This window comes from Nicotiana sylvestris, chromosome 11 (genome assembly GCF_000393655.2).
Source record: "Nicotiana sylvestris chromosome 11, ASM39365v2, whole genome shotgun sequence".
In the NCBI taxonomy this organism is placed as follows: domain Eukaryota; kingdom Viridiplantae; phylum Streptophyta; class Magnoliopsida; order Solanales; family Solanaceae; genus Nicotiana; species Nicotiana sylvestris.
This window is the reverse complement of record NC_091067.1, coordinates 33288366-33350065: the sequence shown is the minus strand read 5'-3', so window position 1 is coordinate 33350065 and position 61700 is coordinate 33288366. Positions and strand designations below refer to the sequence as shown.

Here is a 61700-nt window from a genome sequence, read left to right as displayed (position 1 = left end):
GTACTGGATTTTCTGTTGTCAATGTCACCTGCCATATCAGCATCTGTATAGCCCTTCAAGATTGGATCAGATCCTCCAAAGCACAAACAATCTCCCGTGGTACCTCTCAGGTACCTGAGTATCCACTTGACTGCTTCCCAATGTTCCTTTCCAGGATTTTCAAGAAACCTGCTGACAACACCAACTGCGTGAGCAATATCAGGTCTAGTACATACCATTGCATACATCAAGCTTCCGACTGCTGAAGAATAAGGAACTTTAGCCATGTTCCCTTTCTCTTCCACTGTTGTAGGACACATCTTTTTACTCAACTTTAGATGACCAGCAAGAGGTGTGCTGACTGGCTTAGCATTCTTCATGTTGAAGCGTTCTAGTACACGTTCAATGTACTTCTCCTGAGATAGCCACAACTTTCTACTTGTTCTCTCTCGAACTATCTTCATCCCTAGAATTTGTTGTGCTGGGCCCAAGTCCTTCATATCAAATGACTTGGACAGATCTCCTTTCAACTTTGCTATCAACCCCTTGTCTTTTCCTACAATTAGCATGTCATCCACATACAACAACAATATAATAAAGTTATTCTCAGAAAATCTTTTGAAGTATACACATGGATCAGAATAGGTCTTTAGGTATGTTTGACTTTTCATGAATGAATCAAACTTCATGTACCACTGCCTTGGTGCCTGCTTCAATCCATAAAGACTCTTATTCAATTTGCACACCATGTGTTTCTTTCCAGCTACTTCAAATCCTTCTGGTTGCTCCATATAAATCTCCTCTTCCAAATCTCCATGAAGAAATGCAGTTTTCACATCCAACTGCTCCACTTCAAGATCTAGGCTAGCTGCTAAGCTCAAAATTGTTCGAATAGAAGTCATTTTAACAACGGGGGAGAAAATTTCGTCAAAATCAATACCTTTCTTCTGTTCGAAGCCTTTAACCACCAATCGAGCTTTGTATCTGACCAGCTTGCCATCTCCATCTTTCTTGAGTTTAAAGACCCATTTGCATTTGAGTGGTCTTTTACCCTTTGGAAGTTCAACCAGCTTGTATGTGCCATTTTTCTGGAGAGATTCCATCTCTTCTTGCATAGCTTTCATCCACTGGTTCTTTTCTGGATGGGACAACACCTCCTTAAGACTTTCTGGCTCCCCCTCATCACTGATGAGGACATACTCTGTGGAAGGGTACCTGCGTGACTCTACCCTTGGCCTCTCTGATCTCCTCAGAGGTTGAGGTTGTTCTTCTCCCTGAGTGGGGTGCTCCACTTCCTCGACACCTTCATCAAGTTGCTCCCCCTGCTCAATAACCTCACCAGGTTGCTCCACCTGCTTGGCAACCTCGTCGGTTGTACTTTCTGCACTTGTGGGATTGTTAGAAGTAGAAGGAATAGTAACAAAGTTAGGAATTATACCATTTTTCGCCTTTTCTAACATATCAGCAGCAGTTCCAACTTCACTTTCTCGGAAGACTACATCTCTGCTTCTGATGACCTTCTTCTTTACAGGATCCCACAGTCTGTACCCGAACTCTTCATCTCCATATCCGATAAATATGCAGGGAACAGATTTATCATCCAGCTTTGTTCTCTGCTCTTTTGGTACATGTGCAAAAGCTCTGCAACCGAACACCTTCAGATGCGAGTAGGACACCTCCTTGTTGGTCCAAACTCTCTCTGGGATTTCAAACGCCAACGGAACTGATGGACTCCTATTGATCAGGTAACAGGCTGTCTGAACTGCTTCACCCCAGAATGACTTAGGCAGTTTAGCCATTCTGAGCATGCTTCTCACCTTCTCCACAATGGTGCGGTTCATCCTCTCGGCTACGCCATTGTGCTGTGGGGTTCCAGGAACTGTCTTTTCATGTCTGATCCCATGACTTGAACAATACTCTTCAAATTCCCTTGAAGTGTACTCACCTCCATTGTCACTTCGGAGGCGCTTTAGCTTTCGACCCGTCTCCCTTTCTACTAGAGCATGAAATTTCTGGAAAACTTGAAACACCTGATCTTTGGTTTTCAAAATATAAACCCATTCTCGCTCATATGACCCATTCTTTTGTGCCATAAATCTACAGAAATCTCATCTTGTGCCGCGTTCAATTCACCTTGGCATATTTCTGCATTTGTCCTGTACAACGTGCCACGAGCAACTCCCTTTGCAATCACCAATGATCCCTTAGTGAGTCTCCACTTTTGATTTGCAAAATAACTCTCGTATCCATCTCGGTCTAAAGCAATTCCCGAGATCAAGTTCATCCGCAAATCAGGTACATGCCGCACATCCTTTAGAACCAATGTGCATCCGACATTTGTCTTGATACAAATGTCACCAATCCCCGCAATCTTTGAGTAACTTGTGTTACCCATTTTCACTGTGCCGAAATCACCTGCTACATATCTGCAAAAAAGATCTCTTACCGGTGTGGCATGGTGAGATGCCGCTGTGTCAACCACCCATTCCGACTCTGGACCTGACAGGTGCATGCATTCCTCTTCCTCATTTATAAAGAGGACAACATTATCATTATTTTGCACCATGGCGGCTGTGTTGTCGTCATTCTTCTGGCCACTGGTTTCACCTTTGCCCTTCCTTGGATTTGGGCAATCTCTTTTGAAGTGACCTGGTTGATTACAGTTGTAGCAATTTCTGGCTCTTGATTTGGATCGGTTCTTTGACTTCCCACGAGCTCCGGATCTACCATAGTTGTTCGAACTCCTTTGATAACTCCTGCCTCTACCTTGTGTGATGAGAGCATGTCCTTGATTTTCAGGCTTCTTTCTCATCTTCTCATTGAGTAGAAGAGCCGATGTGACATCTTTCAACTCAATAGTAGTCTTACCGTGCAGGATGGTTGTTGCCAAGTTATCGTACGAAGATGGCAACGAGTTCAATAGCAAGATGGCTTTATCTTCTTCCTCGATTTTCACTCCGAGGTTGGCAAGCTGTGTGATTAGTCCGTTAAACACATTTAAATGTGACAAAAAATTCGTACCTTCACTCATGTGTAGGGCGTATAACTGCTTCTTCAGGTACAATTTATTTGTCAGCGTTTTGGACATGTATAGGCTTTCCAACCTTGTCCAAATTCCACGTGCAGTGTCTTCATCAATGATGTTATTTACCACATCATCTGATAAGTGCAACCTGATTGCACTAGCAGCTCTTTCATCCAAGTCAGCCCAATCCTCAGCTTTCATGGTATCAGGCTTTTTGGAATCAACATCTAGAACCTTGTGTAATCCTTGTTGGATGAGCAGATCTCTCATCCTTCTTTGCCATGTTGAGAAACCGTTATCTCCGTTGAATTTTGCTACCTCGTACTTTACTCCGGACATTTTTATTTTTCACCAAGTATAGTACTACCGACAGTGAATAGTATTTCAGTGAACGAGCAGAACCTGTGCTCTGATACCAGTTGTTGGGAATAAACCCCTTACCAAAATAATATTCACGGTAATAAAGCGGAATAATAATGTAGCACCGAGATACGGTAATTAACAAGAATAAAAGAGTAACAATGACACCAAGATTTTTACGTGGAAAACCCTTCTGAATAAGGGAAAAAAACCACGACCCCGAGAGGAGCAACTGATATCACTATAGTAAGGAATTTTACACTTTGTAGGTCGGAGGTAAATACTCCAAAGACCACTACAACACTCAAAAGAAATAACCCTCTTTTGATATTCCCACCTCACTACAATATCGCTCACTCTCTATTTTCCTCACAGACTATTTTCTTATACCTTGTCTGTGAAACCTCACTCTTTCTTTCTCTCTTTGTTGGTGTGAAGAAATGAGAGTTGAAGCTCTCCTTTTATAGCCAAAGCTTCACCCTCTAAAGCCTACAATATTTGACAATTTACACACATTTTTCACAATTCAACAAAGTTGGCTACCAAACCAAAGAAATTCAACAAGGTTGGCTACCAACCAAACCAAGTCAACAAGGTTGGCTACCAAACCAAAGAAAACTCTTATTAGGCACATGCCTAATACTTCTTCAATGAGATGGACATCATCAATTAATAAAAGGAGAATTTGAGAAATCATAAGACCAGATCTCACGAACAAAATGGAACTGGAAGGTGAACTGTGACCATTTTTGAAACTTGAAAAGATACCTAGTGACCATTCGAACGTGTTCTCTCTCTTTTTTTTAATCCGCTTTGACTTTGTTCTCTTTTCCTATTAAAGAAGTTTAAATGGTGGTTATCGGATACTCCTATTAGGTCTTGAATAGTCATGAGAAATGTCCAAAGGCTAAGCCTTTTTCTATTCTTCACGTGTTTGTAAGAATGAATTTAGTGGTGTTTGGGTCCTACATATTATGCCCATATGGGTATAGGTCAATTATTGCATCCTCACACTTTAGTAGGGCCCTTTCATGTCGCCTTCTTTTACTAGTTTTGACACTCCATGATTTCTAGTATCACATTTTCTTCATTGACTGCATTTCTAATCTCTCTCTTCAACTCTTCAACCATTAAAGGAGAGAGATCACCAAACTGAAGATAATCTCCACTACATTGGATAATCTCTCAGCTTCAAACTATACACTTCAGCAGCCATAAAAAAAAGGGTCCGCAACGATCAAAACTATGTCTTTAGTTGCAACACATCAGCTCAAGGACTCCACACTTTCAGCAGAAATACAACCTCAAACCAAAAACTGCACGACACTGGCAAACCTGATTAAGAACAGTAGCAAAAGCCATAAATACCAGCAGAACTTCTTTCTAAGAAGTGCCAAAATATATAGGCAAATGCACCAGTAAACCGATCTTGCAAATTAAGATGTGTAAAAGGATGACCACAAAGAATAAGTGTGTGAAAGGGAATTTCTGTACAAGTTGGAGGAGTAAAGTATGTACTAAGCCTTAAGAGAAATGAAATGAATACAAGGGGTATCGACTATCGTCCAGTAGTACTGAGTGTCACATTCCTGAAATACTTTTACATAATTAATCAACTTTAGTGCTCATCAGCAGCAATATTAGAGTGCATTAACAGTTATCATTCTGCAGAGCTTATTACAAAATACTGGATCTGAAACGGATGAGACATGTACTGCATGTCTTTATTCCAAACGCACAACGAATACAAGGAATGATTACAACACAAAAAGAACAACTTTAATTTTCAGACAAGAACAGATTTTGCATTTTGAAGATATCATCCCATTGCTCTTCAAAATAAGCTTCAGCTCCCTGCAGGATGAAAGATTATTCTTCAAGGATGTAAAAATCTAACAAAGAATACATGTAAAGATCGATGAATTTTACAGATTGGTCAAAACACTTACTGCGAGTTTTATTGACGTGGACCTTGAGGCTATCATTTCCTTCCATTTCTTGTTTCTCTTGTGCAATGCTTCTTGCAGAATCAGCAGCAGAAGTGCTGCAATCATATAACTCAATTGACTCCAACAAACAACTATTTACAAAATCCTCTGGAATGTTTTCCAGTTCAGTGCAATCCTTGAGGACTAGGCTTTGTAGCATAGGGAAGCAATCACTGCAAGCCTCCCAACGTTTTAATTTTGTATTACCAATTAGCAACAACTTTATCCTAGCAAACTCCTCATCATCTTTTAAACTCCATACCTGATCATCGCGTTTACAATTTTTAAGCTTGAGCACTTCAAGATTTGGCAATACGACAAGACTTGACAATTCTTCCCAAGGCAAATAACTCCCTTTCAAAGTCAACCTCTTAAGGCATGTTGGAAAAATGTACCTCCTAAGGGAACATCGATAGTGTACATAGAAGAAACATTTTGATGCTTGAAGTTTCCTTAAGATGGACATATCAAGAAAGTGGTCGGTGTTCCTGAGAGCACATTTTAGACTTTCTGAATAAGTTTGACGAATACTCAATCTCTTTAAATTGGGAATGGCAGAGAAGATTTCATTTGTACAGCTGGAGAAACATAGAGTAGAAAATTCCTCAAGATTTGACATCTTTGTTTTATGAAGTCCTGCGGTACTTGGACTACACAAGTAACTGCATCTGTTCACACGGATATGCCTCAAATCCGTTAGCTTCCATATCTTCACGGGTAAGTTTGCAAATCCCACTAAGTTGGTAAATATTAAAGTTTGCAACTTTCGCAGCTTTGAGATTGATTCTGGAGGATCACCGTGGGAGGCAACTGCAAGATATCTCAGATTAACCAAATTTGTTATCTCAATTGGGAATGAAGAGAACATATCATGACGGAAGATGGCTAGTACCTTGAGAAGTTTGAAATGTATGCTAGATTTTGGAGAAGGTGATGGAGAAGTTATAAATTCACCAAAAAAGTATAAAGATCTGGTCGCATTGTGGCACATATTTAGATGAGCTTTAGTACGAAAACTGAAGCTTTGAACACTAGAATCACTAGTTTCATAAGCAGTGCTGCTGCTATAGAAACCACGTCTCACAACATGCATGAAATTTGTCTTTTTAGCTTCAATCAAACAGAATTCATGCAGACGATCATGAACTCCGCATGTTTTTGTCTCACCAGTCAATCTCCTCTTATTAACCATTATCAAGTTTCTGCTGATAAGATCGTCCAGATAATCTTTTGCCACTTCCTCCAACCTCTTAGGTTTTTCAGGCTTTATAAAATCCTCAGCTATCCATAACTGAATCAATCTCCAAGCCTCAACCTCAAAATCCTCCGGAAAAGCAGTACCCATAGAGAGAAAACAACATTTGAGGGGCTCGGGCAAGTAATGGTAACTCAAGCCCAACACTCCTAAGCAGTTATCTGGATTACGAGCAATGATTGCACTCATAGTTTTGGCAACAGCCTTCCAACTTTCTACTGTCTTGGGAATTTTAGAGAGGTGTCCTGCAATCACTGAAATTGTTAAGGGTAGTCCTTGACACTTCTCTGCTATTCGGTCTCCAATTTTTTCCAACTCAGGATCAAGGTGGTCAACTTTTGATCCAAACACCTTATTACGAAGTAACTTCCAACTGCTATCCGAAGACAAGAGGTTCATCTGATGAGGTGTAGAAGGATTTGCATATGTAGCCACCTCTCTCTCCCTAGTTGTCAATAAGACACGATTCCCATAATTTCCATTAGGAAATACCCCTTGTATGCAATCCCAAGCATCCGTACTCCAAATATCATCAATAACAACAAGGTACCGTCGACCCTTTAAGTTTTTTTGCACCAGGTCAGCTAATTGACTATCGTCATAATCCTTTAACTTTTTCTGCAGCATGTTGACTAAGTCACTGTCACTTCCTTCATTGATGTTATCTAACAACTCATCATCACCCTTTTTATTGTGACCTTTTCCATAGACAATATTTGTTTGCTTCGATATACAATGTAAAGCAGCCAACAACACATCTCTTCTTCGAAAATCTTGAGATATTGTAACCCAAGCACGAATATCAAAGTGTTGCTTGATTTCAAGACAATCATAAGCTTGTTTGGCGAGTGTACTTTTGCCAATACCACCCGCACCAGTTATCGTGACAATTTCAAGAGCCTTTTCCTGTCCAGTCAGTCTTCGCTTGATTATGGCCAAGTCATCATCGAGGCCCAAGATGAGATCTTCTAGATTTTTATTGGCACTATTTCCCGATAAAGGATTAACCAAAGAATCCCTAGTTTGGATTTGATTATCAGCATCACTTGTGTTAGAGTCAGAAACAATCTCCATCACTTCTGTCTTTCTTCTACCAATCTATTTTACATGCAGCATCTGTAGACTAATGTAAAAAGAAGCAAATTAAAAAGGGCAACAAAATATAAGTAGTAAAGAGGAGTCGTTGCAAAACAGAGAAGAAGAAACAAGGGAACAGTTAAGGAAGACTACAATGCACCTAAAGAAGAGTCATAATACAATATATCTACCCTATTTTTTCTCTTTTAAAGTTGGATTCAATGCAGTGACTGCTCTAGCTTGAATCGTCATCTTACTGTTTGAGAGTGCATGTTTCTTTAAATTGCATTGCTTCTATAAGAGATGGTCCTTCTCTTTGCATCATTTGTTGCTTTAAAGGAGCGAAACTATTTCTTTATAATAGTACTACCCACCATGAGCCTTTGTTTTCACAGATCTTTAATTCAACCACATCTTTCTGCTACATTAATATCAACATTCAACTCATATCATCCCCTCCAAAGATTTGTACTCTAAGGTTCAATTCTGCCCCAGCTAACTTGTTCAGGAATCTCTATTTGTCAACTAAATAAGCCATCAACTTTAGGATTGGTAAACCATGAAGCTAGCAGATGCATGTTCTACTGCAGCTGACATGACAAGTAGCCAACAATTCACAAATCTTCAATATTTTCTTTAAAATAATAATTATTAAAGTATATTAGTTTCAGTACTAAAATATCATATAAAATGGGGAAAGTTGCAACTTCTTTTTTTGTCTTTACATTGACATATTAAAGATTTGTTTGCTCCTGCCTTGTTAAAGGCATCTTTTAAGTGTTCTCGTATCTTTCTACAAAAATAAAAAATCCTATGAAATTCCACAAGTGGGATCTGGGGAGGGTACTATACACGCAGACCTTACTCCTATCTTGTGAAGGTAGTAGATCTCATATCTTTCTATTTTGAAAATTTTGTATCATTTCTGCCCCCACCATAGCACCTTCCTCCTATGTTCTTGAATTCCAGTTTCTCTAATTTTAGCATCATCCACAATTTCTTCATATGAAAGTGTATCAGATACCTAAATGGCCCAATCTTACCACCTTCCCCCTCATACTCTTCATCCTCCACCGCTTTTGCATTCACAAATTTCATTTTCATATTCCCGTGGTGTCCATTCCCATAATGAAAAGGAAAAAAAAAAGAAAAAAAAAAGGAATTTGCAAGATGCCAAATTGGATTTGGCAAATGGTGGGAGTCAAAATGACAATTCGCAATGCAAATTGAAACCAACCCTTCATTCTGATTGGTCTAAGGGGTGGTGCTCTCACCTGTATAAAGAGAGCTTCGGCTCTCATTTTGAACACACAGAAGCAACGAAGCTTCAAGCATTTCAAAGATAGAAAAATATAAGGAAAAATAGAGAGTGGGCAATATTGTAGTGGGGTGGGAATCTCAATATAGGGTTATTTCTTTTGAGTGTGTAGTGGTTCCCGGAGTATTTACTTGGGACTACGGAGTGTAAAATTCCTCATATAGTGGATTACTTTGCTCCTCTCGAGCTCGTGATTTTTTCCCTTATTCAGAATGGTTTTCCACGTTAAAATCTTTGTGTCCTTGTTGTTCTCCTTATTCTTGTTAATTACCGTATTTCGGTACTACGTTATTGTTCTGCTGCTATTACCGTGAATATTATTTCTATGGGAGGTTTATTCCCAACAACTAGTATCAATTGATGGGGGTCCAGCCCCAAAAATAAAAGAAATAGAAAAAGAAAAGAAAAAAGAGAAATCAGACACCAAATCTTGTTTTGGGCGGTGACAACTTGCCTTTGAAGAGCAAGTTGGCAGATGCAATTTGCAATTGCAAATTATAGGTAAACCAATTCTGATTGGTTGAAGTTCGTATTAGACACTCCTATAAATAGGAGCCTTTGGGTTCTCATTCCAAGACAAAGAAGAAGAAATCTCATAAACAATGTGAGATAGGAAATAGTATGTAGGGAAAAAATAAAGTGTGAGCAGTATTGTAGTGATGTAGGAATCATATTAAAGGGTTATATTTTTTGAGTGTGTAGTGGTTCTTGGAGTATTTACTCGGGACTACGGAGTGTAAAATTCCGCATTATAGTGGATTACTTTGCTCCTCTCGGGCCCGTGGGTTTTTTCCTTATTCAGAAGGGCTTTTCACGTTAAAATCTTTGTGTCCTTGTTCTTTTATTCTTGTTGATTACCGTATCTCGGTACTACAATATTGTTTTGTTGTTATTACCGTAAATATTATTTTCTGTGGGGGTTTATTCCCAATAATTGGTATTAGAGCACAGGTTCTGCTCGTTCACAGAAATATTGTTCACGGTCTGTAGTACTATACTCGGTGAAAAAATAAAATATTCGGAGTAAAGTACGAGGTAGTAAAATTCAACGGAGATAGCGGTTTCTCAACATGGCAAGGAAGGATGAGGGTTCTGCTCATCCAACAAGGATTACACAAGGTATTAGACAGTGATGTCAAGAACCTGATACCATGAAAGCTGAGGATTGGGCTGACTTGGATGAAAAGGTTGCTAGTGCAATCAGGTTGCACTTATCAGATGATGTAGTAAATAACATCATTGATGAAGATACTGCATGTATCATTTGGACAAGGTTGGAAAGCCTATACATGTCCAAAACACTAACAAATAATTGTACCTGAAGAATCAATTATACGACCTACATATGGGTGAAGGCACAAATTTTTTGTCATATTCAAAAAAGTTTAATGGACTAATCAGGCAGTTTGCCAACCTCGAAGTAAAGATCGAGGAAGAGGATAAAACCATCTTGCTTTTGAACTCATTGCCATCTTCGTACAATAATTTGGCAACAGCCATCCTGCACAGTAAAACCACTATTGAGTTGAAGGACGTCACATTGGCTCTTCTACTCAATGAGAAGATGAGAAAGAAGTCTGAAAATCAAGGACAGACTGTCATCACAAAAGGTAGAGGCAGGAGTTACCAAAAGGGCTCGAGCAACTATGGTAGATCCGTAGGTCGTGGGAAGTCCAAGAACCGATCCAAATCAAAAGTCAGAAATTGCTACAATTGCGATCAACCGGGTCACTCCAAAAGAAATTGCCCAAATCTAAGGAAGGGCAAAGGTGAAAGCAGTAGCCGGAAGAATGACGACAACATAACTGTCATGGTGCAAACTAATGATAATGTTATTCTCTTTATAAATGAGGAAGAGGAATGCATGCACTTGGCAGGTTCAGAGTCGGAATGGGTGGTTGACACAACGGCATCTTACCACGCCACATGGGTAAGAGAAATTTTTTGCAGATATGTAGCAGGTGATTTCGGCAGTGTGAGAATGAGTAACACGAGTTACTCAAAGATTAGGAGTATCGGTGACATTTGTATCAAGACAAATGTCGGATGCACATTGGTTCTAAAGGACGTGCGACATGTACTTGATTTGAGGATGAACTTAATCTCGAGAATAGCTTTGGACCGAGATGAATACGAGAACTATTTTGCAAATAAAAAATGGAGACTCACCAACGGATCATTGGTGATTGTAAATGGAATTGCTCGTGGCACGTTGTACAAGACAAATGCAAAAATATACCGAGGTGAATTGAAAGCCGTACAAGATGAGATTTCTGCAGATTTGTGGCACCAAAAAAAATGAGTCATATGAACGAGAAGGGATTGTAGATTTTTGTCAGGAAATCACTCATCTTTTTTGCCAAAGGTACAACGGTAAAACCTTGTGACTACTGTTTATTTGGTAAGCATTATAGAGTCTCATTTTAGACATTGTTTGAAAGAAAATTGAATATACTTGATTTGGTGTATTCTGATGTTTGTGGTCCAATGAAAATTGAATCGATGGGCGATAACAAATATTTTGTTACTTTTATTGATGATGTTTCACGAAAATTATGGGTTTATATCTTGAAAATCAAAGTTCAAGTGTTTCAAGTTTTCCAAAAGTTTCATGCTATGGTAGAAAAGGAGAGACAGGTTGAAAGCTAAAGCGTTTCCGAAGTGACAATGGAGATGAGTACAGTTCAAGGGAATTTGAAGAGTAGTCGAGTCATGGGATCAGACATGAAAATACAGTTCCTGGAACCCACAACACAATAGTGTAGTTGAGAAAATGAACCGCACCATTGTTGAGAAGGTGAGAAGCATGCTCAGAATGGCTAAACTGCCTAAGCATTCTAGGGTGAATGAGTTCAAACAGCCTGTTACCTGATCAATAGGAGTTCATCAGTTCCATTAAAGTTTGACATCCTAGAGAGAGTTTGGACTAATAAGGAGGTGCCCTACTCACATCTGAAGGTGTTTGATTGTAGAGCTTTTGCACATGTACCAAAGGAGCAGAGAACAAAGCAGGATGATAAATTTGTTCCTTGCATATTCATCGGATATGGAGATGAAGAGTTCGGATGGAGATTGTGGGATCTTGTATATAAGAAGGTCATTAGAAGCAGAGATATAGTCTTCCGAGAAAGTGAAGTTGGAACTAAAGATGACCAGTCCAAAAAGGCCAAGAATGGTATAATCCCTAATCTTGTTACCATTCCTTCTACTTCTAATTATCTCACAAGTACAGAAAGTATGACTGGCGAGGTTGTCGAGCAGGGGGCAACCTGATGAGGTTATTGAGCAGGGGGAGTAACTTGATGATGATGTCGAGCAAGTGGAGCACTCTACTCAAGGAGAACAACAACCTCAACATCTAAGGAGATCAGAAAGGCCAAGGGTAGAATCATGCAATACCCTTCCACAGAGTATGTCCTCATCAGTGATGAGAGGGAGCCAGAAAGTCTTAAGGAGGTGCTGTCTCATTCAGAAAAGAACCAACAGATGAAAGCCATGCAAGAAGAGATGGAATCTCTACAGAAAAATGGCACATACATGCTGGTTGAATTTCCAAAGGGTAAAAGACCACTTAAATGGAAATGGGTCTTTAAACTCAAGAAAGATGGAAATGGCGAGGTGGTTAGATACAAAGCTCGATTGGTTGTAAAAACCTTTGAACACAAAGATTTTGAAGAAATTTTTTCACCTATTGTCAAATGACTTTTATTCAAATAATTTTGAGCTTAGCAGCTAGCCTAGATCTTGAAGTGGAGCAGTTGGACGTCAAAACTATATTTCTTCGTGGAGATTTGGAAGAGGGGATTTATATAGAGCAGCCAGAAGGATTTGAAGTAGCTGGAAAGAAACACATGGTGTGCAAATTGAATAAGAGTCTTTATGGGTTGAAGCAGATACCAAGGCAGTAAACAAGAAGTTTGACTCATTCATGAAAAGTCAAACTTACATAAAGACATATTCTGATCCATGTGTATACACATAAAGACATAAAGACATATTGTCTACCTTGCAATCAACTCTCGCCAAATTAACTCTTTGTTGTTGTATGTGGATGACATGTTAATGTAGGACAAAACAAAGAGTTGATTGCAAAGTTGAAGGGAGACTTGTCCAAGTCATTTGATATGAAGGACTTGGGCCCAGCACAATAAATTCTGGGGATGAAGATAATTTGAGACCGAACAAGCAGAAAGTTATGGCTGTATCAGGAGAAGTACGTTGAATGTGTACTGGAATGCTTCAACATGAAAAGTGTTAAGCCAGTCAGCACACCTTTTGCTAGGCATCTGAAGTTGATCAAGAAGATGTGTCATACAACAAATGAGGAAAAAGAGAATATGGCGAGAGTTTCGTATTCTTCAGCAGTCGGAAGCCCGATATATGCAATGGTATGCATCAGACCTGATATTGCTCATGCAGCTGATGTTGTTAGCAGGTTTCTTGAAAATCCTGGAAAAGAACACTGGGAAGCAGTCAAGTGGATACACAAGTACCTGAGATGGGGGCTATATTATGGCAATCAAGGTTGCAGAAGTGCATGGAACTCTCTACAACTGAAACAGAGTAAATTGCCGCTATTGAAGCTGGCAAGGAGATGATATGGTTGAAATGATTCCTTCAAGAGTTTGACTTGCATCAGAAGGAGTATGTTGTCTACTATGGCAGTCAAAGTGCAATAGACTTGAGCAAGAACTCCATGTACCATGCAAGGACCAAACACAACGATGTGAGATATCACTGGGTCCAAGAAAAGGATAGAAAGTGAATCTGCAAGTCCTGAAGAGTGAGGATCCTGTAGATATGCTGACCAAGGTAGTACCAAGAGACAAGTTCGAATTATGCAAAGAACTTATCGGCATGTACTCAAGCTAGAAGTCCGGTGTAACCTCCTTCAGGTTAATGGGTCTTGAGGGGGAGATTGATGGGGGTCCGCCCCAAAAAATAAAAGAAATAGAAAAAGAAAATAAAAAAGAGAAATCAGACACCAAAACTTGTTCTGGCCAAATCTTGTTTTGGGCGGTGACAACTTGCTTTTGAAGAGCAAGTTGGCAAATGCAATTTGCAATTGCAAATGGTAGGTAAACCAATTCTGATTGGTTTAAGTTCGTAGCAGACACTCCTATAAATAGGAGCCTTTGGTTTATCATTCGAACACACAGAAAAAGAAATCTCATAGACAAAGTGAGATAGGAAATAGTCTGTGGGAAAAAAATAGAGAGTGAACGGTAGTAAGGTGGGAATCTCAATAAAGGATTTTTTCTTTTGAGTGTGTAGTGGTTCCTGGAGTATTTACTCGAGACTACAGAATGTAAAATTTCTCATTATAGTGGATTATTTTGCTCCTCTCGGAACGTGGTTTTCTTCCTTATTTAGAAGGGTTTTCCACGTTAAAATATTTGTGTCCTTGTTGTTCTTTATTCTTGTTGATTACCGTATCTAGATACTACAATATTGTTCTGTTGTTATTACCATAAATATTATTTTCTGTGGGGGGTTGATTCCCAATAATTCCATCTTCTTAGGCCAATGTTTATCCACGTGTTTTGTATTATCTAGGTGCATTTTTTTTGCAAGATGACCAAGTTCAAAGTGTGTGAGAGAGTATATTCAGAAGGAGTAAATCTAGAATTCTCTATCACTACCCATAATGATCACTTTGTGATGTTATGTATGATAGGAGTCTCTCGTAATATAATGTGCTTAATACTTATCTCCGTCTTCCATACTCTTTATGTCTTATAACATTTTATCTAGGGCGGCCCAATGAATTAAGAACATAAACAATTCTTGACTTAGATCTGTACTTCTTGGCTCTACACCAAGTGAATTTGACACCGCAGAAGAAAGGTCAGCCAATTTTTTAGGATAGATAAAAATATCAGAATTCACCATGCTATTGAAGAGACAATTAAGTAAATAAATGTGCTCTCACACAACTTGAACTTTTAGATAAGATAGTCACACTTCGATATAGTATTAAAGTAGGTAGAGGTCCTATGTTCAAATCTCACCGCCACCTAAAAGCAAAAACTATTTTCACATGTTTGACCTATAATAAAAGAATCAGGCTCACACATAAGGGAGCGTTACATAAAGTAAATGTGCCTCTAGAACATGCATGTCTTAAAATCTGGTCATTACTCTAAGAACCTATCAACTATTCTTAGTAGTTAAGTTGCTCTAATATCGGTGCGAGTGTCCGACACGGGTGTGGATCTAGATGTCGGATCCTTCGAAATATAAATTCCAAGATTCGGGATATGGATCCTAGTACAGATACGGGTGCGGGGATCAGGTTAAAAATAATTTTTAAAAATAAAAATATCTATAAATTATGAGAAATTTTGTGGAATACTTACGTATAGATTGTAAAGTGTGGATTTCTTTTTTATTCTCAAGTTGTAGATAAGTATTAATCTCCTAGATAAGGTATGTTATTTTTTTCAAATTTACCCCTAATTTTGGTTCTGATTTCGAGAACCAAATTGCATCTTGCCTCGAATTTTTCCTTCCGTCGAGGTCAAAATAGCCAAAATTATTTGACCAGATGTGGTACGGATCTCATACCTACACTCATACTAGTATCGTGTCGATACGGGTGCACCCGCACCTAAACTGCCGTGTCAAAGCAGGTTAGCTTAGCTTAGCAGTTGCTCTCTCAACCGAAAACTATAATCTACCAGACAAAGGGAAAGTTAGAGATTAAATTTACCAATTTAAGTGAATACAATAAAATTTAACAATACAGGTCCATTCAATCTAATGTCAACGAAAATTGTCTGAAACTGATTAATTTTTTAAGATACAAAGGGAAACTTACTTACTTCAAGCGATCACAAATTGTAGATCCACTGCCTTTTACTTAATTCAAGCGATCACAAATTGTAGATCCACTGCCTCACGAACCGATGGTTTTCAACAACACTGCATATTGTTAATAACTTTTAATGAGGAATTCCAAGTAACAGAATAAAACTTTAAAAATAAAAAATGCTAATAATTCATAATTTCAGTTATCCAAACTCAAAATTCCATCTCAAATATCCGAAAGTACAAGAGGCAAGGGGGAGAAGATTGCGAAAATAGTAAATGCGTGTAATGTTAGAACAAAATTTATTTAATATAATAGTCCCTCTGTCTTAATTAGAGTGAAATCAATAACACAAGAAATTAAGAATAAAGAATAATTACCAGAGGCAAAACAGCACAAATTATACATAGCGAAGATACGGAAGATGCAGAAACGAACTACAACGAACTGAAACAAACGGAAACTTATATAAGTGATGTATGCCATTTGGAATCAGCTGGAAATTTAGCGACGGTTTAGTCGTCTTTTTCTATTTTGTCAACGCTCTTGGTCGTGTTTTTTAATTCAGCCCTCTTAGTTGTCTTTGTCTAATTTTCTCAACGCTCTCATTAGTCGTCTAATTCTCCATTTTTTAAACCTTTTTCTGTTTAAGATGTTTTCATTTTTTAAGGCATTGTGAAATGCCTATGTTGGGCTCTATCAGGTAAAATTGATAGCCCGAACTGAAAAATGTAATTGGGTTATCAGTATTGGATTATTTGGGGCTAACTAGTTTTCGGACTGGTCATTTATAAATAGTCAGTATTTGTAAAGTCATTGAAAAATAGCCACTAGTTTGCTGTAATAGGGACCGATCCAGCATAATATACTGAAGATCGGTGCACCTGTATATGAACTTCCAGCATATTATGCTGGAACTCCAACACGCGGAAAGTTCCAGCATAATATACTAGAGATTTGAGCACCTGTATATGAATTTCCAGCATATTATACTGGATCGGTATATTATACTGGAACTTCAGTATATTATGCTGGAGTTCCAATATACTTATGTTGGAACTCCATTATAATATGATGGAGTTCCAGTATACTTATGCTGGAACTCCAATATATTATGCTGGAGTATTTTTCGGATTTTGAACAGTGTTTTTGTTCAAATTTATCTTTATATGAAAAGTGGCTAAATTTTGATTACTTTTGAAATGTGGCTATTTTTGAATGACCACTTGTAAATCTGGCTATTTTTTAATTTCTCCCATTTCGGTAACAATTTAATGTTATTTGATTATTAGGTTTTGGTTTGTGTCTCGATTTATCTAATTTTATTAATGGTTTAACCGATAACCCAATAAGATTTATTAAAAGGGACTTTTTCCTATATACGAAATTTCAAACTTATTTACCTTTTTAATCTATATTTTACTATTTACGGAAAGTAACTAAAAAAATTTCACAAAATATATACAAATTCGCTTAAAATCTACCATTTATATGTAATTTATCTATAACTTGAATACAAATTTTTCCTACAAAGTCTAGTAAAAACTACAATTCACATACAATTTATATACAACTTGTATACATTTGTGTTTATTGTATATTTTATATGTTGTTTCTACCCCGACATACAAAATATATACAATATGTTTATATATTTTTCTTCGATTTTCAATCTGAAATTTTAACCAAGATCACTTCGAATCTTCACCAATTCTCTCAATATTGAGATATAAACTCCAGAGGATATTCCCAATGATTTGCAATATTACCCAATTCACAAAATTCAATTTTCGAATTCAAAGTTTCAAAACTTTTTAATTGCGGTCAATGGTTATTCATTAAAGAGAATGAAGAAAACATAACTAAAAACTTATAATGTTATAGTCATGACCCAAAATCCCAACCAATTGGGGTCGTAATGGCACCTAATACCACTTGCTAGGCACCCAACACACAACAGAAAATAGAAAAGAACTACAATTAACGACTAATAGCAAGATAATAACATGGTGTAAAAGCAACTCAGAAGTATAAATGATAAGTCTAAGATCAACACTAACATTCAACCATCCCAAGATGTGGGGTCACAAGTACATGAGCTTCTAGAGTTTGCTAAATACATAGCCTTGAAAAAAATACAATACTGTTTGAAAAGTAGAATAGTAAAAAAGAAATGGAAGATGAATCTAAGGCAATCGAATGGAATGCAACTCTACCTCGACTTGTCTATGTGGCATCCCCTAAGAACCTCCAGGGACTATGTTGGTACCAATGTCTGAGTCTGCACAAGAATTGCACAAGTGTAGTATGAGTGCAACTGACCCAATAACTCTGTAAGTATCGAGCTTAACCCCGACGAGGTAGTGACGAGGCTTAGACAAGACACCTACAAAAATACATGTACAGTTATATATCTAGTAATACGAGATGATAAGTAAAGTACCAAGTGTAAAGCAGGATAATAAAATGTGAGGAAGACCACAATTACATAAGTAAAGGAAAAAAAAGGAAAGTAAATGAAGGTATTACTGAGTAAGCCACAACCCATGCCTTTACAGTAACTCTGAACAACTTTTCAAAAGTAAATTATGAAACCACAAAACCAAGTTCTCAATCTGAAAAATAAAGTAAGGATCAATGAAACCAACAAATGGTACGGTATTACCCTTCGTGCTTTTACTTTTATCCTCACATCATAATATGATAGCAAGTGCGAAAATACCCTTTCGTGCATATCCCCACTTTCTCTCAAGCACGAAAATACCATTCATGCGATGATATTGATGTATGAATAAGGCAGAGAAATACCCTTTGTGCACAATCACTATACCTCAAGCACGGTAACAACCTTCATGCATTTGGCTCTTCCTAATCAAACATCACATATAATACAATACCAAGCAAGGTGGGAAGCACAATCAACATCAATAGTAGTATTTGAACATAATTCGTCATATGAGAATTTACCAACAATCTTGCACCAACAACCAAATCAACAATTCAATGATCTCACCGTGCATTATCCTAATAAGCTCAACATATGAATTAACATAAATACGAGAAATTAAAGAATTATAGAGTCTATCTAAACCATGGAAGATATAATGCACAAAGTAACATGGCACAAATAAAGCCAATTCTACCAGCATGCATATACACTCGTCACCTTATATATACGATGCCCCCAACACATAGATCACGTATAAACTCAATTACACCCTAATTCCCTCAATCAAGATTAACCAAGACACCTCTTTTCGAAACAAGATCATTAATCCAACACGCCTTTCTCTTTGGAACAAGCATCCAAATCACTCGAATCTAGTCAAATATTGTTCAAACAAGTCAAAATAAGCTTTAGAAACTACCCTCGTACAAAAGGTTCGATCTCTAACATGATTGAAAAAGTCAACAAAAAGTCAACATGGGCCCGAGTGGTCAAAATCTAAAATTAAGACCAAATCCCACTTACCCTTTTATCTCCTTGTCCTAATATGTGATTTGTTTCAAAATCCGACCTCAATTTGAGGTCTAAATCTCAATTTTATAAAATTTCTAATTTCTACCCAAAACTCCCAATTTTTACTCTATGAATCTTTGATTTGATAGTGGAAATTCATGAAAATTGAATGAAAACAAGTTAAAGTTACTAACCTATGAAGTTGAGAAGAAATTGATCTCCAAAAATCGCCTCTATGGAGTGTACGTATCAAAAATGGTATAAAATAAGCTTAGTCCGAAATTTCAACCTTTTACCCTGCCACGTATCGCAATAGCGAACTCTTGTTCGCAATTACAATGTTCCCACATGCGAACCACTGATCTCTTTAGGGAAGTTGCTTTTCTAAAATCTTATGCCTTCAATGATGACAAAGCAAGCATTATTATATTGTGACACTAGTATACATGCCCGCGCTTCGCGCGGTCCTATAATCCTATGATAGAAAACGTATGCTATGAGAAATATTTCTGGTTAATATGAAAACAACTGAATATTTATGAATATAAAGAAAAAATAACAGAAAAATGAACAAATATTAATTTAGAAATCTTAAAGATGCAATTATGAAATGTTATTCGCCTTCTCTTCTTACTCCATGATATCCTTATTATATTGTTATTTAGTATGAATTATTATTACTTATGTTTCATGAGGCTGATATTACTGAGGGGGGTGGGGTGGGGGGGGGATAAGAAATAAAAAAATGAATATAATTCAGTTGAAGTTGAATGTATCTCGTCTCAAATTTCCTAATTTCTAACACTTAGCCCTTTTCTTTTTCGTTTTTTCTTTTCTTTATTTCTTTTTTCTTTCTATTGTATCTCTATCCCTTTTTTTCCCTCCTGTTCTAATCGTAACATGTAGCAATAAAAAACTTCTAATTATCTGAGAGGAAAAACAAATGGTAGGCATATTCAATTTTACTTATTTTCTCCTCTTTTTTCCTTTCCTTTCTCATTCTTTCAGTAAATTGTTGCTCTTCTCCCTCTTTCAAGTTTCAGGGTACAATTTCTTTCTACTATTTCTGTTTTTTATCTCTTTTTTTCCTTCCATTATTTTTCACTTTAAACCTGACAAATAAACCCTTTTTTCTCCTCCTTATATTACGTAGATTTCCAAAAATCTTCTCTCTTGTTAGTTACTTTCTTGCCACCCTTTATATGTATTATTCTTTTTTTTTCTTTCGGTGGCTCTCTCTCTCTTTATATTCTTTATATATATATATAGTGTGTGTGTGTGTAAGAGAGAGAGTTCTCTATGTATATTTATACAATCTTCGTCTCAAGAGAAGTGACGCGGCATTGAAGTCTCCTCTTTATGATATAGCTAATTAGTGTCATATTTCAACAAAGAAAAAATACTAATCAAACATCATTCATGATTCTATCATCTTTTTATGATACTTTTAATAGCTTTTTGACTGAAAATTTACGAAAAAATATTTCAGTTTAAATATTTAACAACCCATATAAATTAGCATGTTTAAACTAAAAACAAAAGATAAAAACTGATAAAAAATAATGATGTAAAATTATTGCTTGTGACTAATATTTATTCTTAAATATAAATGAATGACGTTAATCCCTTAGCTTAATAAAGGAATCAATTTTCAGTCATTGCAATTTCAACTTGATCACCTTCTTGCATTTTAAATTTTGGTAACTTAATTGGAAAGTAATCAAAAGAAAGAGATTAAAAAAATAAGAAACTGAATATAACATTTGAGTTCATAGAAAAGAACGTTACCTTAAATTTGCTAAGTGGCACGATTGTCGTTGATTCATTCAAGATTGTCAATCATGGAGAACAATTACATAGATAATAATCCATGAAAAAAGGGATAATTCTTAGTTTGACTCATAATTCAAAACTTAGATGGAATAGAAATATAAATGAAATAAAAAAGAAAAATAAAGAATACATATCCAACAACGAAAAGAAACATCCCAACTCTTTTCCTAACTTACTTTTCTTTTTTAATGTGCAAATTCATCATCTCTTTCACTCTCTCCTCTCCTCTCCTCTCAAATTTAACCAACCCTAGATTCCAAGATTTTTTCTTTATGGTCACAATAATCACATCTATTGTGCCCTGTGGCACGAACGACTCTTCTTGAGTTTTTTCTTTCTCTTCCACTTTCTTTTCTTCTTCAGCCACACATAACACTAATATCTGGGACACCATTACCAATAGGAGCATCAACAACCAAAATAATTACTGTCTTCAAAAGACACTGAATCAACCTTATTTGCCATTATTGATCTTTAATAGTCTCGACTTTTTGACACACCCTAAAATTATTGTCAAAGATGTAAAACCTTCTGGTAAACCAAAGTAGATTTTTCTAATTTTGGAGTAAGCAAAACTATACCCAAGATTTGAATCTTGTAATTTGTGTGTTGCAATATGCGCTTATATAAGTCCAGAAAAATTTCTTGACATTTATGTAGGTAATTACAATAGAAAACCAAAACGTAAAATAAAGAGAGGTTAGATGGGAAGTTACATAGAAGAACAAAAGGCACATTAATAAGCAAAGAAATAATAAGATGGCAATAATGAGATATAAATGACCTGGAAAGTAACAAAGAAGAACAAAAAATCACATTAATAGACAAAGAAATAATAAGATAACAATAATGAGATATAAATGACCTATAGAAATGGGCTAATCCGTTCAGATCAAAAGGAGGAAAAAAAAGCCAAAAAATGATAATGAAGATAAATAGTAAAGCTGGACAAAGAGATATGCCAACTCACTCTTTTTTTTTTCCCAACTTTATATAGATATATAGATTGGTGTACAATCACCTTGGACCGTGACTCCATAGATGAGGATTAATTGATTAAAGGATATGAAGGGTCAAAAATACTAACAAGACTATAGGAAAAGGAACCGGCAATTTCTTGGACGACTAAATTCTAAAACCCACTTAGCTCCAAGTCTCCAAGTTCAAGAATCCCACATAGCTGATGGTTAAAATTGTTCCTTGTTCCATAACTTTACACGTTTGCAACAGTTGTAAGGTTGTCATATGATGTGCTAAATATAATTGTTCCATTATTGCTGGAAGAACATCTCTATCATCCAACGTCTTCTGCTATTATATTCTTTATAAAGACTAGATTCACCTGGAATTTAACTATATATTGAAATGTTGGAAGGAAAGTAGTAGAGTGGAGATAGTTTACATTTCTCACAAGAATAACACTCTATCCAACTTAGAGAACTTTCAGTATCCATAGCTAACGTTTGTAGCACTAGGAGATCCCAAATGGGTACATTTCTTGTGGAGAAATGAGACGTTGAATAACATCATCACTGTTGCTAAAGTTTGAATGAACTTCCAAATTGTGAGGAGTTACTTTGGCTTTGATGGTTTTAGAAGAAAAAAAGGATAATATCACGATCCAAAATTCCATCAAGTCGTGATTACTCCTAATTTAAATTCTCTAGGTAAACCCACTAACATAAAATATTATCCAACCCGAAGATCATCAATAAATACAGAAAAAAGAATATAAATTTTGGTATAAGTGCCCCAAGATATGAAAGTACAAGTCATGAGCAACTAAGATTTGAATACAATATTGGTAAAAGAAATACATCATCTGTTTGAAAGTTACATAAATAGAAATACAAGTCCCATACTACCATGAACAAGATGATAGTAGATGGCTAGAACATAGTAGTTTTTAATGCTCGAACACTACAGTTGTTTAGGTCCTAATATTTGCATGCAAGGTGCAAAAGTATAGCATGAGTATAACCAACCACATATACTCAGTAAGCATCTTGACTAATTTCGGTAAAGTAGTTGCGAGGTTTTAAGTCAAAAGATACTCAATAAAATCTGTACAATTTATAAGCATAAAAATAATAGGACAACATTAACCAGAAACAAGTCATGAAACAACAAATTTCGACGATATAATACACTATAAGAGGAAGAAGAAGAAGAAGGAGGAGAAGAAGGAAGAGGAGAAGAAGAAGGAGAAGGAGAAGAGGAAAACAATGTGCTTTTTGACCTACCGAATCGAAGATACATACCAAATACATTAAATCCATATACAGAAGAAAATATACATCCACTAACACTAACTCAATACTTCTACACAAATGTGAAGAGCCTTCACATGAATAAATTCAAGTTCCATCAATTATCGATTACCATTATACGAATGCTCAAGTACCATGCATAGGCAAGATAACATTTGGAAAGCATATGAAGAAATGTGTATGTAAATTGTATAAATAAATCCTGAACAGACCTTTTATTTGGTAGGTAATAACTATATGTAGCACATGTCAACAACTCAATTATACAAATCATAACACTCAACAAATCACAATACTGTTACGGCGGCAACTCGATCATGTTATAATATTGTTGCAAACGTGTAACCCGATCCTATGGCCATACTGTGTGTCGTGCGCCCGGTCCCATATAATATTGTATGGCATGCACGTGACATATAATATTGTGCGGCGTGCACTCATTCCCATATAATACTATGCGGCATGCATCCGATCCTATATACCAATCACCACAAAAACAACAACCCAACCAGGTAACTATAATAAACACGGAGGAAGGCATATAAATAACAACAACAAACAAGATAGAGGCGTTTATATGATAATAACAAATCAAGTAGAAAATATAGATGTAACGATAACGACCAAATAAGAAACAAAGATGTGGTAATAACAAACAAGATACGAAACATAGATGTGATATTACAAACAATATAAGAAGCATAAAAGTGATAATAACAAACAAGATAGTAACAAACAAGATACGAAACATAGATGTGATATTACAAACAATATAAGAAGCATAAAAGTGATAATAACAAACAAGATAGGAAACATAGATGTGATAATAAAAAAATAAGTGATATTACAAACAATATAAGAAGCATAAAAGTGATAATAACAAACAAGATAGTAACAAACAAGATACGAAACATAGATGTGATATTACAAACTATATAAGAAGCATAAAAGTGATAATAACAAACAAGATAGGAAACATAGATGTGATAATAAAAAAATAAGATAGAAACGTAGATGTGATAATAACATACAATATAGGAAACATAGATATTACCAAACAAGATAGGCAATATAGAAGTGATATTTCACGATTCAAAATCTAACTAGTCGTGATGAGACCTAACCCAACCTCGTAGTAAGCCAAATAATAATCAACATAACTCAAATGAGAATAATAAGAGCCAATAAGTAAAATAACTTAACTTCTATACAATATCCCGAGTATTGGTAGTACAAGTCATGTGCCACTAAGATTTTGAGTTACAAAACTGATATGGATTAAACACAACATTTATTTGAAATGTACATAAACAGATTACAGATCTAAAGCCACCAAGGACAAGTGACAGTTATATCCAGAAAGCAAATATATTTTTAATGTCAGCTCCCGCCATACACAACGACATCGACTCCAAGATTTGCATGCAAGGTGCAGAAGTGTAGTATGAGTACAACCGATCCCATGTACTCAATAAGTATCATAACTAACCTCGGCGAGGTAATAGAAGAAAGAATTATAAATTATACTCGCTATCCCCTGTACAGTTCATAAATTCAATAAGTATAGAACATATATATGATCAAATCGGGAAATCATAGGTAAAACCAACTTGGTACTCACAATCTTTGTTTTAAAATGTTTTGCACATTCAACAATCCAGTATATAAGGAAGATATGCAAGTAAATCAGGTAAAAAGTCAAGAAAATTGCAAGTAAAGATGAAATGCAATAACCAAATATTAGTTCGTTGTAGCGCGTAACCCGGTCCATATAACAATAAGCCAATAAGGTCTGTTACGATGTGTAACCCGATCTAAATAACAATAACTAGCCTCCCAGAGGTCACATCAACCAGAAACCCGTCGGTTTCTCACAATCCGCGTGTACACCATCAATAGAGAAATATGCGAGGGTGACTCTAGGGTATGGATCCATATCCATACGCAAGCACGACCAATTCAACGTGCTACCAGCCTGGCGTGATCACAGACTCAATATCATAATCCGTCCGATATGGTCACGTGCTCAATATAATAGATCCGCCAGTGTGGTTACATGCTATATCACAATTTGCCTAGCATGGTCACATGCATAACAATACAATTCGCCTAGCGTGGTCACATGCTGTAATAACCAGATAGGTCATTTTGAGTTTTAGCCTTTATTATCATGTTTCGAGACCTCAATTAGCTCCGTTTACGTTCCTCACTTTGTGTGCACAATCTGTGTCTTATTCTAGAAAAATTTTAAGTGAAAAACTGAAGGAAATATGAACTTTAGCCTTAAAAATAATTTGAGTTAACTACGTCAATATTTTGTGTAAAAGGACCCAGATGAATAATTTGACGATCCCAGTGGGTCCGTATTGTGATTTTGGACTTGGTTTTATGCCTGAAATTGAATTCAGAAGTTCCTAACTTGTCTTGATGAGATTTGTTGAAAACTAGTAATTTGAAGGTTTAAGAAATTTCGAAGATTGACCATAGGTTGACTTTATAGCTACAGGATTTGAATTTTGGTTTCGGAACTTGGTATAGGTTCTTTTTACTATTTAACACTTGTCTACAAAGTTTGGTGCAAAACAGAGTTGATTTGATGTGATTCGGACATTCAGATGTGAATTTGAAAGTTCTTAAGTGTCTTCGAAAATTTCATGCATTTTGACATCGGATTCGTAGTTCTAGGTGTTATTTTGGAGTTTTGATTGTGCAAGAGAGTTCGTATGATGTTATTACACCTCTGTGTATATTTGGTTTGGAGCTCGAGGGGCTCGGGTGAGTTTCGAATAGGCTACGAATCGATGGACTTAAGAAATCTGCTGATTTTGCCCTTCGCGAACGCGACCAGCCTCTCACGAATGCATATGGTTATGGGGCCTAGGAAGGGATCTTGGCTGCCGCATCATTTGGACCGCGAATGCAAAGGCAGGTGGGAGTAAGCCTTCGTGAACGCGAAGAGTGGCTTGCGAACGCGAAGGCCTTTGGCTGATGCTGCTTCGCGATCGCGTCAGGATCTTCGCGAACGCGAAGAAGGCCTGACGCCTAGTGATTTAAATATACCATAGTCGGGATGCAACCTATTTTTCACCATTTTCAAGTTTGAGCTCGGTCTAGAGTCGATTTTGAAGAGATTTTTTATTCCAACTTTATAGGTTAGTAGATTTTAACTTATTTCCTTCCATTTCTATAAACACCCATTGATTTTTACTTTTAATTTATGTTTTTTCATGGTAGAAATTAGGTATTTAGGTATAAATTGAGAATTTTGAGAAATTGAGATTTAGATCCCAAATTGAGGTCAGATTTCGAAACTGATCACATAATCAGGCTCGGGGTGAATAGGTAATCGGGTTTTGGTCCAACTCTCGGATTTTTACCAAGCGAGCCCGGGGTTGACTTTTGTTGACATTTTTTGAATATTAAAGATTGAATCTATTTTACTCGTGGGTAGTTCTAAAGCTTATTTTGAATTATTTGAACTATATTTGGTTAGATTTGATTGGTTTGGAGGCTAATTCTAGAGGAAAAGCTGCAGTTGAGCCTTCATTTGGTTGCAGAGTGAGGTAAGTGTCGTGGTTAACCTTGACTTGAGGGATTAAGACTTGTTAGTCTATTTGCTACATGTTTTATGTGCGAGAATAACGTATATGTGAGGTTACGAGTACTTGTATGTTGTTATTCGATTAAAGCATGCGGGTGGAACTTGATTCTTTGTATGTTATTGCTTTGTTAATTATGATATCCATGCTTATGTTAGATCATTACTTTTTCAATTATTTGTTTCGTAATTATTGCTTATTTAAAAGTTGTTGAATATTTTTTAAAGTTGATGTTTTGTATCATGGCACCATAGTTGGAGTTAAATTTATTCTCTGCATTATTTATTACTCAAATTAATATTATCATTATGATATGGTGAGGAAGAGAGTAAAAGCACGAAGGGTGATGTCGTGCCATTTCATTTACATTATCATTATTACAGGGCTCGGAAGAGAGTAAAAGCACAAAGGGTGATGTCGTGCCATGTCATTCATATTATTATCACATAGTGAAGACGAGAGTAAAAGCACGAAGGGTAATGTCATGCCGTTTCATTCATATTATCATTGCATGGTAAGGACGAGAGTAAAAGCACGAAGAGTGATGCCGTACCATTTTCATATCACTGGGTTGACTGATTATTTCCCGATTTTGGTGAATCACTTGGTTATTTCATGATTTCATACATGTCGTAGTTGTTATATATTCCCCATTTTGCATGTCCCCTCCCAATTTATATGTTATTATTCTCTGTTATTGTTGCTGCTTTATATACACTTGTACAAGTTTATTTACGTAGGTGTCTTGTCATAGCCTCATAACTACCTCGTCGAGGTTAGGCTAGATATTTACGGAGTACATTTGGTCGGTTGTACTCATACTATACTTCTGCATTTTGTGTAGATACTAGTATTGGTCCTAGCGGCGGTCAGTAGCTTTTGCTCGGATTCAGTCGTTATCGGAGACTTGAGGTATAGTTGCATCGTATATGCAGCCCCAAAGTTGCATTTCCTTCTATCTTTACTATTTTATTGAGTTTTAAAACAGTTGTATTTCGTCAGACCTTGTTTGTAGCACTCAAGATGTTCTTGTACTTGTGACTCTAGGTTCCGGGATATGTTTAGGCTTTGTTGTTCGGTATTATTTTACTCTACTTCAGACTTATATCGTTATCATTGTTAATATTTTGCTTTTAAATTGTTAAAATCAATTAATTATCTGTATCACGTCGTCTTGCCTAGAAAGTGGATGTTAGGTGCCATCATGACCCCGAGGTTGGGATTTCAGGTTGTGACAAGTTGGTATCAATACTAGGTTGCTTAGGTCTCACGAGTCATGAGCAAGCTTAGTAGATTCTGGAGGATCGGTACGGAGACGTTTGTACTTATCTTTTAGAGACTATGGAGTTTTAGGAAAAAATTAACTTTTTTCCCTGTCATGCGATTTTGTTCTATCATTGATGTTTGAATCATTCCATTCTTGCTCTTTCGCAGATGGTGCAAACGGTATCTATAGTCGAATAGGAGCCGCATTCCCTTGTTGCAACTACTACCAAGGGAGAGGTCGAGACAGAGGTCGAGCTAGAGGTCGAGGAAGAGGCATGGCTCATACTAGAGCTCGAGTAGCAACACCCACAGTGGAGCCTTAGATTGATCATGAGGAAGAGATCCCAGCTTAGATCGTACCAGTTGAACCAGCTCAGGTCCCGGAGGGATTCATAGCTACTCTAGTGCTTAAGGACTCTCTAGTACGCTTGGTGGACCTTATGGAGAGTGTGGCCGAGAGCGGTGCATTTCTGGTGGCACCAGCCATCTCTCAGGCTGGGGGAGGGCATAGACTCCCACTACTCAACTTCGGAGCAGATGGCTCCCCTATATCAGACTCCAACAGCCCAGCCAGTTGTAGTCGGTTGTTGCTGCACAGATCGGGTAGAGGCCCGTGATGTCTACTGAGGGATTAATGAGATTGGACAAGTTCACAAAGCTTTTCCCAATTCACTTTAGTGTTTCACCCTCTAAGGACCCACATGATTACTTGTAATATTGCCACGAGGTGTTGTGTAACATCGCTATTATTGAGATCAGTAGGGTCGACTTTGCAGTATTCCAAATAACCAGTTACACAAAGAGATGGTGGAGAGTATATGTGTTAACAAGACCGACTGGTTTGCCTTCACTTACTTAGATCAGTTTTCACAGTTATTTCTAGAGAAGTTCATTCCTTTTACTCTGAGAGAGGAGTATCACAAGCAGTTTGTGGACCTAGCTCACCGTGTAGTTGTTTTACTCCCTCCTAAGAGGGAGAGAGTGAGGAAATTCATTGATGGACTCACTTTTAGTATCAGATTACAGATGGCCAAAGAGACTAGAGCTGATATTTCTTTCGAAAGGGCCGTAGAGATTGCTAGACGGATCAAGATGGTTTGTGGTCAGGAAAGGGGGCCGGTGTCTGATAATAGGACTCATCATTTTGGTGGTTTCAGTGGTGCCTTATCGGGATACATTGGTACTTTTGGTAAAGGTCATCCTCCTAGGTCATTTCAGTCAATGCTTCAGGCATCCCACGGTGCTTCGGGTAGTCGTGGTCCTCATGTATCTCATCCTAAGCCGCTAGCCTGCAGTGCACCATCAACTCCTATTAGTACACCTCCGATCCAGAGTTATTAGAGTGGTTATCCAGGTCGACAAGGCCAGTTCCAGGGTTAATAGTCACAACGGCAAAGTGCGTGTTATACTTGTAGAGATCCGAGCCACCTCTCTAGATTTTGCCCTAGGTCACAGGGCGACATGCCATAATAGGGTTCTCGTGGTTCTGGCACCGGTTTTTTCAGAGTCCGAAACTTAATGGCAACTTTTTGGATTCAAAACACGTTTTTACAGTTTGAAAAAGTTACTTTTCTACCTAAAACGCGGTATTATACTGTGTTTTACTTTAACGAAATTTAAGCCGTTAAAATAAAACACAATATAATACTATATTTTACATATAACGCAATATAATAATGCATTTTTCCAATGGGACCTACGTGAATTTCCCAGCTTTTTGAAATGGCAATTTCCTAACCATGTGGGTCCCTAAACAGTACATAGCAGCTTTTTATGATCTCTTTTTGCAGCCACTTTTGAAATGGCAATTTCCACTTTTACTGTCTATTGAACCTCAATAGTAAGAGTGTGCCAGAAATATAATTAAGAGATGGATTTGGGATTAAATTCTTAAGTATTTTTTTTCTATCAAGACTTCTAGTGGTATGATGATGGTCTTTTATACAATAATCATCTTTCGTTTTCATCGAACTGATAATATAGCGATATTTCGTACAAAATCTTTATATAATAACGCCCCATAAACTTTTATAAAATGAGTCAGAGATTTTAGAAATGTTCAAATGATCACAATGGTAATAAATTTTTTTTGATGTTACATCAATTTAACTAAGTAAAATCTTTTAAGAATTTGACGAACAAAAGTGCTTTTTCTTAAAGTAATTATTTTAGAGTTGACGTGTTTGGCCAAATTTTAAAGAAAAAAAAGTACTTTTAAATAATAACATAAGCTTAAAAATATAGCTTTTTTTCTTAAGGACTTTTAGAACCTAACCGACAAATGATGGATCCACATGGAGAGTTACTTATGGGTGCTCAAACACCCATTGTCTTTACCTGGATTTAATATATTTATATAGTCAATTAGTAAAAAATGTAGATAAGTAGTGCAAGAGCACCCATAGCTAAATCTTTTATCTTTCGGAACTCTTTCTGACAAGAAATCATGACTATAAAATCTTGGATCCGTCATTATAAATGACTAAGCATAAATTGCTAGTTTAATATTAGCAAAAATATTTTTTAAATTGATTAGCCAAACATAATCTGCTACTACTTTTTAAAGTACTTTTTCGAAAAGTACTCCTAATAAAAAGCATTTTTCAAATAATATGATTTTGAAAATATGGTTAAACAGTCTAGAAAATTTTCCCACTTTTGATTTAGCACATTTTTTTATAACGGGCAGTTAAAACTAAACATTTGTATCCCTAGAATGCAAAATTATTTTGTTTTAGAAAGAAAATTTTGAACCCTACTTCATCCGTATCAAACATTAGTCGTTTCAGTAAATTAAATTTGTATTAAAATATTTGACGTATTTAACAAATCAAATGTTACTTATTCATTACTTTTTCAAATATATCCTTACTATTTAAATTAATTAGTGATTATTAATTAAATAATATCTAAGAGAGATAAAAGTTATTTTGACACACAGCCTTATGACTAAAGGTATGAATATCTATGTTAAGGGTTCGTGCAAGAACTTTAACAAAATATATAGACAATATTGATCGAATGTATTCCTTCCGGTCCATTATAAGTGTTTTTTTTATGGTTCATCGTATTAGATTTTTTCAAATATTAAAAAGGAATTAATTTCTTCTTTCCAAAGTCGCTCTTGGAGTAAAGAGTCTAAAAATTAAAGTAGATCAGGTAATAAATTAAATCTTCTAAATTACAAGACTTTAATATCCCTTAAATGTCTATGATAAAGAGAGTACAACAAATAACACGTTGCACGATATCCATTTACCGACCGTCGTTATCAGTGTCAGTGTCTGCTACTAGTTCCTACAATCTTCTGAGGCCCATATTCTTCGAACAATTTTTGACAGATCTTATGTGGGAAAAACGCATTATTAGACTGCGTTATATGTAAAATGTGGTATTATACCGTGTTTTACTTTAACGGCTTCCGCAGTATAATACCGCGTTTTAGGTGGAAAAATAACTTTTTTTAAACCGTAAAAACGTATTTTGAGTCCAAAAAGTTGCCATTTAAGTTTCGGACTCGTTTCTTCACCGCCCGCTCAGACAGCTAAAGGTGGGGGTCAAGATGCTAAAGGTGGAGGTCAGGTTATTAGAGGCGGAGGTCTGGCCGTTATAGGCGGAGGTCTGGCCGAGAGGCGGAGGTCATAGTAGTGGGACCCAACCCCGTTTTTATGCATCCTCGGCTAGACCTGAGGCCGAGTCATGTGACGCCATTATCACATATATTGTTCTAGTTTGCTATAGAGATGCTTTAGTTCTATTTGATCCAGGCTCTACTTATTCCTACGTGTCATCCTATTTTTCTTCATATCTGGTTGTGCCTCGTGATTCTTTAAATGCTCTTGTGTGTGCGTCCACACCTGTGGGAGATTCTATTATTGTTGATTGTGTTTATTACTCGTGTGTGATTACTATTGGGAGTCTTGAGACTAGTATAGATCTCATACTTCTTGATATGATAGACTTTGATGTTTTTTGGGCATGGATTGGCTGTCATTGTATCGTGCTATATTGGACTGTCATTTCAAGACAGTGACCTTAGCCATGCCGGGGTTGCCTCGATTAGACTGGAGAGGGACTCTTAGCTATTCTACCAGTAGTATTATTTATTATGTGAAGGCTCGGTGTATGGTCGAGAAAGGGTGTCTAGCTTATTTGGCTTATATTCGCGATTGTAGTGTGGAGGTTCCTTCCATGGATTCGGTACCAGTTGTGCGTGAGTTTCTAGAGGTGTTTCATGTAGATCTTTAGGGGATGCCACCCAACAGAGATATTAATTTCTGTATTGACTTGGCTCCGGGCACTCAACCCATTTCTTTTCCACCATATTCTATGGCCCTGCCTGAGTTGAAGGAACTGAAGGAGCAGTTGCAGGATTTGCTTGATAAGGAATTCAGTGTCTCACCTTGGGGTGCGCCCATGTTGTTCGTGAAAAAGAAGGATGGTTCGTTGAGGATGTATATAGACTATCGACAGTTGAACAAAGTCAATATCAAGAACAAGTATACGTTGCCAAGGATTGATGATTTATCATCGGATGTCCCTAAGACAGTTTTTTGAACTCATTATGGGCATTATGAGTTTCTAGTGATGTCATTTGGGTTGACAAATGCCCTAACAACATTTATGGATTTGATGAACCGGATATTTTAGACCTAAGGATCCTTTTATGATCGTATTCATCGATGATATGTTGATCTACTCCCGTAGTTGAGAGGAGCATGAGTAGCATCCTCAAGTTGTACTTCAGATTCTGAGAGATAGTCGATTATATGCTAAGTTTTCACATAATGAGTTTTGGGTAGACTCAGCTGCTTTTTTGGGTCATATTGTATCAGCCGAGGGAATTAAAGTGGATCCTAAGAAGATTGAGGTAGTTCAGAACTGGCTTAGACCTACTTTAGCTACAGAGATATGGAGTTTTCTGGGTTTGGCGGGTTATTATCACCGGTTCATGGAGGGGTTTTCATCCATAGCAGCCCCATTGACTAGATTGACCTAGAAGGGTGCCCCATTTAGGTGGTCCGATGAGTGTGAGTTGAGATTTCAAAAGCTCAAGATTGTTATGACTATATCCCAATGTTGGTGTTGCCCACAGGTTCATGATCCTACATAATTATGATGTATTTCGTATTGGTCTCGGTGCAGTATTAATGCAGGATGGCATGGTGATTGCATATACATCGCGATAGTGAAAGGTTTATGAGAAGAATTACCATGTTCATGACTTAGAGTTGGCTACCATTGTACATGCATTGAAGATTTGGAGGCACTACCTCTACAGTATGTCGTGTGAGGTATTCCCAATGGCCATTAGTGACTTTCATTTCCTGTTTATTTAGTGTCGATTTGGGATTCGTCTTATTTTTATCAATAAAATGAGGCATTTAGCATTCTAAGTTCTTCAAATCAACTTGTCGCTAGGCCTACCTCGGGCACAAAGGGGTCCCCAAATTAGGACATGATTTACATTCCCGCACTATGTGTTTAAATATTGCAATGCTTTTTATGATCCTCACTAACTTGGTTACCTTTTTGTTTTTACTTTTTGTTTTATTATTCCCCTCCCCAAAGGTTAGTTCGTACACTCTGGCATCATCATCTTATTCCACGAGATCCAGGGGCCCTCCACCCACTTCTCCTCTTAGTCATGTCAAAAACAAGAACAAAAGCAAGATGGAAGATTTGAACAATGTCAGGAAGGAGAATCCAACTGAATGGGTAGAGGCCACTAATGGCCATGGTACTCAGGTTCCTAAGGAGAATGTGTTACAACTGGAAAAGAAGTTGCTAAAATTCCAAGAAGAGCTCGATCAGGTTCGGAATCTGGCAAGCCTGTCATTTTTCCTCAGCACCCCAGATATCAACTTTCCCAACACTCAAAACCCTACACCTCCTCAAACCATCCCAAAGCAACATATTGTTCTACCAAATACCCAATGCAACACCTGCCATATCCCAAACAACACTCCACTACTCATCCCAGAACCTCAAAACTCCACAAATGACCATTTTCACACCCACACACCAGGCCACCATAACACCCTTATCTACGTGGAGACCATGCCACACTCCACCCAACTTATCTCAAGCACACCTGAGTCTGATGAAAATGATCTACTTATCAGGAATCTGGCTGAGGAACTTAAGAAATTGACTAGCCGGATTCAGGGCATTGAGGGAAGTAAAGGAATCGAGGGGCTATACTATGAGGATCTTTACATACAGCCCGATGTCGAACTGCTCGAGGGGTACAAACCTCCTAAGTTCGAAATGTTTGATGGTACAAGTGATCCAAGGGTCCATCTGAGGACATACTGCGACAAGCTGGTTGAAGTAGGGAAAGAAGAGAGAATCCGCATGAAGCTGTTCATGAGGAGTTTGAAAAGAGATGCGTTGTCTTGGTACATCAGCAAAGATCCCAAGAAGTGGTCAAGCTGGGTAGGCATAACATCTGATTTTATAGATAGATTCAGGTTTAATACAGAGAATGCACTAGACATGTTCTATATTCAAAATCTAAAGAAGAAGCCCACAGAGACGTATCGCGAGTATGCTATTCGCTGGAGGTCCGAAGCTGCTAAGGTCAGACCTGCCTTAGAGGAGGAACATATGAACAAGTTCTTTGTTTGGGCTCAGGACCCGTAGTATTATGAACGACTGATAATGATTGAGAACCACAAATTCTCTGACATTATCAAACCGGGTGAGAGAATTGAAGAAGGTATCAAAATCAGTATGGTTACAAACTTTGAGGCCTTGCAAGCTACAAATAAGGCCTTACAGTCTGATGGTGTGTCCAAGAAGAGGGATGTATGGACCATGATGGTTGCACAAAGGACCAAATATCCCTTCAATTACCAAACTTACCCAACACCTCCACTCATATATCGACCAACCCCAAATTACCAAGCACCTTCACCCTCATATCAAGCTCCACCACCAACTTATCAATCACCTCCACCTCCTACATATCAACCTACCTCACGCAGATACTCCCAACCCGCGCATGTCTACCAAACCTATAATTCTCAACTATCCCACTATCAATCACCTCCTGCACGCCAAAACTTCCTGTACCCCGACCTAATTTTGATCGCAGACCTCCAAAACAATATACAGCCATTGCTGAACCCACTGACCAGTTGTATGAGAGACTCAAAGCTGTTGGTTATATCACCCCATCCCTGCTACAAACCCTGAGAACCCTTCTCAGTGGGTTAACTCAAATAAATCCCGTGCATACCACTACGACATGAAAGGGCATACCATCGATGAATGTCGTTACTTGAAAGACAAGATTCAGTTTAATTGATAACAAGATTATTGTGGCAAAGGAACCCGCTCCAAATATCCTCAACAACCCTCTGCCAGACCATAAGGGTGCAGGTATCCACATGATTGAAATAGAAGATGACTAGGATCCCGAGGGATCAATCGGGTTGATCGTAGAAAGTGATGACGCAAAGAAGCCAATAATTACTCTCAATCCAATCATAGTCCAGATTCAACCGTCTAAGGATGCTGAGGTGAATATGACTGTGCCACTTGAGTTTGAAGCAACGTTATCTCCAAAGACACCAGCACCAATTGAGGTCGAATTCATGTCTCTGGCAAATGCACCCACACCATTTGAGGTAGCAGTTTTTCCACCCAAGGCACATATTTCGTTCGGAGTAAGGATAGCCACGTCGATCTCAGTGGCAATGTCGACCATGACACCATTCCATACAAAGGTTGTACCCTGGGACTATACAGCTGAGGCGAGGAGGAAAGACAAGGTCAGGTTCGAAGAGACTGTTGCAGCACATGGTATGATAAGAACTGGTAGAGTCTATACCCTTGAACATCTAGCTGAGTCAATCAAGTAGGCCTCCAAACAACCACCTATCATTGAGATAGGTCCAGACGACCTCTAGAGGAAAATAGAGGCCAAGGAGTATTCGGTCATCGACCAGTTAAACAAGACGCCACCACAAATATCCATTCTCTCTTTGCTGGCCATAAGATCACCATTCATGAGGACGAGCTGCCATCTGAAGGGTTAGGGCACAACAAAGCACCGCACATCACCGTGAAATGCAAGGAGTTTTTCATTACCAGAATCCTGATCGATGGGGGTTCTAGTCTCAACATTTATCCGCTGGTAACACTCAAGAAGTTGGGTAAAGGACTTCACGAGATAAAAGATGGAGCAATAAATGTGAAAGACTTCGATGGTTATCAGAGGTCCACCATTGGTGAGATTATTCTATGCTTGCAGATGGGACCAACATGGTTCGATGTCGATTGTCATGTGATAGACGTGCCAACATCTTACAACTTACTGCTGGGACGGCCATGGATTCATGCTGCTGGGGCCGTAGCATCAACACTGCATCAGGCAATAAAATTTGAATGGAATCACCAGGAGGTGATCATTCACGGTGACGGTAGCAACCCTATATACAGTTGCCAAACCATTCCGGCAATCGACGGAAGAAGGAAGCTGGGTGGAGAGACTTACCACCACATTGAATAGGTCAATGCTATCGATAAAGACAAGTGTAAGCACGCGATTTTTACCCTACATGAGAATTACTCCCAAAAAATTCAAAATCAAATGATTTTCCTTGGTGTGCAATTTTGTGAGATTTTGTGATATTTTTGGATAATTATTTGTATTTGTCTGTGTTTGCTTATTTAATAAGAAAAAAAATAATAACAAAAATATGTCGCATTTGCATATAGGATTTAATTCTATAATTGTTAGTAATTAAATTTGTTTACAAAAAATTAAAAATTTACAAAATAGGCATCTTTTGTATTTTTAGCATTTAATGTCCAAATATACAATTTTATGCTTAATTATTAGTTAATTGTGCGTTAATTGTTATTGGGAGTTAATTTACGCTTTTATAACTTAATTTAGTTCTTAATAATAATTTAAGTATTTTTATAATTTAATTTTAGAAAATAAAAGAAGAAAAGAGAACAAAAAATACAAAGAAAAATCGGATTGGGTCACTTCTTCAATTTTCAAACCATAGGCCCAAATAATTATCCAACCTTCTCCATGACCCAGTCCATCTCCACATGGGTCGACCCGGTCCGCCCCATTAACCCAATCCATAACCCAATACCCCTATCTTGCATTTCAAAGACACAAAACAAAAGAAAAAAAAAACAAAAAGAACAAAACAACCCTAAAAAACGACCTAAACCATCCGCCCCCATTTTTGGTGGTCTTCTTCTCCAAAATACCAAAGCTCCAAGCACACAACCATGGCTAACCCTTCTGCTGTTGCTTCATCTCCAAACAAACCCCATCGACGACCAACTCCTACTCACCTCAAGCTCTTTATCTTCTTCGTCCAAACGACCATCGTCGTCTTATTTCCAAGCTGCTCACCATGGCCAGTCGCCATTGTTGCTTACGCAGCTGCTACTGCGCTGCCTTCTGCTTCATCTTCCCCATCCATGGCTGCCTCCCATGGCTTCGTCTGCGTCCTCGTCGTCACCCCCCCGACGCCGAAAACCACCAGCCCGTCACCTTCCCCATCACCCTCCCATCGTGAAACCACCATCAAAAACCCATCGTCCCCCACGAACCCGTCACTGCCCGTCGTCCAGTCTGGCACCCACTCGTCGAACACCACCAAACAGAAACCAATCACGACCACCACCAAACACCACCAACAAACAGACCCTTCCACCACCAAACAGGCCCGTCGACCCTACTGTCCGTCGCCCCAGCTCCCCGACCAGCTGCTCATGTTGCTGCGTCCTTCTCCTTCGACGTCCTTAAGCCAAACAGACCCATCGAGCTGCTGCTACTGTTTCATCTTCTTCAGCTTTGCCACCGTCGACCAGCTTCTTCTGCCTCTTCCCGTTCACGATGATGTCGAGCCCGCCGGAAAACCTTCCCAAACCATCATAGCTTCTTTGGTGTTTGCCGTTACTATTTCGACGTACTTCTTAAAGTCGAGTTCGTCGTTGAGTCCGGACAGATTTATTCCCATTTGAGGTTCGTCGAAACAGTCCATACAATCGAGTTCGTCGTTGTTCATCTCCGGTTAGTAGTTTTTGAGTTTTATTTTTGTCCGTATTTTATTTTGATATTTTCGAATCTAAAATCGGCAAATGTTTGTTTTGTTCATGTCTATGGTTAGATATTTGATTTTTTGTTTTGATCATGTTCATGTGTTTTTGTTGAATTAATTTTCATATTTCAAATGGAAGTTAATTAGTTATTTTTCATGTTTATTTCATGTTTGTATTATTGTTTAGATAAATATTTGTTAGTTTAATGTTTGTTAGATTCAAATTGAAATTTAATTAATTATTTCTTCAATTTGTTTCATGTTGTTATGTATTTTCCAGAAATTATTTATGTTGTTTGAGTCATGTGAACCCGTCATGTTTGTTGCTTAAAAACAGATTTAATTCATGTTCATCTTTGTTTGAAGTTCATGTTTAAATCCAGTGATTTAATGTGAGTTTATGTTTGTCTTTGATTTGTTAATTTAGTATTTTGTTGTTTGTATTGTTGTGTTCTTGCTCATACATTCATGGTCTAAATTAACTAGGATTGGTTCCCGATATGGTTAATTCATTCCATTAATTTTGAGTTGTGTTGTTCATCGTGTTCATATAATTGTTGTTGAAGATTGTTGAGAAATTGGTCATCTTGATCATATTTTGGTCAAGTTATGATTAATTGAGTGTTTAGAGCTGATGGAGGTAATTTGGTAAATAGTATTGCATTCGGGGGTAGATTTGTAATTGCAATAAGGTCGGAGGGGTAGTTTGGTAATTGAACATTATTTTGATTCTTTATGTTAAGCATGGGGGACAAATATAATGGGGTGGAGTTTTTGATGTACTTGTTTAATAAAGAGGGGCAGCTGTAAGCACGTGATTTTTGCCCAATATGAGAATTACTCCCAAAAAATCCAAAAATAAAATGATTTTTCTTTGGTGTGCAATTTTGTGATATTTTGAATAATTATTTGTATTTGTCTGTGCGTGTTTATTTGATAAATTAATAAAAAATACAAAAATATGTCGCATTTTGCATGTAGGATTTAATTCTATAGTTGTTAGTAATTAAATTTGTTTTACAAAAATTAAAAATTACAAAAGTAGGCATCGTTTGCATTTTTAGCATTTAATGTCCAAATATACAATTTTATGCTTAATTATTACTTAATTGTGCGTTAATTGTTATTGAGAGTTAATTTGCGCTTTTATAACTTAATTTAGTTCTTAATAATAGTTTAAGTATTTTTATAATTTAGTTTTAGAAAAAATAAAAGAAGAAAAGAGAGCGAAAATATAAAGAAAGTCGGAATTAGGCCTCTTCTTCAATTTCAAGCCACATGCCCAAAAAATGGCCCAATCTTCCCTACGACCCAGTCCACTTCTAACTGGGTCGACCCAGTCCATAACCCAAAAGACCCAATACCCCTATCTTGCATTTCAAAGACACAAAACAAAACAAAACAAAACAAAACAAAACAAAACAAAAAAAACCAAAAACCCTAAAAATGACCTAAGTCATCCGCCCCCCTATCATTCTTCTCCTCCTATCTTCTTCTTCTTCCTCAAGCTCCAAAACACCCCATCCATGGCTACCTGTACCAGCCTCCTCCTAGCATCGTCCTCAACTGCGACCATGTTGCCCCAGTTCCACCATAACACCCCGCGGCCATTGCTTCGTCATCTTCGTCGCCAAGCTCAAGCTTGAGCTCCCATGGCGATTTTCCTTCTCGACGACCAGCTTCGTCCCCAGCTGCTTCCTGCTGCCTCTGCGTCGAACGGAAGCTCCAAACCAAAAGCCAAGCAGTTTGCTTCATCTTCTTCATCTTCGTCGAGCTCGAACTCGAGCTCACATGGCTGCCTCACCACCGTCCCGCGTCACTGCTGCTGCGTTTCTCTCTTCATTGATGCGGTGCTACTGCTTTTTCTTCCTCCGTCGAGTTGATGCCGCCCGTTTCTGCCATTGCTGGGTCATCGCCGCTGCTGCCTCGTCGCAACAGTGACGCTGCCGCTGCTACTCCTTCCTCCGCTGCTGCTTCTGCTTCTCGACGTCGTGCTGCTGCTCGTCACGGCAGTAGCTGCGGCTGCTTCTACTTCTTCGTCGTCCTTCGTTCGAGCTTTGGTCGAGGCTCGGACAGATTTGCTTACAATAAAAGTGCGTCGTTGATTCATCTCCGGTTAGTTGTTTTTGAGTTTTATTTTTGTCCATATTTTGTTTGATATTTTCCGGATTCAAATCGTTAAATGATTTAATCCTTGTTTTGTTCGTTGTTCGTCGTTGAAATAATTTTTAGTTTGTTCATATGTTTCGTTAAATTAATTTTCAGATTTCAAAATAGAAGTTTAATTAGTTGTTTTCATGTTTGTATTATTGTTTAAGTAAGTATTTGTTAGTTTGATGTTTGTTAGATTCAAATTGAAATTTAATCAACTATTTCTTCAATTTGTTTCATGTGTTTATGTATTGTTAGAAATTGTTAATATTGTTAAGTTCAAGTTTAAGTTCATAATTGTTTCTTCGTCGATCTTGTTATTTGTTTAAAGAATTTAGTTGTATTAAAGGAATATATTGTTTTAATCGTTTAATCCGTCATGTTTGTTGTCTTAAAATAGATTCATTCATGTTCATACTTTGTTTGGATGATCTTGAATCCGAATTTTGTATAGTTTGATTTCTTGTTTACCATTTATGATTATTGCTTGAATTGTTCTCATAATCTTGTTTAAAGTTTAATATAAGAATTGTTTGTTGTAATGTTGTTAGAGTTGATTTTAAGTTCAATATGATTGAATTTAGAAATCTTCATACTTTGTTTGTTGTTGTTGTTGAATCCGAAAATAGGATTGTTTGTTGCTAAAATATTGTTCAATCAAATTTTAGTTGTTCTTTGTTGTTCAATTCGTGTTCATGTGATTTGTTGTTGAAATGTTGTTAAAATCATGTTCATGTGATATTGTTGTTATGATGTTCATCCATGTTCATATTGTTGTTTGAACATTGTTAGAAATTGATCATATTGTCTATATTTTGGTTAAGTTTGATTAATTGATGTGTTATAGCTGATGGTTAGTTTGGTAAATTTGTAATACGTTCAGGGGTAGTTTGGTAATTTCAGTAAGGTCGGAAGGGGTAGTTTAGGAATTGTACATTTTGAAATTGTTTATTTGAAGCATGGGGGACAAAATGAAATGGGGTGGGTTGTGATATGATTATTTAATATAAAGGGGGGACAAGATTTAAATTAAAGGGGAATCTTGCATTATTTTAAATAAAGCATGGGGGACAAAATATAATGGGGTGGTGTGATATGTTTATTTAATGTAATGGGGATGAGTGGAAAGATAATGGGTTGGGTAGAGAAAAAGTATTGATTTAATTGATTAAAAGATTTATGGGATGGGATTATATATATGTGAAGTCTTGAACACAAGACATAAGAATAGGAATACAGATAGAGAGAAAAAAAAACTGACAGAGAATAGAAGAGAGAAAAATTCCGAAAAATATTTAAGTTTTCAAAATAAAAATAAAACTAAAAAAAAAATCTACTGCTTTCTTTCTTTGTTAGAAATTAGTATTAATGGTTGTTGTTTCATTTAAAGCTAAAAAGCTTTTGTTTTTGGGATTACTACTCCACTGGTCTGTTACTGGGTTGTTACTGTTGCTGGGCAGTTGTTGCTATTGTACTGTTATTATTGCTGCTGATTCTCATCATCATTTTCTTTTGCTTCCAATATCAGGTACATATCTGAAAATTCATGTCATGAAAAGCTTCAACATGGCAAGTAAATGAAGTTTGATTATAAGGATGTCTTCTACTCATTTAAATTTTATTAGTTTAAGTTTCAGTTTTGTTTTAGTTGGTTAATATAGTATTAAATCAATTGGTAGATTAGTTCTCTTTCTTAATAACAAATGGCTTAGTTATTTTAGGAACGCGATCAACTCATTTCTTTTAATATATGAAATAATGTCAATGATTTTTTACAAAATATAGAGTTAGTGTTTGCAAATATTCGCATAGGCAGAATATAAGAATTGGTTTATTTATCTCAAACCCAATCTTCGTAAGCAAAATTAACCAAACAATTATAACTTTGGACTAAAAACAAGTATATGAGAAGGATATGGGATTTACAAGCACGAATTGCAACATTTTATGTCAAGGATATGTAGAAATAGAATTCGCATTAAATGTAACAATAAAAGTTCTGCAGAAACTATTAATTTGTTTATCAAATTAATTCTTTTTCCAGTTTTATATGCGATTCAATTTTTGGATATGTTAATGTTGTATCCACGATAAAAATGGTAGTATTTTTAGTTACATGTTTGTTTCTTTTTCATATCATTAATTCTTTAAAATTTGAATAGTTTTGAGGTATATAATTCATACGCGTAAAATAAGACTTGTAGCAACGCCTAATAAATTTTGAATTCTTTGTCAAGAAATTTGGTGGCATCCCAATCGGTAATTCTCCACGATTCTTACATTTAAAAATAGATAGATGCAATAAACATTTATGGAAAATCTATACTACTATTAAGAATCTTTTGCGTGATTAGGGATGCGTTCGCGTAACCTGATTATATTTCTAAAAGCAATTCGGATTATGCGTTCGCGCAACTTCGAAAGAACATTTAATAAAAAGGGGGCTCTTCGGAGAATATCAATATTAATTTCATATAACTCGAGATGTGCGGTTCAATATTTAATTATACAAGAGCGACGAACGTTCATAATTTTATTTTAGCACAATTTCGAACTTAAGTCTTTTTTTTTTATATAATAAAAAATTTCGAAAAATAAATAAATAAATAAATAATAATTATTATATTGTGTATACGTACGCGTGACACGATTTTCACGTTAAAAAATATTAATATATAAAACGAATACACGTACGCGTGATTCGATTCGAAGAAGGGTCTTTAATTATAAACAATTTAAATAGAAGCGGTAACAATAAAATCATGCAATAAAAATGTATTTAATAAATCAAAATAATCAAGCCAAATATAACAGTTGAGCGACCGTGCTAGAACCACGGAACTCGGGAATGCCTAACACCTTCTCCCGGGTTAACAGAATTCCTTATCCGGATTTCTGGTTCGCAGAATAATAAACAGAGTCATATTCTCCTCGATTCAGGGATTAAAATTGGTGACTTGGGACGCCTTAAAATTCCCAGGTGGCGACTCTGAAACAAACAAACAAATCCCGTTTCGACTGTCCTATAATTGGAGAAAACTCCCCATGCGCCCCGCGGGCGCGGAAAAAGGAGGTGTGACAGGGACAAGACAAAACATAATGGGTAGGAATCTTGTACTTATTTAATGTAGGCATGGGGGGCATATTGTAATGGGTTGGGAATGTGACATTTATTTAATGTAGGCATGGAGGACAAAGTTTAAAATAAGGAAGACATTTAATAGTGGAGACAAAGCATGCCATTGGGGGAATAATTTGGGGTTGGGAATTCAAGACAAGGTCTTGCTATATATATATGGTCATTTGACACATTAAAGGGGGTTTGAACTTGAGAGAACATTATTGAGAGGACTTAGAGATTATTATTGGGAGAATATTTTTGAGAGTAATACATTTTGGAAAATTTCAAGAGTGTTAGAGAGTAAAAGAGAAAGACAACTTGAACTTTCACTCGAATAATTTCCGGTTGCTTTTCTCGAGTGTTATTCAAAAATCAGAAACTACTGCATCTTGTATATTTTCTCTCTTCTGCTTTGACTGCGATTGTACTTTGGCATTACTGAGTTTTCAATCGGTTACTGGGTCATTCTACTGGTTGTTACTGGTTTGTGGTGTTGCTGAATCTGCTGTTGCTGTGGTATTATTGCTGCTGATTTCTCCTTCTTTTGTTCTTGTACTGCTGTTTCCAGGTACACATTTGTACACTCTCGGCTTGAAGTGAAATGAAATATTAATCAGGCGTTGTTCCTGTTGAATCCGAACTGTTTAGATTTGTTGTTTGAATATAATTTTCCTTTCTTTATATAAAAATGTAGTCGATTTATTAATAAGTAATGGGGTTGCATGTGTATAATTTCTTAATATAATAAATGTTAGTTAATCAAAGAGTAGTTAATCTGTTTTGATATTATGGTATGTCAATCTCACATTCTAGTATTATTGAATAATAGAATATAGAATGAAAGCAGTTTTTCTTTGTACAAACTCGATCGCAATTTTCCATTCGCATTAGCCGTGAACTAATAAATAAGTTACGTTTTTCAGCATGTAAATAATTAAGAAATTTTCCTTTATTTTAGAGACGAACTTAATAGAGAAATATAGTCATTGTAGGTTTATCCTTAAGAATAAAATGAGGCGAGCCTCGCCAAATAAAAATGCAAATCGCGGGGCCCTCAATAATTAGTCATAATAAATACTTAGAATTTGGGATGGACTGTTTAGTGAATTTCACTGCCTTCCCCAAAGATAATAACGCGTTAGCCTCTTTAGGAACGCCATTAATAATTTAATTTCCTTAAACACGGGTGCACATTGATGTGACCCAAATCCAAATCTCAACGGAGTCGAAATGTGTCTCTAATCGCGGGTACATTGATTGTGACGTGGTTTGAGATGCATTTCCATGAAGTTGCAAATTCCTTTTAAAAAATAAGAACGAGATGAGCCTCGCCGAATAAAAATACAAAATTGCGGGGCCCTCAGTAAATACTTGTTTTAAATTTGCTTAGACTTCGGGATGGACCGTTTAGCAAAATTCCACGGCCCTACCCAAAGTAAATGATACGCTAGTCGCTTTAGGCGCGCCATTAATAATTTATTTTCCTTAAACACGGGTGCACATTGATGTTACCCAAATCCAAATCTCAACGGAGTCAAAGTGTGTCGACGACCACGAGTACATTGATTGTAACGCGGTTCGAGATATATTTTCACAACGTTGCAATTCCTTGTAAAAATAATAATAATAATTATGAAAGCGGTAAAAAGTTAAAATTTGCACATAAGTTCATATTTGTATAAAATCAGATAATCAAGCCGAATATAACAGTTGAGCGACCGTGCTAGAACCACGGAACTCGGGAATGCCTAACACCTTCTCCCGGGTTAACAGAATTCCTTATCCGGATTTCTGGTACGCAGACTGTAATATGGAGTCATTCTTTTCCTCGATTCGGGATTAAAATTGGTGACTTGGGACACCCTAAATCTCCCAAGTGGCGACTCTGAAATAAACAAATAAATCCCCTTTCGATTGTCCTTTAGTTGGAAAAAACTCCCTTGTCCCCTCGCGGGTACGGAAAAAGGAGGTGTGAAAGCTCTGGCGACTCTGCTGGGGATTCATGACCCAGAACCACTGGTTCAGGGTTAAGAATTCGAGCTTAAAATAATTGTTATTATTTGGCTTTATTTATTATCTGATTTTTACGTGTTTGAGCCTAATGTGCTAAGTGTTGCTTTTACTGCTTTGATATTGTTTGAACTGTACATATAAACTGTGCCGAAACCCTTCTCTTCTCTCTTGAGGAGCGCACGCTGGTCGTGGCTTCTTTCTGTTAGTGTCATATGCCAAAATAGAACGAGGATTCGGAGGAGTTGCAAAATCGGATGGCCTTTTGGTTACCGGTACACAGCTCCCATCCTTGGCTCGAGTTGTCCGCTCGGGTAAGCCAGGTCTAGAACAAATACCCAGGTTATGAACTTAGTATAACAAAGCCACATGCCGGATCCCTAGTAGGAACGTTTATTTGCATCATGTGCATTTGACTTAGGGGACTCAACACAGGGGTTGGGTCCGTCTAGGACAAGCAACCTGAAAATAATAGACCATCTTTGGCATCCTATGTGCTACATGTTATTTATTCAAGGGTGAATGGGTCATTTGGCGGACCAATGATATTTGCGGACAAATTATACTCCTTATCATGCTGATCACGTTAAATAAGAAAGTTGCACTATTTTTGATTAAGCACATGGGGAACATTGTGGAATTCAAGAAGCCTTGGTATTCCACATGTCCCCCACGCTTCATTTTTTGGGAAAAGCACATGGGGAACATTTGTGAAATCCAAGAAGTCTTGAAATCCACTATGTCCCCCATGCTTCATTTTTGGTAAAAGCACATGGGGACCATTTGTGGAATCCAAGAAGTCTTGGAATTCCACATGTCCCCCACGCTTCATTTTTGGGAAAAAGCACATGGGGAACATTTGTGGAATCCAAGAAGTCTTGAAATTCCCCATGTCCCCCATGCCACATTTTTGAAAATAAAAACAAAATAATAATAAATAAAAAAGAGCATTGGAAAATTCAAAAGATTTTGTATGTTGTCATCATTTTTCCACAAATTAGAAAATTGTGAAAAGATGAGAAAATGACAGCGTAGAGATATAACTACTTATTTTAGAAGAAAAAAAAACCCAATGTCCGAGTAGTATCGAAACTCTGCCGAAATTTTGAGAAAATGAAAAAAAAAATGCCTTATTAGTTTGTTATATTAAAAGCAAAGGAAAAATAGAAGAAAAAATCATCATTGTTCTGTCTTGTTTTTTTTTTCAAAAAATATAGAAAAGAAAATAGTTTGTTTTGCCATTAAATGAAAATGAAAAAGAATCTGGGTTTTTAAAACATTTTTTTTCTCTATCTTATTTTGTTTGTCTATGACAAATAAAAATAAAAAGAGTCGGGCATTGAACGTAATTTTATTATCTGTTCCAAAATAAATATATATATAATCCAAAAAAAAAGGTTCAAAAGAAAATTCAAAAATATTTTGATTCTTCTTTAAAAATTCAAAATTCAAAAAATATTTTTTTTAAGCATTTCTTTTATTAAAGGTAAAAATACCAAAAAAAAAACATTTTCTTTTTCTTTAGAATAAGAAAAACAAATGAAAAAAGAAGGAATGTTTTACGTTTTACGTTAGTTAGTTTGTTTGTTATGAATGAAAAATAATAGTTTGTTTGTTTGTTGTAAAAAAATAAAAATAAAAAAATATATATATAGAAAATGGAAAAGGGTCTTCTCAAAAATAGTTTATTTTCCCGAACTACGCGGGTTTGATTCTCACCGGATGTGAGATACGTAGGCAACCCTCATCGGGTCCAACCCCACCTTTTGCTAAAAAAGGCAAAAACGAATAAGTAATAAAATAAAAAAACATGTCATAAATAAGTCGGGTGATGCCCAACCCACCTTTTGCTAAAATAGCCAAAAACAAATTTAAAAAAAAAACATGTCAAAATTTTAATTCTGTCATAAAGAGTTCGGGTGATGTTGTTTTGTCATAAATAACCGAATGTTCCCGAAAGGGACGCCGGAAGGCTGACTTTGCATAAACAGCCACCTTTGGGTCATTTTTTTAAGATTTGGTCCAGTTGACCCACACAGCCTTAAAAAATTTTCGTCCCCGAGACGTTGAAAGGCCGTGTTTGCAATATTGAGTTTTCTAATTTGAAAAACGATAAAAAGAGTCATAAATAAGCCGGGTGATTCTGTTTTGTCATAAATAGCCGAATGTTCCCGAAAGGGACGCCGGAAGGCTGACTTTGCATAAACAGTCACTTTTTGGGTCATGTTTAGGATTTTTGGTCTAGTTGACCCACACAGCCCTATAAATCTTCGTCCCCAAGGCGCTGAAGGGCCGTGTTTGCAACACCAGATTTTATTGTAATTTGAAAAGAAAAATAACAAAGAGTCAGCGGTCAAGTGAATACCGTTTGAATTTTAGTCAAAAGAAGCCGAGCCAGCTTCGGCCGCGTCTTTAAACCGTTCTTGCCGAAATAGCCTTAGAGTATCTTTCAGTTGTCGAAAGGTTATTTTCATAAAAGAACGGACAAGTTTGTAAAAGTATCATAAAATAATCCTCCTCAGCCTTAAATTCATGTGGAATTTGGAAGGGGCCATGTTTGCAAAAATAACCGTTCGGTTGCATTTGTCAAACGGAGAAAGGAAGCTGGTCATTTGCTTTGGAGTTTGTAAATCTTTTTATTAGAATATGTGGGTTGTTTGATTTTCGAGTTCGTAGGTCATCTTCAAACCTTTGAAACCCAATTTGTTTTAATATGAAAATTGTGAAAAAAAATGTTTATTATTGTTTATCTTTTATTGGTCCGAACTACGCAAGGTTTGATTCACGCGGGGACGTGATACGTAGGCAATCCACATAAGATTCGACCGCCATTAATAAAGAAAAAGAAAATACAAAATAGGATAAAATACAGGGGTTCCCAAAGTACTTTAAAGGGGCAAATAAGCAAGTCGGGATGACGCATGTTGTTCGAAGCAAAGCATGTTAGAAATGGTTAACTGCCTAGGAGCATTGCATCCTCAATGTGTTGTTATCAAATCTGTTAAACTCTAACGCTAACAAGTTTGTTGTTTTCCGACATCCAGACAGTTAGTTGTTAAAGAATTCTGGCAACACACCCTTACCAAACTAGATCCAAAGGACCGATAGCAACAAGCATGACTACTTCAGAGAATAGTACCGAGGAAGAAAGGCCGATGAGCCCAGTTGTTAAAGGAAGCGATGGAAAAAATAGAAAGGATGGGATTAGAGATGAATGCAATGCAGCTAGCTCTAGCCAAAGCACAAAAGACCCCTGAGCCACTAGGGCATATGCCGGAATACCCTCACTCTAGCCACTTAACTAGCCTCCCGAATCACCGTTGTCTTCAGGAGAGAAGCCCCCATGATTCCCAAGCTCCACCGCCCCATCAACCTCTCCCAATACCAAATGTTCCCACTTTTATGGGACCCACATCAGCCACCCTGCAAAGATCAAACAGCGAGCCATTGCTTCAGGCTCCCGATACGCAATACTATCCCCCTTAGCCTACATTCCATGCCCCGAACCACATGCCTACAATCCACATTTGGAGGCACCAGCAGAAATTGAAAAGCCGGTTAAAGCCCCAGAACAAGATGAGGTATTGAGGAAATTCAAAAGCATGGAGCAGTCTTTCAGGAACCTGCACGGATTGGGCAACCAGGTCAGCATGGCCTACAAAGATCTATGCCCTTTCCCGGATGTCCAACTCCCGACTGGGTTCAAGATGCCTAAGTTTGATCTATATGAAGGGCACGGTGATCCCATGGCGCATTTGCGGGGATTCTGTAGCAAAATGAGAGGGGCAGGCGGCAAGGATGAGCTGCTGATAGCTTATTTCGGCCAAAGTCTGAGCGGATCGACATTAGAATGGTATACCAGGCAGGATTCCAGTAGATGGTACACTTGGGATGATCTGGCACAGGCTTTCACAGGTCATTTCCAATATAATCTCGAGAGAGTCCCTGACCGTCTCACGTTGTTGAGGACCGGGAAGAAGCCCGGGGAAAGTTTTCGCGAGTACGGGTTCCGCTGGAGAGAGCAAGCGGCCAGAGTCGATCCTCCCATGAGATAAGGTGAAATGGTGGACTACTTCTTACAAACCTTGGAGCCAACTTACTTTGGTCATCTAGTGACGACAGTTGGTAAATCTTTCAACGAAGTAGTAAAAATGGGCGGTATGATCGAAGAGGGACTCAGGTCCAACAAAATCTTGAGCTATTCGGCAATTAAAGCAACCACTCAGGCCATCCAGAGCGGTACTGAGAGTGTACTTGGGAAGAAGAAGAAAGAAGATGTCATGACTGTTGAGTCTGGAGCCTGGTTCGGATCTAGAGGCCCGTCACCCTACTATAGCCAACCACGACCCTACCACCAAAATTACCCCCGCACTCCATATAGCCCTCCACGACATTATTACTCACTGCCAGATCCCCATTTTTCCGTTCATCATGCACAAACCTATACCCACTCTCCAGCACATGTACAATGGCGTGCGCCGGCTCGCCAAAATACATACCCACCTCCACCAAACATATATCCACTTTCGAGGGCCTATAGAAATCCTCCAGGGTCAGGTTTCCGGGGGAATCAAGCTTTTAAGAATGAGAGGAAGCAGAAATATACTCCGTTGGGAGAATTCTATACTACCGTGTTCCACAAATTGAGGCAGTTAGGCCTATTGAATCATATTGAGCCCAAATTACCAAATCCTCTTCCTGAAAATCTTGACCCTTCAGCAAGTTGTGAATATTGTTCGGGGGCTCCCAGACACGATACTGAGAGATGTTGGAAGTTGAAGAATGCCGTGCAAGGGCTTATTGACACAAATGGGATCAAGGTGCAGGTCCCAGAGCCGCCAAACGTTAATTAGAGTCCGCTACTAGTGCACCATAAGATCCACATGATCGAACTAGGGCACAAGGAGTTTAAGCATCCCTCGCAAACGGTAATGATGATCCCAGCCGATGCTTCTGACCCAAAAGCATGCTCGACCATTGGATGGCTACTCCTCTTCCTATCCGAAGGGAGTCTTGGTAGTGGGCTCTGATTTTTCTTTCTTGTTTTGGATTATTGCAGAGTTGTAATCCAGTTTTGTTTTAGTGTGAAACTCTGTTATCCTTTATTTTTATAAAGCGAAAGCTTTTCTCTTCTTATTTTGTTTTTAAGTCTGTTTTCTTCCTTTTCTCTTTCTAAACAATGCTCTTTATACTGATTCCAATAACATGGAATGCATAACGGATCTTCAACTTAGTCTAAAAATCAATCCGATTCCGAACTGATTATATAAAAGGTCAATCACGATGACGAATCGGGATACGATGATAATAAAGCCTTCAAAGAGACAAACAGAGAGTTAAGCTAGTTGGAAGAGAAATCCAATCCCAACTTAAATGACGCATAAGACGTCAATTTAGGGGATGCAGACGATATCAGGAAATTTAAAGAGGGACAGCAAGTGTTGAAACGGATCCTCCCACATCAGGCCAAAACAAAATGGCAAATTTGTCCCGAATTGGCAGTGGCCGTCTATTGTGACCAAGATGTTATCCAGTTGCACTTCATGTCAGACAGATGTCGAGGGAAGATGCATCGACATGGCTATTAATTGTTGTTTGTTTGTTTATACTTGGCATTTATCGGAGAATGAAATGACGGAGGCAATTTTTTCTTCTATCCAAACATTTTAACCTTTGCTTCCCCTTTTGAGCCTTATTTATTCTTTCATACCCCTCTTTTGGAATCAGTAATGAAAATAAGAAAAAAGAGAAGAAAAATATAATGATAATAAAAACAAAAGAAAAGTCACAAAAAAAAGAAAGAAGAAAAAAGGAGTTGTGAACTACGTTTGACCTGATTCCTCAAAGAAGGATACGTAGGCGCCTCACGGCTCGGTCATAGTGTAACCAAAAAATAAGAATCCCCAAGCGAGAAACTGGGGCAGAAGTTATGTTTGTAATGTTGGGAAAGAAGTTCGATTCCAAGAGTTGTAATGGTTTTTACCCATCAGAATTATTTTGAACCCTTTTTGATGCCCTCTTTTTCTTTTAGCCATAAACAAAAAAAAACCCATGTTGATGTCCAAAAAAGACCTCCCGATCAGAATCCGAGGAAAGCCAAGTTAAGCAAATAAAAGCAGAGAAAGTCGGCAACGAATTGATAACCTAAAGAATCCCCAGCAAAGAGTCATATCGGCACCATAAGGCGACGAGAATTGAGAGAAATGAGAGAGTCTCATCAGTGAAAACCCCTCGAAGGGCACTATGAGGCGACAAGGATATAAAGGGGGCTAGCAAGATAAGATTGGCAAAAAATGATCCGCATCCAGCGAAAGTTAGGCTTCTGCGCATCCCCCGCAAAGTAAGGCCGTCAGAAAAATTGATTGATATAAATAGACTGAGTTGGTTAATCCGGAAATGCATGACATGATCATTGGGATTGATTGTACCATTCAGATAAGTTCTTTTCTTTTTCTTTCCCCAACATTTATTCAGAAAGACTTTTTCTTTTATCCTTTTAAAGTCATCACTTTTCATTTTTTGGGATTAAAGTGTTTTTCTCCAGTAGTTTGTTTTTAGAAGGATTTTGTTTTTCAGAGCTCACTACTAATTGGCAAAATGCTGCGAAGCAAAAGGCGAACAGGACATGTCAAAGATAAGGCAATGAAACAAAAAAGACATTTGTTGCAAGATCGAATGATGAGTTGGTCTAAATGTCAAGGGGGTATAATGAAAAAGGGGTCGAGATGCAAGAGCATCCTTGGCCGATCATCGACCAAATTCCAAAAAGTTCGGACAATGCGGAGCAAGGAAAGAAGAGGGGGAAAACCACCCCCAGCGGGAATGTGATCACCAGCAGGGACGTGATCCCCAGCAGTAATATCATCCCCCAATAATAGTACCATCCCCAGCAAGTTCTGAAGTGTACTGGAACACCGAAAAAAAAAAACCAAACAAACAAACATCCCCAGCAGGAGTGGCACGACCACCCACCATGTTTTTAACTAACAAAATCTTTCTTTGATTTGAAGCAGGGAAAAGAAATGTTATAGATGGCGGAAGTTCATGCCATAAAGAAGATCATCAAACCGGGGCAGAAAATTTTCTTATCGCGAAAATTTTCTCAAAAATCAGGTACCCACTTAGGGAAGGATGGAAGGCAACGCAGGTCTGGATAAAGTGATATCCCGAGCAATTTTCGGAGGAATGAAACACTAATTTTGAGGAAAGAAGTCTGAAGGGAGATGATTCAAGTAAGAGGAAAAATGACTGAGGAGGCAGGAAAGAATAATGCCAACAGAATGTTATACTTTAAGGAATGTTGAAGTTGGGAGCCCGCCCATATAACAGAGGAATACATTTTAGTACTACTTTCAAGTGTTGAAGTTGGGAGCCCGCCCATAATAACAGAGGCATACATTCAGTTTTTTTTCATATGTTGAAGTTGGGAGCCCTTCCATAATAACAGAGGAATACATTTCAGTCTTTTCATTTCAAGCGTTGAAGTTGGGAGCCCGCCCATAATAACAGAGGAATACATTCAATCTTTACTTTCAAGTGTTGAAGTTGGGAGCCCGCCCATAATAACAGAGGAATACATTCAGTCTTTTCATTTCAAGCGTTGAAGTTGGGAGCCCGCCCATAATAACAGAGGAATACATTTCAGTCTTTACTTTCAGGCGTTGAAGTTGGGAGCCCTCCCATAATAACAGAGGAATACATTCAGTCTTAATATTTCCAGAGTTGAAGTTGGGAGCCCGCCCATAATAACAGAGGAATACATTCAGTCTTTACTTTCAAGCGTTGAAGTTGGGAGCCCGCCCATAATAACAGAGGAATACATTCAGTCTTTATATTTCCAGAGTTGAAGTTGGGAGCCCGCCCATAATAACAGAGGAATACATTCAGTCTTTATTTTCGAGCATTGAAGTTGGGAGCCCGCCCATAATAACAGAGAAATACATTCAGTCTTTACTTTCAGGTGTTGAAGTTGGGAGATCGCCCATAATAATAGAGGAATACATTCAGTCTTTACATTCCAAGCGTTGAAGTTGGGAGCCCGCCCATATAACAGAGGAATACATTCAATCTTCACTTTTCAAGCGTTGAAGTTGGGAGCCCGCCCATAATAACAGAGGAATACATTCAGTCTTTACTTTCAAGCGTTGAAGTTGGGAGCCCGCCCAGATAACAGAGGAATACATTCAGCATTAATTTTCAAGTATTGAAGTTGGGAGCCCGCCCATACAACAGAGGCATACGTTTCAAGATCAAGTCAGAGGACAATAAAACAGAGGGTTACCGCAGGAATCCCCAACAGGAGACAATAAAAATCCCCAGCACCGGGAAGCAAAAGGTTGCAACAAGAGGTCCCATCACAAACTCAAGTGCATGGGTCAAAAGGAAGAAAAACATCGGAAGAAAAGCACCGGAAGAAATGCAAGCAGACAAGAAAGCAAGGCAACAAGAACAAGCTACAGTCTAGCCTAGTTTCTTGTTTTATTTTTAAGCACGGTGTAATAAGGAGATCGGTAAGCAGTGATAACATCATGCAACAGCAGTAACATTGCAGTCCCATGGTAGTCCCAGCTACCAAAACTTCCCGAACTACATTAACCTGATTCCCCTTTAGCCAGGGATATGTAGGAAACCTTTGAAGCAAAGGTTCGGTTAAATCTTTTTCAAAAAATGCTTCACACGGAGTACTCGGATGGGCAAAAATCGCTCGCTTTATCTTTGCACGAAAACCCTTCGTGTCTCCGGGCAAAGAGGGGCAGCTGTAAGCACGTGATTTTTGCCCTATATGAGAATTACTCCCAAAAAATTCAAAAATAAAATGATTTTTCTTTGGTGTGCAATTTTGTGATATTTTGTGATATTTTGAATAATTATTTGTATTTGTCTGTGCGTGTTTATTTGATAAATTAATAAAAAATACAAAAATATGTCGCATTTTGCATATAGGATTTAATTTTATAATTGTTAGTAATTAAATTTATTTACAAAAAATTAAAAATTTACAAAATAGACATCTTTTGCATTTTTAGCATTTAATGTCCAAATATACAATTTTATGCTTAATTATTAGTTAATTGTGCGTTAATTGTTATTGGGAGTTAATTTGCGCTTTTATAACTTAATTTAGATCTTAATAATAATTTAAGTATTTTTATAATTTAGTTTTAGAAAATAAAAGAAGAAAAGAGAACAAAAAATACAAAGAAAAATCGGATTGGGCCACTTCTTCAATTTTCAAACCATAGGCCCAAATAATTATCCAACCTTCTCCATGACCCAGTCCATCTCCACATGGGTCGACCCGGTCCGCCCCATTAACCCAATCCATAACCCAATACCCCTATCTTGCATTTCAAAGACACAAAACAAAAGAAAAAAAAACAAAAAGAACAAAAAAACCCTAAAAAACGACCTAAACCATCCGCCCCCATTTTTGGTGGTCTTCTTCTCCAAAATACCAAAGATCCAAGCACACAACCATGGCTGACCCTTCTGCTGTTGCTTCATCTCCAAACAAACCCCATCGACGACCAACTCCTGCTCACCTCAAGCTCTTCATCTTCTTCGTCCAAACGACTATCGTCGTCTTATTTCCAAGCTGCTCACCATGGCCAGTCGCCATTGTTGCTTACGCAGCTGCTACTGCGCTGCCTTCTGCTTCATCTTCCCCATCCATGGCTGCCTCCCATGGCTTCGTCTGCGTCCTCGTCGTCACCCCCCCGATGCCGAAAACCACCAGCCCGTCACCTTCCCCATCACCCTCCCATTGTGAAACCACCATCAAAAACCCATCGTCCCCCACGAACCCGTCACTGCCCGTCGTCCAGTCCGGCACCCACTCGTCGACCACCACCAAACAGAAACCAATCACGACCACCACCAAACACCACCAACAAACAGACCCTTCCACCACCAAACAGGCCCGTCGACCCTACTGTCCGTCGCCCCAGCTCCCCGACCAGCTGCTCATGTTGCTGCGTCCTTCTCCTTCGACGTCCTTAAGCCAAACAGACCCATCGAGCTGCTGCTACTGTTTCATCTTCTTCAGCTTTGCCACCGTCGACCAGCTTCTTCTACCTCTTCCCGTTCACGATGATGTCGAGCCCGCCGGAAAACCTTCCCAAACCATCATAGCTTCTTTGGTGTTTGCCGTTACTGTTTCGACGTACTTCTTAAAGTCGAGTTCGTCGTTGAGTTCGGACAGATTTATTCCCATTTGAGGTTCGTCGAAATAGTCCATACAATCGAGTTCGTCGTTGTTCATCTCCGGTTAGTAGTTTTTGAGTTTTATTTTTGTCCGTATTTTATTTTGATATTTTTGAATCTAAAATCGGCAAATATTTGTTTTGTTCATGTCTATGGTTAGATATTTGATTTTTTGTTTTGATCATGTTCATGTGTTTTTGTTGAATTAATTTTCAGATTTCAAATGGAAGTTAATTAGTTATTTTTCATGTTTATTTCATGTTTGTATTATTGTTTAGATAAATATTTGTTAGTTTAATGTTTGTTAGATTCAAATTGAAATTTAATTAATTATTTCTTCAATTTGTTTCATGTTGTTATGTATTTTCCAGAAATTATTTATGTTGTTTGAGTCATGTGAACCCGTCATGTTTGTTGCTAAAAATAGATTTAATTCATGTTCATCTTTGTTTGAAGTTCATGTTTAAATCCAGTGATTTAATGTGAGTTTATGTTTGTCTTTGATTTGTTAATTTAGTATTTTGTTGTTTGTATTGTTGTGTTCTTGCTCATACATTCATGGTCTAAATTAACCAGGATTGGTTCCCGATATGGTTAATTCATTCCATTAATTTTGAGTTGTGTTGTTCATCGTGTTCATATAATTGTTGTTGAAGATTGTTGAGAAATTGGTCATCTTGATCATATTTTGGTCAAGTTATGATTAATTGAGTGTTTAGAGCTGATGGGGGTAATTTGGTAAATTGCATTGCATTCGGGGGTAGATTTGTAATTGCAATAAGGTCGGAGGGGTAGTTTGGTAATTGAACATTATTTTGATTCTTTATGTTAAGTATGGGGGACAAATATAATGGGGTGGAGTTTTTGATGTACTTGTTTAATATAATGGGGGACAAGACAAAACATAATGGGTAGGAATCTTGTACTTATTTAATGTAGGCATGGGGGACATATTGTAATGGGTTGGGAATGTGACATTTATTTAATGTAGGCATGGGGGACAAAGTTTAAAATAAGGAAGACATTTAATAGTGGAGACAAAGCATGCCATTGGGGGAATAATTTGGGGTTGGGAATTCAAGACAAGGTCTTGCTATATATATATGGTCATTTGACACATAAAAGGGGGTTTGAACTTGAGAGAACATTATTGAGAGGACTTAGAGATTATTATTGGGAGAATATTTTTGAGAGTAATACATTCTGGAAAATTTCAAGAGTGTTAGAGAGTAAAAGAGAAAGACAACTTGAACTTTCACTCGAATAATTTCCGGTTGCTTTTCTCGAGTGTTATTCAAAAATCAGAAACTACTGCATCTTGTATCTTTTCTCTCTTCTACTTTGACTGCGATTGTACTTTGGCATTACTGAGTTTTCAATCGGTTACTGGGTCATTCTACTGGTTGTTACTGGTTTGCGGTGTTGCTGAATCTGCTGTTGCTGTGGTATTATTGCTGCTGATTTCTCCTTCTTTTGTTCTTGTACTGCTGTTTCCAGGTACACATTTGTACACTCTCGGCTTGAAGTGAAATAAAATATTAATCAGGCGTTGTTCCTGTTGAATCCGAACTGTTTAGATTTGTTGTTTGAATATAATTTTCCTTTCTTTATATAAAAATGTAGTCGATTTATTAATAAGTAATGGGGTTGCATGTGTATAATTTCTTCATATAATAAATGTTAGTTAATCAAAGAGTAGTTAATCTGTTTTGATATTATGGTATGTCAATCTCGCATTCTAGTATTATTGAATAATAGAATATAGAATGAAAGCAGTTTTTCTTTGTACAAACTCGATCGCAATTTTTCATTCGCATTAGCCGTGAACTAATAAATAAGTTACGTTTTTCAGCATGTAAATAATTAAGAAATTTTCCTTTATTTTAGAGGCGAACTTAATAGAGAAATATAGTCATTGTAGGTTTATCCTTAAGAATAAAATGAGGCGAGCCTCGACAAATAAAATGCAAATCGCGGGGCCCTCAATAATTAGTCATAATAAATACTTAGAATTTGGGATGGACTGTTTAGTGAATTTCACTGCCTTCCCCAAAGATAATAACGCGTTAGCCTCTTTAGGCGCGCCATTAATAATTTAATTTCCTTAAACACGGGTGCACATTGATGTGACCCAAATCCAAATCTCAACGGAGTCGAAATGTGTCTCTAATCGCGGGTACATTGATTGTGACGTGGTTTGAGATGCATTTCCATGAAGTTGCAAATTCCTTTTAAAAAATAAGAACGAGATGAGCCTCGCCGAATAAAAATACAAAATTGCGGGGCCCTCAGTAAATACTTGTTTTAAATTTGCTTAGACTTCGGGATGGACCGTTTAGCAAAATTCCACGGCCCTACCCAAAGTAAATGATACGCTAGTCGCTTTAGGCGCGCCATTAATAATTTATTTTCCTTAAACACGGGTGCACATTGATGTGACCCAAATCCAAATCTCAACGGAGTCAAAGTGTGTCGACGACCACTGGTACATTGATTGTAACGCGGTTCGAGATATATTTTCACAACGTTGCAATTCCTTGTAAAAATAATAATAATAATTATGAAAGCGGTAAAAAGTTAAAATTTGCACATAAGTTCATATTTGTATAAAATCAGATAATCAAGCCGAATATAACAGTTGAGCGACCGTGCTAGAACCACGGAACTCGGGAATGCCTAACACCTTCTCCCGGGTTAACATAATTCCTTATCCGGATTTCTGGTACGCAGACTGTAATATGGAGTCATTCTTTTCCTCGATTCGGGATTAAAATTGGTGACTTGGGACACCCTAAATCTCCCAAGTGGCGACTCTGAAATAAACAAATAAATCCCCTTTCGATTGTCCTTTAATTGGAAAAAACTCCCTTGTCCCCTCGCGGGTACGGAAAAAGGAGGTGTGACAACAAGTGGTAGGTTAACAAAATTGAGAGTATACTGAATTGGAGTGGGTACAAACCCGTCAAAGGGCTCGGCAAGAAACTCCAGGGAATCTCTAAGCCCATAAAACTCAAGAAGCATGGCACTACTTTAGGTCTGGGATATGATCACACCTGGGAAGAATTCAAAAACTGGTCGCCACCATGGCGTGGTCCTTACTATCCACTGGAGCAGCCAATACTGCATCTGGAGCAGACTTTCCAACAGGCTGGCATTGTTTATGGGTTAGACGAAGAAGAAGCACTTACATCGGTGAAGAACTTGTTCCTAGAAGACAATGACATGGACTATTGTGTTGTTCTCGAGGAGGAGGGGGAGAAAGGCCTTTCCATACAGGCTATGAGCAGAGGGGCACGCCTCAATAATTGGACCATGAGGACAACCAGAGCCCGACGAGCCTAGTGGTAGCAAGGCTAAATCAAGCATCATTAACTGTTTTTATTTACTAAATGATTTTCTTTTCGCATTTACAATTCCCGCAATAAGATCTTCAATGTTTAAAACAGTTATGCAATTTATTAAAGCATTTTGACTTTTCTTATGAAACAACACTCATTATTGTTTTCTCTCATTACTTTACTTATACAACATTACTATTACTTATCTTGATGAACCAATGAATGTGACATGCAATGAGACAACGCAAGAAACGGACATTGATTCAGAGGAAGACGACATACCTGATGAGATTGTCAAATAAGTTGAGAACTTTGAAAACAGACCTAAGTCCAACCTGGACGAGACCGAAATTGTAAATTTGGGAGATGCAGAAAGCGGTCAAGGGACAAAGACTGGCAGACCACCTCGCTGAGAATCCCGTGGATGGAGAATACGAACCCCTGAAAATGTACTTTCCTGATGAGGAGGTATCATTCATAGGAGAAGACATTGTAGAATCCTATGACGGTTGGAGAATGTTTTTCGATGGAGCAGCAAATTTCAAAGGAGTCAACATAGGAGCAGTCCTAGTATCAGAAACCGGTCAGCATTATCCGGTGTCCGCCAAACTCAGGTTCCCATCAACAATATGGTCGAGTATGAAGCCTGCATTTTAGGACTCAAAATGGCCATTGACATGAACGTTGTCACACCTCCTTTTTCACCTACACCCCGCAAGGGCGTAAAGGAGTTTTTCCAATTAAAGGACAATCGGAACGGGATTTAATTATTAATTATTCAGAGTCGCCACTTGGGAGATTAATGGCGTCCCAAGTCATCGGTTAAATCCCGAACCGAGGAAATTTATGACTCTGTTAACAGTCCGCGAACCAGAAATCCGAGTAAGGAATTCTGTTAACCCGTGAGAAGGTATTAGGCATTCCCGAGTTCCGTGGTTCTAGCACGGTCGCTTAATTGTTGTATTTGATTTTATCTGATTTCAATGCTAGCTTATACGCCTTTTATTCATAAACCGCTTTTTATCATTATTTATTTTAAAAGAATTGTGACGTCGTGAAAACACGTTTCAAACCACGTCGTAATCAATACACCCATGGTCGTCAACATATTTCGACTTCGTCGAGATTTGGATTTGGGTCGCATCAATGCGCACCCGACTATAAAGAAATAATTTAATTAAATCGCGCCTAAAGGTTCCAATGTAATATTATTTTGGGTAGAGCCGTGAAGTTCACTAAACGGCCCTCCCAAGTTCTAATCAGTTTTAACAATCAATTGTTGAGGGCCCCGCCTTTGTATTTTGTTTAGTGAGGCTCATCTGAATTTGTTTTAAGAGCATCCTAAAGAGCAAACTACAATTTTCCGTTTAATTTGTCTCTAATAAATAAAAGAAGTCCTAATTAATTAGCACATTTAAGAGTTATTATACTTGGGTTCAGGAACTCAAATAAATCCAGAATCTTATCCATTTTTGGGTCTTGAACACAACCTGCATAGAAAAGTCCTAACCCGGGTACCCACAAAGGGCAAGCCAGTCATAGGCCTAGGCCTAGGTCTAAACGAGTATATAATGCGGACAGGACTTGGGCTGCCCATTAGGGTATCAAGGCCCAAACTGCCTGAGATGGCTTATTGCTGAACCAAGTGAAGTCTCGGTTTAGTTCAACCAAACGCCCACTGAAATTACCCCTAAATCATTCAAAATGTTCGATAATTATAACAAAGGGAAAACAATACGCATCTACTCAAACTAAAGAGATATTAGTCAATTGAATCCCAATTCCATGCACAGACTAGTTGATCTACTGGTATTCCAATGAGTTCTTAGATATCAATAAGGTGAGAACCAAGCTGGAGACACGATTTTAATAATACAAAGCAGACTAACCATTTTTTTCATTAATTCAAGCCAACATTGCTAGGTAAGCTGGACTATTGGAATTGCATACTGAAACAGGAAATTGTATTCTACTACTCCCACAGATATGAAACGATTCAAAAATTATTTACGAAATTATGTAACTAACTAACACTAGTGTTCACCTTATAGTCATCATATGAATCTGAAACATAACAGTTTATATAGTCCATTTGGCACAAAAAACAAGCCAAAACTTAAACAATATCCATGAACTAAATATTGAATACATAGATCTGGAAATAAACTAAATCAGAACTCAATTCTTCAAGCAAATTCATTCTTCACATAAATTCATTTCTGCACATTTTTAGCTCGTAGTCATCAGAGGTACAATTGTGTACCTGGATAAGGGAAAATATGAGAAGAAAAGAAGTCAGCTACTTTGAACAGCAACAGCAACGCAACTCAGCAGTATAGCATCACAGAACAGGCCAGGAAATGATTTTGAAAAACTAGAAATACAAGCAGACTCAACAGATCAATTCAACACACTTTGAAATGCACTCCTAGCCCTCACAGCTGAACCTAGATGCCTCTGCAATCCTGCTGGACCTAAAACCCAACTGAAATCCAAACTAATAGGCTCAAAATTCACCTGAATCAGTTGCTAATCACTTTTGAACACTTTTAAAAAT

At 37.6% G+C, this 61700-nt stretch overlaps 1 protein-coding gene across 2 annotated transcripts; it reads right to left on the bottom strand.

Moving 5' to 3' along the window:
• Positions 1-4861: 4861 nt before the first annotated feature.
• Positions 4862-16356, bottom strand: LOC104226839 (putative late blight resistance protein homolog R1A-10). Of its 2 annotated transcripts, none has more exons than XM_009778917.1 (4): positions 16194-16356; positions 15823-15926; positions 5314-7730; positions 4862-5218 (listed from the first exon to the last, which is right to left on the bottom strand). In XM_009778917.1, the coding sequence occupies exons 3-4, from the start codon at positions 7679-7681 to the stop codon at positions 5211-5213; spliced, it is 2376 nt and encodes a 791-aa protein (XP_009777219.1). In that variant the 5' UTR covers positions 7682-7730; positions 15823-15926; positions 16194-16356; the 3' UTR covers positions 4862-5210. The 2 variants fall into 2 exon arrangements, with proteins under 2 accessions (XP_009777219.1, XP_009777218.1); XM_009778916.2 differs by having other exon boundaries at positions 15827-15926; positions 16194-16355.
• Positions 16357-61700: the final 45344 nt, after the last annotated feature.

What these genes read in the sequence shown, in the direction of transcription:
- LOC104226839 (XM_009778917.1), bottom strand. Translation starts at nt 7,681, where the DNA reads ATGGAGATTGTTTCTGACTCTAACACAAGTGATGCTGATAATCAAATC.